The 70,803-nt window shown below is 35.7% G+C and overlaps 7 protein-coding genes and 1 non-coding gene across 9 annotated transcripts in view; 3 read left to right on the top strand and 5 right to left on the bottom strand.

Moving 5' to 3' along the window:
* Positions 1–1,001, bottom strand: part of LOC104233590 (myb-related protein 306-like) — a 2,616-nt gene extending 1,615 nt beyond the window's left edge. Inside the window, exons 1-3 of the mRNA XM_009787006.2 lie at positions 714–1,001; positions 318–589; positions 93–222 (exon numbers count right to left, since the gene is read on the bottom strand). Of these exons, the coding sequence (XP_009785308.1) occupies positions 93–222; positions 318–450 (263 nt within the window). The 5' untranslated portion in view covers positions 451–589; positions 714–1,001. The remainder of the gene's footprint in view (positions 1–92; positions 223–317; positions 590–713) is intronic.
* A 17,116-nt stretch (positions 1,002–18,117) lies between these two features.
* LOC104233589 (uncharacterized) lies at positions 18,118–23,221 on the top strand. Of its 2 annotated transcripts, XM_009787005.2 has the most exons (7): positions 18,118–18,334; positions 18,419–18,713; positions 18,814–19,982; positions 21,544–21,606; positions 21,700–21,969; positions 22,514–22,755; positions 22,942–23,221. In XM_009787005.2, the coding sequence occupies exons 2-7, from the start codon at positions 18,595–18,597 to the stop codon at positions 23,194–23,196; spliced, it is 2,118 nt and encodes a 705-aa protein (XP_009785307.1). In that variant the 5' UTR covers positions 18,118–18,334; positions 18,419–18,594; the 3' UTR covers positions 23,197–23,221. The 2 variants fall into 2 exon arrangements, with proteins under 2 accessions (XP_009785307.1, XP_009785305.1); XM_009787003.2 differs by having other exon boundaries at positions 18,119–18,334; positions 21,544–21,969.
* A 1,431-nt stretch (positions 23,222–24,652) lies between these two features.
* Positions 24,653–28,474, bottom strand: LOC104233588 (uncharacterized). The gene is made up of 7 exons (XM_009786999.2): positions 28,291–28,474; positions 27,846–27,963; positions 27,529–27,690; positions 27,063–27,118; positions 25,672–25,759; positions 25,243–25,343; positions 24,653–25,087 (listed from the first exon to the last, which is right to left on the bottom strand). The coding sequence occupies exons 1-6, from the start codon at positions 28,417–28,419 to the stop codon at positions 25,249–25,251; spliced, it is 648 nt and encodes a 215-aa protein (XP_009785301.1). The 5' UTR covers positions 28,420–28,474; the 3' UTR covers positions 24,653–25,087; positions 25,243–25,248.
* Positions 28,475–31,263: 2,789 nt separating this feature from the next.
* LOC104233587 (large ribosomal subunit protein eL34-like) lies at positions 31,264–33,878 on the top strand. Its single transcript, XM_009786998.2, has 4 exons — positions 31,264–31,451; positions 31,764–31,843; positions 33,330–33,439; positions 33,546–33,878. The coding sequence occupies exons 1-4, from the start codon at positions 31,373–31,375 to the stop codon at positions 33,637–33,639; spliced, it is 363 nt and encodes a 120-aa protein (XP_009785300.1). The 5' UTR covers positions 31,264–31,372; the 3' UTR covers positions 33,640–33,878.
* An 890-nt stretch (positions 33,879–34,768) lies between these two features.
* Positions 34,769–34,852, top strand: TRNAL-CAA (transfer RNA leucine (anticodon CAA)). Its single transcript has one exon. It is a non-coding gene; the product is annotated as a tRNA-Leu (tRNA).
* Positions 34,853–35,776: 924 nt separating this feature from the next.
* On the bottom strand, positions 35,777–37,851 carry LOC104233586 (putative NAC domain-containing protein 94). Its single transcript, XM_009786997.2, has 3 exons — positions 37,382–37,851; positions 36,550–36,854; positions 35,777–36,454 (listed from the first exon to the last, which is right to left on the bottom strand). The coding sequence occupies exons 1-3, from the start codon at positions 37,560–37,562 to the stop codon at positions 35,789–35,791; spliced, it is 1,152 nt and encodes a 383-aa protein (XP_009785299.1). The 5' UTR covers positions 37,563–37,851; the 3' UTR covers positions 35,777–35,788.
* A 5,695-nt stretch (positions 37,852–43,546) lies between these two features.
* On the bottom strand, positions 43,547–44,492 carry LOC104233585 (non-specific lipid-transfer protein A-like). The gene is made up of 2 exons (XM_009786996.2): positions 44,169–44,492; positions 43,547–43,630 (listed from the first exon to the last, which is right to left on the bottom strand). Exons 1-2 carry the CDS (start codon positions 44,465–44,467, stop codon positions 43,621–43,623), a joined length of 309 nt encoding a protein of 102 aa, XP_009785298.2. The 5' UTR covers positions 44,468–44,492; the 3' UTR covers positions 43,547–43,620.
* Positions 44,493–45,997: 1,505 nt separating this feature from the next.
* LOC104233584 (cullin-3A-like) lies at positions 45,998–50,534 on the bottom strand. The gene is made up of 2 exons (XM_009786993.2): positions 50,067–50,534; positions 45,998–48,188 (listed from the first exon to the last, which is right to left on the bottom strand). The coding sequence occupies exons 1-2, from the start codon at positions 50,225–50,227 to the stop codon at positions 46,148–46,150; spliced, it is 2,202 nt and encodes a 733-aa protein (XP_009785295.1). The 5' UTR covers positions 50,228–50,534; the 3' UTR covers positions 45,998–46,147.
* Between the last annotated feature and the right edge of the window lie 20,269 nt (positions 50,535–70,803).

Raw genomic sequence — 70,803 nt, 5'->3', positions numbered from 1 at the left:
TACCCGTCCCCTAATATTTCAAACCCGGAAAAAAAAAATACTACTACAAATTAAAAAAAAATAAAAATAGGTGTAAGGGAATGAGAGTGTACTTGTTGCCTAAGAGAGCCTGAAGCTGGATAATCATTTTCTCCTCTTGATCAGTGAAACTGCCTCTCTTAATTCCCGGTCTGAGGTAATTAGTCCACCTTAGCCTGCAGCTCTTGCTACATCTGCGCAACCCTACATGAAAACAAACACTTGAGTTAATTAACTCATTACACTTTGAAATATCCAATATTACTAAACTCAGATTATGAGAAACAAAAGAAATTAACCTGTATTAGTGGGAACTGCTCTCCAATTCCCAGGACCATGTTCTTGAACATAAGAGACCAACATAATATCTTCTTCAGGAGTCCATGGTCCTTTCTTCACCCCTATTTTATCACAACAAGGTGGTCTACCCATCTCTCCCCTCTGTTTTCAACTCTTTTTGTAATATTCCTCGTCTTTTTTTATATATACGAAAATGGGTAGTCTTCTAACTTTTTCTTCTCTTCTTGGAAAAAGCAGAGACAAAGGTCTAAGGGGCTAAGGTTTGTTTGATCTGCATATATAGAAAAAAAGAAGACCTGTTAAGTGATGTGAGAGACAATACGCTGACCCGAAATTAAATTAAATAAGTATAGGAATAGTGAAAAGAGTCAAAAGGTGACAGCAAGAGCATTTACTCTTGCCATGGGAGCTGATGAGCTAAAGTCAGCGGCTTCTCTCTCTTTTTCTGCTTCCTCGAAACCGCGTGGGCATTCAATGTTCTCTATATTATTGCTTCTCGCCATTAACAATCCTAATTAAGGCTTTGTATGCTTTTTACTAGCTCTACTGCCTCATCAATTAAAGCTAACTGTGGTAACACTGATCCAAAGCTTTCATAGACTCATTGTAATTTAACAACGTTTTTTTCCCTATTTCTAAACAAGAGTTGTTTTCAGGGAACAAGGGGTTCCTTCCTTTATATTTTGGACTCTGCTCTACCCTGAAATGAGATTAAGTAATTAAAAAAAAAAAGGCACTTCAGTGGCGGAGGCAGGATCTCCACGAAGGGATTCAAAAAAAAAATTTGTACCTAGTGGGAATTAAACTCATGATCTTGTGTAGATTTTGAACCTCCTTGACCATTAAACTACACTTTTGGATTGTGTTAAGGGGGTACAAAACTTAATATAAAAAGAGGTAAAAAACAGATTTTGTCTTATATATACAGTGTAATTTTTCGGCGAATGGGGTTCATCCTAAATCCGCCCCTGTATGGAGAAGGGCCATATGCTAAAGGTATAATGTAGTCAGCCTACCCTAATGCAAGCATTAGTGGCTGATTCTATGGCTCGCACCCGTAATCTATAGATCACACGAAGACAACTTTACCATTGTTCTAATGCTTCTCTTCAGATTAAGTAGAACTACTTTGTTAATATTAGCGGGCTAGTTCTGTTGGCCCTTTTTTGTTGTTGTGGCCGTATTCAAGTTAGGTTGCCCACATTTGATTATTTTATCTGATATTTCCTACTTTTCACCGGCACATATCAAGTAACTTTATCGTTTAAAGTTTAGTTATATGAAAAAAATCCCTCTATTATTTTTGTCTATGTTAGAATTTGAACCTTGATCTTCAAGATTAGAACTCACTTATTGACCCCTAAACCACACTGTCGTGCGCTTTTGATTTTATTAGCACTTATGATTCGTAAAATCTAATACTGTACAACTACAAGGCCAGAGTTATAAAACTTGATTATCTCATGCATATAGCAAGCCCAATTTAATTACATAATAGAGACACAATGACATTCATATGCGTATTAATCAGCCGGCTCAGCCTCCAATTAACGAGCAACACAGACAGTGAGTACCTTTTAAAATTTAATGGAAAGGCTACCCACCATTATTTGCATTCATTCATAAGCAAGAAGTGATTTGAGTGTATATATCACGAGGCTAGTGCTTCATGGACTTGGATCTAGGCCGGGACCTGAGTAGTTGTTAAACAGTCATTTAACGAGAGGACCCCTCTACCACCTCTGTTTGTAAAAGGTGGACACTAAAATCTAAATTCGAATAAAAAGGACAGTAGAATTTGAAGGGCTACGGCTAGTGAATGACTAATTGATTTTGCAGTTTGAGATCAATACTTTTTTCTAGTTATACAATTCATATGTTTTCACGAAACCCATAACAATTCTCTCCAATCTCCATCGATCTATCCTAGAACATATTTTAAAGGGAGATTTCGAACTTTGGAAACTCCTCCTCCTAAGAGACATAGACACCTTGAGAATATTGTTTTGTACATATAAATAACGAAAATAGCACGGGCTAGCCGTTTTTCGACTGATTATCGAAAAATAGCTAGCCTTTGCAAAGTCATTGAAAAATAGTCACTGTTTTGCTAAAACACGAAAAGTTCCAGTGTAATATGAGGGATTATAGAACTCCTACTTATAAACTTCCAACATTTTTTGTAGGAGCTCCAGCATACGAAAAGTTCCAGCATAATATGCGGGATTATGGAGCTTCTGCGTATAAACTTTCAGCATATTATGTTGGAACTCCAGCACATTACGTTGGAATCTCATATGTAAGAATTCGAACTCCCGCATATTATGCTGGAATATTTCTGGATTTGTAAGGGTATATTTGTTCAGATTTTATTTTTACATGAAAACGTGGTTAAATTTCGATTACTTTTGAAACTATGACTATTTTTCAACTCCCTGTTGTAAATCGGCTATTTTATACACCCTCCCCCCCAACCCCAAACCCCAAACCAAAAATAAATATACTCCAATTTAAGCCATAGCAAAGTCAGTGTCCATTCTTGGGCCGAATTAGAAATAGTCAAATAATACATGTTATTGATTCTGAAACATACCATGCTTACTTGCATTCCTTCTTTAATTAAAAATGAGAAAATGGCCATCGAGTTGAATCATATACTGGATCATGAAATAGCAAATTATTAGACATTTACAGAAATAGGTCATCCTCCATTACGTCAAAGCACTGTCAACTTCTCTACATTGGATTGATTGCAGACGCCAGAATAAAATTTCATATCTTCTAGTCTTCTACAATAATACAACATATGAAAACAAATCGAGTTATATGTCTTAAATGCTTCTTTAGTCATCTTACGAACATGCAACCAGTGTTTTGCGATCTTCCTGCGGATTCTCAAGGAAAGTTTGGCAAGTTTAAACGCAGAGCCAAATTCAAAATATTAAATCAATGGGCGTGAATTATCATTACATTCGCAACTTATTTATGATAGGTATAAAATTAAATGAATGTGCGTCAGTCTAGTTGTGGGGAATGTGGAGTCAGCAGCAAGGTCAGGACGTAATAAGGTGTAACCAATTGGAGCTGCAACTACCATCAATCTCATATACTTATGTACCTAGTATATATTCTTGATTTTAGCAACCAGCAAGTAGCAACTATTCCTGCTCATTTATTCTTGCCTGTGTGAATATAGGTGGATTGAATATGACTAATGTTACGCGTTGATTATGTGATCATCTTATTCTAAAAGGATAAGTGTTTACCCTAAAAATTTGGATAACAGTTAAACTTATAATGGGGTTTTAAGGATATGTGATTTCACCTAATATCAATTGATAAATGTAAAGATAAGTGATGCAAATTGACAACAATATAAAGCAAACCAGCATTTGGACAGATCCCTCGGGCTCGGACACTCTCGAGCTAGTTATACTAGAATAGTTAAAAGCACAATAAGCTGATGAACAAGAAAGTAAGCTGAGAAATATTATATTGCTTTGATATTCGTGAATGTAAGGTGTATTGGTCAAAATCTGATCACTTCGATTAGGGCGGTCACGACCGCATTTTTGCCACCGGTAAGAAGCCAATAGAGTCAATCAAATCCCTCTTTTAAGACATTCCACACAACAACAACCAGGAGACCTTACGACCCCAAGCACGCCAAGGTCGTGGCAAGGGTAAGAGAGTTTTTCGACTATATATACAAGTGCAAGTAAGCCCCAAAGGGGGGGATTCCGAAAAAAAAAAGATGAACAGAACTCCACCGGAAAGGGGAAGAAAAGAGGGCTTTCCGTATGAAGAAGAAGGAGTGAGCTCAATCCCTGTACCCCAAAAAGGGCAAAACAATTGTAATTCTTCTTCCCCTTCTACAGAGAGGGAAGACTACGCTCAATTTTGAATAAGATCTTTTGGTGCTCTACTCATCTAATTTGCAATTGCGGTCATTCAATCTTTCGATCCGGTATTAATTAAGTTTAACTACAATTTACTCCTTTATCTTTGATTGATTTGCTTAAAAAGAGTTAAAAATCTTTTGAGTCAAACAATTTGGCGCCGTCTGTGGGATTTCCTAGTGAAAACTCCTAATTTTTCCTGGATCGGAGCTAAAAAACACGAGAAGAGAGCTCAACTCACACCAGATTTGGAGGCAGCGCGCTGAGGGAAAAGAAATCAAACAGATTCGCAAGGTCTGGAACTCCCCGCTCTATCAGCTTCGAATATCTCGGACAAGGCGAAAGGTGTTGCATTCCAGTTTCTCCCCTTCTCTCAAAGCCGTCGGGAAGAGGCAAGAAACATCTTATCCTCATCCCCATACTCCGTCAAACCAGGTATACGTAACCCATGCGAGTGAACGAACGCAGGGGTACCTAGACTGAGGAACCAGAAATCATTTCGGCACAGCCGAAACCCTCCCGATCGACGGCGTCTTAAAAAAAACGGCAAAAATCGAATGAGAAACTGCAGCACACATGCAACGCAAGCCTTTGCAAAATATTGACACCATGTGTCCGTGGCGTTGAAACATCTGATACGAGCAATGCTGACCAAACTGGGACTTCTGCGAAACGTATTCGCCTACAAAGTAAAAGCAGGATTCGACCTCGTTCGAATCACGATGGGTTGTTATTTCGACAAGTTCGGAATAACACCCTTAAGGCTAAGGGCATTCGCCATCAAAGTAAAAGCAGGATTCAACCTCGTTCGAATCACGACGGGTTATTATTTTGATAAGTTCAGAATAACACCCTTAAGGCTAAGGGCCTTCGCCATCAAAGTAAAAGCAGGATTCGACCTCGTTCGAATCATGACGGGTTGTTATTTCGATAAGTTCAAAATAACACCCTTAAGGCTAAGGGCCTTCGCCTTCAAAGTAAAATAGGACTCGACCTCATTCGAATCACGATGGGTTATTATTTCGACAAGTTTGGAATAACACCCTTAAGTCTAAGGGCCTTCGCCATCAAAGTAAAAGCAGGATTCGACCTTGTTCGAATCACGATGGGTTGTTATTTCGATAAGTTCGGAATAACACCCTTAAGGCTAAGGGCCTTCGTCATCAAAGTAAAAGAAGGATTCGACCTAGTTCGAATCACGACGGGTTGTTATTTTGACAAGTTCGGAATAACACCCTTAAGGCTAAGGGCCTTCGCCATCAAAGTAAAAGCAGGATTCGACCTCATTCGAATCACGACGGGTTGTTATTTCGATAAGTTCGGAATAACACCCTTAAGGACAAGGGCCTTCGCCATCAAAGTAAAAGTAGGATTCGACCTCGCTCGAATCATGAAGGGTTATTATTTCGATAAGTTTGAAATAACACCCTTAAGGCCAAGGGCCTTTGTCATCAGAAGAGAAAAGACCGTGACTCGTCAAACGAGCTCCCGTCTTGCGCCAAAGCCGCATAATTAATAATGAAAATTGAGATACAGGGCAAATGACGAAGAACTCTTTATTATTGAAAGGTCATAAGTGTGGACAATCGCCGCTTACACAGACCCAGACCAACAAATAAAAAAAATCAACAACAATGGAGCGAACAGTTACTAGCCTACCAGCGAAATGAAAATGAAAACAAAGTACAAATATTTTTCACTCGGCTTCACCACCGCCGTCATCATCACCGTCCCCACGAGTTTCATCATCATCACCATTCGTGCCCCCATTAGCTTCGGGCGTCACCGCGTCATACCCGCAATTGATGCTAGCCTCACGAGCTTTCGCTCGCGCTTCCTCATATGCAACCTCGGTCATGGTGCCCGCTTCTAACAAACTCTTATAAATTTCACGCTGAGCTTCAACATAGACCCAGAGCTCATGGGTCTGGTGGGGAACAACAGCGTGAGACGATTCAGCTTGAGCCTTCAGTCGCTCATTCTCCGCCTCTAGGGTCGCGACTCGATCTGCCAGGACCAAACCTTCCTGATCAATCGTACCAATACGCTCCTCGAGCCTCGCCTCCATAAGGGTTGTTGTCGCCCTCTCCGATTCCTGCTCAGACTGGAGCACACGAATGGTTTCTTCTAAATCCACCACCCTTGCCAAGGCCTCAGACCAGGCTCCCTCAATATGCTCCACGCTAGCGACCTTATTCTCCAACGTGGTCAGCTTTCCTCTCCATTCCGTGCTCATCGTCTCGACCCGGACCAAGTTCTAGTCCATCTCTGACTGCATGGACCTCAGCTTGCCCTGCAAATACTCATATTCTACAGCGACACCCTTGCCCAATTTGAGCTCCTCATCCTTGAGGCGGAGTTGCTCCTCGAGCTCGCTCTTACTACGGATCGTCTACAACAGCTCTTGATCCCTCTTCTCCAACTCCTCGCCCAGAGCCCGGTTACGAGGGTCCGTCCTCAACCGTTCGTGCAATTCACGACACTTGTCGCGGTGACGACGATATTTCTCCAACATCTACAAGAAGATCCTCGACCGGGTGTTGGCCCTACGGATGCTTTCCACCTCCACCATATACGTCTAAAAAAGAGAAAAGCAATTAAACTAATGCTTTCAAATAGGGAAAGTCCAAAACAAGAGCCAAAAATATATCATACCCTCAAACCCATAACGACCACCTCATCCCTCAACTCGGCATCAGGGATACTTCGCAGAGACTCGTTCTCCGCTTTCGAGCACAGCAGGAAAAATTGTGGCACCAAGTTATCCCCCTGCGCCAAAAGATTCACGTCAGAAGGAATTCTGAGAACTCGAGCTGAACCCCCGGCGTGAACCACCGAATGAGTAAGGCCCTCCTCGAACATTCTGACGTCGTCAGGATCCATGTCTGACTCGTATTCATACTCATCAATCACTACACCTTTCCCCTTTTCTGCTGCAGAAGGAGGAGTGCGACTCGCCGCAGACAAAGAGGGCACGTCTGAAGTCACTATAGCGGCACCAGAGGTCTGGTTCTCTGCTCTGGCAAAGCGTTGATCATCAGTAATATCAGGAACTTCTGGCGGAGCCGTTACCACGATTGGAGTTTCCAGGCACCGACCACCGACGTTTGCTTCAACGACTCGCTCCACCTCTATGGAAGATACTGTAACAATACCTTCCCTCGAGCCCGTCGAGGGAGACTCGTCCAGGTTAATCATTGTTGGAGGTGCCACCTCGAACTCTACCTTCCGTCTCTTCGATGGCCCATCCTCCTCCCCAGTTGAAGGTAGCCCTGGCTCTCTGCACTCTCCCTAACAGCTACAAACGAGGTATAAGAGACGAGATAAAAAATGAAAAGAACAATAAATAAGGATGACATCTCACCTGTAGGGGGCTACGTCCAAACCTTTTGTGAAAGGTCGACCAGGTGCAAACCCCCACTGTATGGAGAAGAACAGCCTCCAACCATTCGTGAATCCCTTCAAGAGGCGGCAAAGGCAACTTCTCGGCTGCAGAATAACAAGACAATTCAGTACCCGCAACGTAAAAAAAAGAGAAGAGAGAAAAAAAGAAATCTAACATTCTGTTAAACAGCGACGCAGACTTACAGGCAAAAATCCATCTCTTGGGAAACCCAATCGGGTCTGCCACAATGTGCTGGGTCCGCACGTGGAAAAATTTTTCGTAAAAACGACAATTGGTTCTATCATCCATCTTCATCACTAGACCCGTCGATCCCCGAGGACGGGCATGAATCATCGTGCCTCGAATCAACTGGGGAGCAAAAAGGCTAAGCACATGGACCAGAGTAACCTCATGACCGGCAAGCTCCGCGTATTTGAGTAGCATGAGAAACAACTTGTATAAATAAGGAGAGAGTTTAGCAGGACACACCTCGTAGTAGCGGTAGAAATCCACCACTAACATAGGAATCAGGAGCGTGTACCCTACAATGAAGGGGTAGGTGTAGAACATACAAAAACCGGGGCGGTCGTATTGAACTCGGTCGTTCCTCCTCGCCGGCTGTATCTCGACGAAGCTAGGGATTCCCCATCGCTCCCTCAAATCCATGATCCCCCTCTCTCTTATAACGGGAGTAATGTTCTCCGGTTTCGTTCCACCGCCGATACTGAAGTCAATCGCCTCCCTCCCAGGGCGGGGTAGGATCTCATCCACCGAAGGAGTCTCCTCATCCTCCACCATGACCGATTCCCCGGTAGCCTGAACAGGGTCCTCAGTTGCAGGAAGGGCGACAGGAAAATTGTCACAAGAAGAAGTACTGGCCATTTTTAGTCAAAAAAAAACATTCCGAAAAAAGTGAAAAAACTAAAGATTGCAATAAACAAGAAAGTAAGCAAGAACTCGAGATATCAAGGGAACTTCCTTAAAATGAACACTAAAGTGTGAGAAGCAAATAACAAGGTTCTCCTATTTATAAGAGACATAAATCCCCCAAGCTCGAAACCCAAGAGTCGCCATTTGAACCTGATGGGACGCGAAACGTTTCAGTTCCTCGGAAACGTGTGTCATAATGGTGGCACGCACAAAGTAATGTTTCTTTTACCTACCATCGTTTCAATTCTGATACCATCACGACGATACGTGAATACCGAAAAAATATTCTCACAACCACTCGAACTCATATGTCGTCATTTCGATAAGTTTGAAATAATCTCTAAGGCCAAGGGCCTTCGCCAACAATAGAAATAGAAAAGTTTGACCTCGCTCGAACTCAGACGTCGTTATTTCGATAAGTTCTAAATAATCTCTAAGGCCAAGGGCCTTCGCCATCAACAGAAGTAGAAAGTTTGACCTCGCTCGAACTTAGACGTCGTCATTTCGATAAGTTCGAAATAATCTCTAAGTCCAAGGGCCTTCGCCATCAACAGAAATAGAAAAAATTGACCTCGCTCGAACTCAGACGCCGTCATTTCGATAAGTTCGAAATAACCTCTAAGGCCAAGGGCCTTCGCCATCAACAGAAATAGAAAAGTTCAACCTCGCTCGAACTCAGATGGCGTTATTTCTATACATTCGTAGTACACGACTAAAGAACAGAACGAGGGGTTAGATTCCTCTCGACTATGTTGCATATGTGATCTGTCCGTCGGGCCCGATGAGGCATGACCCCAACGAATGGAGGGACTAATTGTATTGGTCAAAATCTGACCACTTCGATTAGGGCGGTCACGACCACATTTTTGCCACCGGGTAAGAAGCCAATAGAGTCAATCCAATCCCTCTTTTAAGACATTCCACACAACAACAACCAGGAGACCTTACGACCCCAAGCACGCCAAGGTCGTGGCAAGGGTAAGAGAGTTTTTCGACTATATATACAAGTGCAAGTAAGCCCCAAAGGGGGGGGTTCCGAAAAAAAAGATGAACAGAACTCCACCGGAAAAGGGAAGAAAATAGGGCTTTCCGTATGAAGAAGAAGGAGTGAGCTTAATCCCTCTACCCCAAAAAGGGCAAAACAATTGTAATTCTTCTTCCCCCTCTACGGAGAGGGAAGGCTGCGGTCAATTTTGAATAAGATCTTTTGGTGTTCTACTCATCTAATTTGCAATTGCGGTCATTCAATCTTTCGATCCGGTATTAATTAAGTTTGACTACGATTTACCCCTTCATCTTTGATTGATTTGCTTAAAAAAAGTTAAAACTCTTTTGAGCCAAACATAAGGTGTCTACAAATGATGGGAACTCCTCTTTATATAGTAGATGAATCGTAATTATGGTAAAACTCTAATTACAGAAGTAAATCCCATGATTAGCTAAATAGCCGCCCTTGATCTGATCTGTTCCGGGATTTCCGCCGTGATCATCGACCGTTTACGGATATCTCGCCTTTCCGTTATTGCGCTTCACTCGAAGTCTGTCATATACGGTCTCGATTGTTGCTGGCCTCGATCTCGACGAGCACCTTGATTCTCGAGCTTGATACTTGATCTTCGTGTTCCGACCTAATCCATTACGAGGCTGACCTTCGATCTAAATTTGTGGTCTTGATCAAATATCACAATCGGGTAGGCCCGATTTTAGCCGTATACAACAAGCTAATAGGCAAAAACAATTTTTTGTGTGTGTTTGTTTTACGTCTTCAATACTTGCGGGTTGCGGATTTAGTTCATTTTCTTGGATCAAACACTTTGAAAAATGTTATGTTGAATGGATGGCGCTTCTGAAACCTTAGCTTCCGCCTAATTTGGTACAATGTTGAATTGTGTAACCGTCAAATTCAAAAGTTTGAAGGTAATCACAATTTTCAAGTTCATAGTAACCCGGTCACAACATAATGATATCTATTTTCTATATTTGTTGGATGGTCTTTTTTCTTTCTTCAATATGGGCTGTACAGTAGAAACGAGAAGTTAACTAGGTTCACATTCTTAATGGTTAGTGTCAATCATAATCCACGAACCCATTATTTATCTTGAAAAATTAACCCAAATAGCCACCCACCTAATTCTTTAAATTGAAAATAACTAGCAGAAATATAACATATAATATGTATATAAATATATATCATCTATGTATGTCGGCTAGAAAAAGTAAACAACGAATCTGGCCGGCTATTTGTGTAACAATCCTAACTTCATCCAATCCCTCACTATTCATGGGCTTTTCTCTTTGAGCCCATAATGACAATGCTGATTACCCTCCTCTAATTTATATTGCTTATTATGTTTATTGTGAAATTTGACTTTTGAATCTAATAAAATATTGAGAAACTTTTAGAAATCACTATGTTTTAGTGGTTATTAGCTAGTTGTAACTATCATTTACTATATTACTTTCTATAACTATGTTTTCAGACTTTTTAGAGTGTATTCGATGTATTTAAGCTACTGTATTCATGGCGTGAAGCATGAGATTACAGCTGGACAGATTATTGTATTCGACTGTATTCGCAGCGTGAAACAGGAGATTACACCATTTTAACGGAAAGTGAATCAATTAACATAATAGACTCCTAACATAACTCAACAAACTCAATTATAACACACAAATTTTGTATTTCCAGTTATAAAAAAGATTCTCAACCGAAAAACATCCCAAAAACATAGCATTCTTCATAAAAATTATATAATACATCTGAATACATAAATTATATTAATTAAAAAAACATATGAATACATTCATGGAATATAGCGAGACAGTAAATACAATAAAATACATAGAATACATCAAGATACATTAAAATATATTAACTATAAATACAAATTTCATTACAGCGAGAAAATATCTGTCAAAATCTTTCTTTCTTTCATTGCTTTTTCAAGAGCAATTGTCTGTAAATTGGCGACAATTTTAGTGGTTAAAGAAGGAAACATGGGAAATAAAAATAGCAGATATTCCCATCAGCAGGATTAGAAAAGGTTAGAGCTTGAGTTTCAGTTTTTGAAACGATTAGACTCGTAGGTTGCTTAGTCTCTTTACAAGCAGCCATCTCCCAACAGTTCTCCCAGATTTCTGCTTATTAACTGGTTCTGAGAACAAAGATTTTTCTCAGGTGTGAATAGCGATGCTATCAACAGTTAATAAAATTGGAGTGGAACTAAACGCAGAAGAGACACAAAGAAAGCTAATGCAGCAACTGTCTGCTAGAATTTTGAAACAGTTAATACCTGCCATTTACTAAGATAGATATGGGGTAGGGAATAGGAGAAATTTTAGGGGATATGAGAGAAAAAAATAATACAAAGCATATTTTATGGCTTAAGGGTAGGAGGTGACCATACATAGATATTTGGCTATAAAAAATCAAAAGGAAGCTATGGAATATAATTTTTTAAAAGGATATCTATTTAAAATAAATAAGGTATCAACCTTTGTTAAAAGATCTCCAATCAATATATATATATATATATATATACACGTAGAATAAAATTTCACCTAAATTTTAAAAAAAAATTAAAAATTTGATCTTTTTACCTTAATGTTTTAGAAGTTACCCCATTCTCATGAGTCATGACTGTTGTGTACTAATGTTTGCCAAATCGTGAACATTCACAAGGATTACATTCATGTACTAATTCTTTTCCTGGCCGTTTTTTGGTATAGTGTTGAGGCAAAAAAAAAAAAAGATTTTAAAAAATCAGTTTTGTTTGGTTTTGACAATCAGAGCTCATCAATATTACAATTATTCCCTAGACGTTGATAAAATTGAGATCAAATTTACCATTAAAATTAAATAGTAACATCTACAATATTGGTGGGACAGGAGCAATACAAGGCTTTTAAAAATATTTCATACTCAAAAGGATGTGACTATCAGATCTCTTTAGGTAAAGCAATAAAAGAAACAACCAGCACGTACCACCGCCACAAGAAGAAGTTTGCATATATGTCATTTTGATAGGTTGTTGACATCTTAACCACAATCCACAAATATGCCTCATTTATCTACAATTTTGAACCACAATTGAGCAACTCCAATATTGCCTTGGGATTTCCAAATACTCCAAACTAAATAGGAGTATTTGTTATTGTAACTTTCATATATAAAAAAACAGTAAAGGCCCAAATATACCTCTGTATTATCATAAAATATTTAAATATATTCTTCGTTATATTTTAGGACTAAATATAACCTTACAGTTATAATATTGGTTCAAATATACCCCTCTTTCGATAAGTTTGTTCAAGGAGGACATTTAATCCTACATGACACTGATATTTGATAAGATAGATACCATGTGACATGCCACCTCAGTGTCTTTAACCCATTTTACCCCTCCATTCTATTTCTTTTACATCACTAAAATTTTCTTCCCCTCCACCCCCATTGCCACCACTACCGCCGCAGTAAAAAAAACATTATTTTTCAAAGTTTAGTCTTTTATATATGCTTGTTTCTCCACTCATCGCTTGCGTTGGATTCAATACAATTTGAGCCTTCTTAAATTTCAGATAAAGTTCTCGAGGTCTTTTACAAACCCAGGTGCTCAAAGCATTTGCAGATGGGCTGCATTCAATGTTATATTCAAGACTAATAGAATGCCTGAAGAGTGGAGGTGGAGTACAATGGTCCCGTTGTATAAGAACAAAGGTGATGTCCAGAGCTGTAACAACTATAGGGGCATCAAATTACTAAGTCATACCATGAAAGTTTGGGAGAGAGTGGTAGAAATGAGAGTGCGAAGGACGGTGTCTATTTCAGACAACCAGTTCGGGTTCATGCCGGGACGATCTACCACAGAAGCTATCCACCTTATTAGGAGGATGGTGGAACAGTACAGAGATAAGAAGAAGGATCTCCACATGGTGTTTATTGATCTGGAGAAAGCGTACGATAAGGTTCCTAGGAAGGTCTTATGGAGCTGCTTAGAGGATAAAGGGGTCCCGAGTAACTATATTAGGGTGATTAAAGACATGTATGATGGAGCTAAGACTCGGGTTAGGACAGTAGGAGGCGACTCTGAACACTTTCCAGTTATTACGGGGTTGCACCAAGGGTCTGCGCTCAGCCCATTCCTATTTGCCCTGGTGATGGATGCACTGACTCATCATATTCAAGGGGAGGTTCCATGGTGCATGCTATTTGCTGATGACATTATTCTAATTGACGAGACAAGAGGCGGCGTCAACGAGAGGCTAGAGATTTGGAGACATGCTCTTGAGTCTAAAGGTTTCAAGTTGAGTAGGACGAAGACGGAATACCTCGAGTGCAAATTTGGAGTTGAGCCGACGGAAGCGGGAGTTGAAGTGAGGCTTGACTCTCAAGTCATTCCCAAGAGAGGTAGTTTCAAGTACCTTGGATCGGTTATTCAGGGGATCGGGGAGATTGACGAGGATGTCACACACCGTATAGGGGTGGGGTGGATGAAGTGGAGGTTAGCGTCGGGAGTCTTGTGTGACAAGAAAGTGCCACCGTTACTAAAAGGTAAGTTTTATAGAGCAGTGGTTAGGCCTGCCATGTTATATGGAACTGAATGTTGGCCGGTAAAGAACTCACACATCCAGAAGATGAAAGTAGCAGAGATGAGGATGTTGAGGTGGATGTGCGGGCATACAAGGATGGATAAGATTAGGAATGAAGATATTCGAGAGAAGGTGGGCGTGGCCCCCATGGAGGACAAGATGCGGGAAGTAAGACTCAGATGGTTCGGGCACATTCAGAGGAGGAGCACTGATGCACCGGTGAGGAGGTGTGAGCGACTGGCTGTAGTGGGCACGCGGAGAGGTAGAGGGCGACCTAAGAAGTATTGGGGAGAGGTGATCAGACAGGACATGGCGCGACTTAGGATTACTGAGGACATGGCCCTTGACAGGGAATTATGGAGGTCGAGCATTAAGGTTGTAGGTTAGGGGAAAGTTGTGAATATTTCTACAACACAATAGAGTGAGACTAGCTAGTTAGGAGTTAGACTAAGAATGTCATTGGTCGTCTATTGATGCAGGGCTTTACCTGCTAGTTTTACTATACCAGCCATCTATTTCGTATTTCGTATTCTGTATTTCATATCTCTTATATTATTGTTATTTTATTATGCATTTTTATGGTACTAATATATCGGCTCCTGCTGCTTTTTTGAGCCGAGGGTCTCCTGGAAACAGTCTCTCTACCCTTTGGGGTAGGAGTAAGGTCTGCGTACATATTACCTCCTCAGACCACACTTGTGGGATTATACTGGGTCGTTGTTGTTGTTCCTCTTCATTGTCACAATCTGAAGTGATATGTCCATTCATTCATTAGAGTCTCTGTATCCACCGTCCACTATATATCTAGGAACCTTTTCAGTAGCCAATAGAGGTTTAATAGTTAATTATATGGCCTTAATTAATAAGCCATTGTAAGAAAAGTTCAGCCTAGATCTGAGTATGAGGGTGAGATCTTAAAAAGGAAAGACATATTAATCCGTGACTGAGTACATACTATAGCGAAAGTAGTTGCAGCGTTTAGAGTATTAAGCGGGAAAGTTTTAGGGTTTCTTTCACTTTTAGTCGATGCCAGAAACTATTTGCATTTAGTAGCCGAAAAAGTGTATAAATTTATTTAATTTTTAATGCCATATAGTGTATTTATATACAAAAAATATACATTTTTCGGCTATTATTTTGAAATTACATGATCATAAACACTCATCTTAAGTCATATGAATATGATGAGTGCAATATTTAGTAATCTAATACAGTTTAGTGATAATGATCATGTTTGTCGTGCGATACAAACAGGGCTGGCTCAAACAGTGTACGCGGTAAGGCAAGTGCCTCCGGGGCCCCATTTTTTAGGAATAATATATATTTTATAGGTTTATAATTTTTTTAATATATATAAAAAAAAGGAAAACTTTTAGATATATTAACAAAGCAAAACATAAAATAATATAAAAAAAAAGGTTTTCAATTTGATTTGATTTGACAATTCTACTTTTTACTTTCTTCCCAAGTAATCCCAACGTTTCAATTTCATTTCGCTCTTCATATTCCAGATATGAACATACCCTTCTTCCTTCCTCTTCATTTATGCTAGTCTTCTTTCTACTAGATTTATTTCTTTCTCCAAGAGACCAAGACTCCAACAAGCCAACAACTAGATATTCGGAATCAAAGTCTTCAAACTTCTTGAATTAGTAATATCATTCTAACTTTTTAATATTATTTTTATTTGTTATTTATTATTTTATTAATTTTACTCTATACATATTGTTTAATTTTTTTTAGAATATAAATATGTCAACAAGAAAATATGCATCCGATTATTCAAAAATTCAAAAGAAAAGAAAAGAAAAGTTGAAGAGTTAAAAATAAATTAATAAATTTAATGCCTCACTTTTTTATTTTCGCCTTAGGTCCATATAATGTCGAGCCGCCCCAGATATAAAGTAGAATAACAAAAGATGCAAAAAAGTAGCTATAGATAATAGTTAAAACACTGTTAACAGTACTGGATTTAAAATGATTGTATGCTAACAAAGGTTTAAAAGGCAGCAATAAGTTCTGAATAAAATATCTAGATTAAAGAGGCTAATCGAAAACTAATAATGGAGATGTAGATATTAACAAGAACACGAAATTGAGGGAATTAAAGACAAATAATGTCTAAAAGAACCAGATCTCATGCTGTCACAGCAAAATTACCAAATTTTACCTTCTATCTTTTGCAGCTTTAACTGTGGTTGTTTTTATGGTTGACTGTGTTGGAGAATTTACACAAAACGCAAAACCAATATTGCCGTTTGTTGTACGTCTTAAATATGCTATTACCATCGTTAGGTACGCGCGGGCTTGGTTCACAATTAGCAATATAAAAACGTAGTTATTTCCTATAACTATATGTTGATAATTTCCACACATTTGTTCAATGAGAATGTGGTTCCCGAGTTCTATGTTTACTCCTCGACCTTTCAGTCAAAGTAGCAAAAAACCGACATCTTGTGAATTCACAAATACATAATCTTGCCAAAAAAAAAAGGTCATTGAGAAATATAACTACCAGTCCAAAGGTTTGTCACTTTTCGCTTTTCAAATTTTAAAACAAAAAATTTCACTAGAACTAAAATGGGGTCAAATGGTTTTGTGGGTCTTTACAAACTCGTTTTTAGTTAAAATGAAAGATGTTTTTTAATTTTATCTTTAGTAGGAATATTCTTACAATGTAGTAGTTAGGTGATGATAACTTGCTTGAAAATAAAATCCACAAACATTAAATTAAAGTGCAGGAGTAGAGTGATATAGAGATAAAGTAGCAATACAATTATTTATGAGTTGGTTAATTTTAGCGATGATGAATTAATAGTTTGGTAAGTAGGTAAGAAGAATTTATTGGTAGGGGATAGATTACTCATTTATTTTGTTTAATTAGAGATTAGATTACGCGTAGGCCAAAGCTGCCTAAGAACTTTCACTGTCATTAATTACCTTGGTTTTATCTTTCTTCTTTTGGGAGCATGTAATTATGAATAGTACCGTTTTACCATTTGAATCAACGCGGTGTGAACAAAAGTAGAGAAACTTCCTTCTCAGCACAATTGCAGACGCAGACACGCTATAACTCAATTCCAAAACCTGGCACATAAGTCCATTCAGAATATTTGATAAAATTGAATCGTTACAAGAAAGATTGACAGAGTCTACTGCATAATATGTATACAAATTACTAGAAAACAAATTGGAAATATAAGCAAATTTAAAACGTATAGGAAAATAATATTTTATGTGCAGACTGCAAAGACCACACGCACAATTTTAAAAATGATCTAAATTTGCATATAACGTGATCTAAAACTTTTTTCACAAATTAATTATACTATACAACTACTAAATTGGCCAGTTGATCGTAAAAGTTACATGACTCAAATTTACGGAGAGATCCTCAATTTATATGGATAATTAGAAATACAACACGATATGTGTGTGTAAGACAAAATTCTTACTTGGAAAAGGTTATACAACAAATACTAATATTAGAGGCGGATCCAGAATTTTTACGTGTCGGGGGCACATTATTTTGCTCAACCAGTGCTTCCTAAAGATTTTTAGTGTTCAGGGTGCCGATTACTTTAAATTAATCAATTACAAGGTATATATATATATACAGGATTTCAGTCGAAATTTACGGGGTCCGGTGACCCTCACCCATACGCATGGGTCCGCCTTGACTAATATGCAATAACATTAGCAAATGCTAAACTTGTACACAAATGAGTATTCATGCCATTTTGAAGAGAATTCACATTAATTTACACGTAACAAGCTCTAAAATTTTAGTACTAAAAGTAATTGATTTAGTATGTAGAGATTTTCCAACATTATTATATTCGAATATGGACTTAAAGCAACAAGAGGAAAAGATTATGTGGGGTGAAATAGAATTTGCAAATATTGTGGCGTGAAATGGAATTTGCAACTTAAGTCCCTAATGCAACTGAAAAAGGAAAAAAAAAAACGAGAAGATGCAAATTCTCAAATTTAACCCCAATTTACCCCTCCAACCCCCCCTCCCCCACTCTCCAAACATTCTCGTCTGCAAAGAATAAGCAGCAAGAACCGGACTTCTCAACTGATAATTCCGATTCTGTAGTCGACCTTTTATAACAAACCCAATTACTAATTAGAATTTGACCAGAGTTAGGCCAAGATGATGACTGGTTGCTATCATTCTCTCAAGTGTTCTGTGAAATTCTCCAGTTAGGTCAGGTTTCAATTTCTCGACCCAGAATGAACTTTTTCTTGCGAATTTTTCAACTTTTGACATGAGTTCGTGTATTTTTTACAGGTACTGAGTCGGTTTCTCGCTTTGCATAATTCAAACGTGCTATGATTTTTCCTTCAAACTGCTCTGAATTTCTCTGTTTTGTTCCTTCAAACTGAATTTTCCATAGTGGTGTTAAATAAATCCATGGCCAATTCCCAAACTTCTTTTCTCTCACCACCCTTTTCATTTCTCTGAATATGGATTTCTACTCTCGGATTTTCTATCAAAATCTGTTTTTGTTACTTGCTACCCTTTTGGTCTCTGTTTCCATCTATCTGTTTCCTCTGTTCAGCTTCATCCCTACATTGTTCCTCAGGTATCAAGTTTCATTCTTTTCAGTAACGTTATTTTGTTTGTGATTAAAACATCCTCCATTTATTTTTTAAAAGTTTCATTTTTTTTTTTGGGAATTACAGATTAAGAAGGGGTCACGCTCCTTTAAACGACAATTCAGATTTTTTTGACGTTCTGCCTGAAGAAGAAGACCAAAAAGAATCCGACAATGTTACGTCTGAGAAAGAATTAGAACCCAAGTTCGAAGCTTTTGAGGAAGTTGTTGAGTATGCGTATTCAGACAAGAATGACAATTTGCAGAAAACTGAGTTTTGTTTTAACTTTAAATTCCCAACCTATGAGGAATTTAGTAAGAGCAAAAATGAAACTGGTGAACTTGTCACCTCTGAGTTTGTATCTGTCAAGAATTTTAGCAGCTTAATACAAGAACCAGAAGTTGTGAACCTGAATGTTAAAGAAACAGTTTCTATTCCACATGTTCCTAGTAAAAAAGAAGGCATTCAGGAGGAAGATGAAATTAAGGAAATTGAGGGAATGAAATTCGTGGAAGGAGAATCAGATACTGTATGCAAACAATTTTTGGGTGATTCAGATTTTACTGATGACTTTCTGTTTCAATCAGAAAAAGATTCGTTGAGTACAGATTCAGATTCTGTATCAGTTGGTTTTGAGCATATGCGTTCTCTTATGAGCAGATTAGTAAATTCCTACAGTGATGGATTTTTATCAGATGATGATTTTGGAGGTGAATTTGAGCTTGATTCTTTGAATGATATTAATGCTGATTATTCAGAAGCAAAAAATCTTGAATTGTCTGAAGAAAATCTTGAACCTGAGGATTTTGAGGAGAGTGATAATGATACAATGGAGGACTCAGAATTTTTATCACAGAATGATTTTGATGAAGATTTGGACAAGGCTAAAATTGTAGAATTTGTTACAGAAGATGACAAGTTAATAATAAATGGTTCGATAAAGTCTGAAAATCTCAAGTCAAACAATGCAGCGGTTGTTGATTCAACTGGGGATGCAAACAAATTAGAGTCATTGTGGGAACATCAAGAATTGATTGAACAATTAAAGATGGAAATTAGAAAAGTCCGAGCCACGGGTCTGCCTACTATTTTGGAAGAATCTGAGTCTCCAACAATGGACGAATTACAACCATGGAAGATTGATGAAATGCTTCATCGCGAAGATTGCATGAGCGAACTTCACAAATTCTACAAGAGTTACAGAGAAAGAATGCGCAAATTTGACATTTTGACGTATCAGAAGATGTATGCAATAGGTCAGTCACAACTCTAAACTACATAATTTCTTTTTATACTAGGTCGGCGTATAAAAGCTAAACTCTTTTTTAGATAGGCTATTTTTCTGCTAAATAATCATGGAAAGTATCATTATGTTAGTCATTACCTAACGGGTGCACCAGGATTAATGTCCATGTTCACCATCATATTTCATTGTTCTGTACAAAAAAGTAATCTACTGAAAAGAATAAAGTGGTTCACCTTTAATTATTTCAAAAGTTTAATATTGGACCCACAAGATCTAGTTTTGCTGGGGCTCCTGAAATTCATAATAGTAAACATGAAAGCAATGCATTGGATTCATGATGTAAGGAACAGAGGTCGGCCCTAGTGAAAAGGCTTACACTTTCGACCTTTCTCCTATTTTATGTTTTTGTCCATGTGAAAAACAAAAGGTTAGATAATAATACACAATTTCGACATTTTTTTTAAGTTTATTCAATTTAAATTGGATAATGTTGTCATGTGAATAGGAGGATACGGATTCGAGCCCTGGAAACAACCTCTTGCAGAAATGCAAGGTAAGGTTGCGTAGAATAGACTCTTGTAGTCGGTGGCGGATGTAGAGTATAGTTACTGGGTTCCCGGGAACCCAGTAACTTTTGCAGAGACCCTATTTTTATTAAAAAATCCATTAAATATCCATAATTATTTAATTGTGAACCCAGTTATTATTGTATATTAATTTAATATTACAATAGGAACCCATAAACTTCAAATTCTGAATCCATATCTTGTGGTCTGGCCCTTCCCCGGACCCGCGCATAACGGGAACTTAGTGCACTGGGCTGCCCTTTATACAATTTGAGTAGGTCAAAATGTTGTTTAAACACACACTAGTTAAGGACCATTCACACGAAGAGGAAGATTACACAACAAGATGTCCTTATTATATACTACTGCACTTGCTAGAAGTATGTACATGTTTCTTTCTAGTGAAGCTGTGTGCACAGAATACACAAGTAAAAGAATAATTTTAAAAAGCCTATGCTGACCTTTTGTGTATGACCATATCTGGATAGTTGTACCTTTTATACTTTCATAGCTTATACACATACGTTTGTTGGCCAACGACAAACAATTTGCTTAAGATGATCTTGACTTTGAAATTTATTGGATTTGTTATTGACTGCATATGTATAGTGGCAGAGCCAGAATTTTACTTAGGGGTGTCAAATTATAAATAAATAAACACGTGAAGAAAAAGGGCAGTCAACATATAGTATATATACATAAAAATAAACTTTTGACCTAGCTAAACAGTGTAATTTTCCGGCAAAGAGATGTCAATTTTGACACCCCTTTGCATAAGGTGGCTCCGCCACTGCTTACATAGCAGATCATAGTTTTCTTCCCCAAAAATGTTCATCTAGTTGCTTCGCAAAATTCCTTGTTGTTTCTTAGAAAAGTCACGAGCTTTGAATTTGGTTCCTCACAAAGTATATGGTAGCTAATTTGCTTTAAACGCTGATAGTTTAAAAGGATCTTATAACTTAAACCTTTTAAACATTTTGTGGCTCTAATCCAAAATGTTTACAGGTTATTTGCAGAAAGATCCGCAAAAAGATCCACTGCAATTACTCTTCAACCAGAAATCTTCAGGTCCAACACTAAAATCCCTTGTCTCACAAAATATTAGGCTATTCAAACATAAAAGTCATGACGACATTGACCCAATGGTAAAGTTTATCAAAGAATTGCAGAGTGATTTGGAAGTGGTATACGTTGGACAGATGTGCCTTTCCTGGGAATTTCTGCACTGGCAATATATGAAGGCTTTAAATTTGTGGGATTCTGACCCACGTGGGATCCGAAAATACAATGAAGTTGCTGGAGATTTTCAACAGTTTCAAGTGCTCATGCAAAGATTTATAGAAAATGAGCCTTTTCAAGGGCATAGAGTTCAATATTATATCAAGGGCCGATATGATCTTCGTAATCTTCTTCAAGTTCCTGTTATAAGAGGTTAGTATCTGAAAAGACATCTCTCCTTTTTGCTCTTGTTACTTGATTGTTGGTGGATAAAATTAGATGTGGCAAATGAGCAGGTTCTTCACATTTGGGCGGGTCAAAATTGGTCAAATCAAATAATGGGTCATGATCCAATTTACCAAAAGTTTATTTGGCTCAAGACGAGTCAAAAGAAGAGTAACGAGTCATAACCCAGCTCATCCAACATGACCCGACCTCTCCTCCTTTTTATTCTTCTTTTGGAAAAGGAACGAAGTGAAAAAAAACTTAATTTTTTTAAAATTATTAGCTTTTACTTAATTCTAGGTTTCCAAACTTCATTTTGTATGTTTGGATTGTATTTGATTAGTTGAGTTACTATTTTGATCCGTTTTGACCCAATAGCTTGATGGTGGTAATTTTGGGTTCAACTTGGATAAAGTTAACAAATATGTCATAACTCAATCCCTGTAAACTTGGACGGGTTGAGAGAATTACTAAAAATGGATTAATTGACACCTCTAGATATAGTGTATTAAATTTACAAAGTGATATGCAGATGACAGAGTGAAAGATAGAAACAAGGCAAGAACAAGAGAGAAAGATGACTATTCAATTAAAAATGACATGCTAGTGGAGATACTGGAAGAATCAATACGAATATTTTGGCGCTTTGTCAGAGCTGATAAAGATTGCTATAGTGTGATGGCAAAAGCGAAAGGTCAAAAGGGAATTCATCCAGAGGTTCAAGAAGAGGACGATCTAGAGCTTTTACTGGAGATCAGAAAAAATCTTGAAAAGGTTAGTTTCTAAGTTTGTCACAGACATTTGCTTTCTCTAGTTATTATATCATATGAAAGCTTAAGATGGTAGAGATAAGAATATTTTTATTTACTTATTTATGTTAAGTCTCAAAATATCTGTTTTTATAATTGGAATCTACAATGACATGGACTGCTTAATCTCAATTTTTATGGAAAAATGCAGAAAGAGAAGAAGCTGCAGGATGTTTTGAGAAGTGGAAATTGCATATTGAGGAAGTTCAGGAAGCAAAGAGAAGAGGATTCAGATCATGTACTTTACTTTTTCTGTCAAGTAGACATGAAATTAGTGGCTAGGGTCCTGAACATGTCAAGGCTAACAAAAGATCAACTAGTCTGGTGTCACAACAAATTAAGTAGGATTAGTTTTGCACAAAGGAAAATACATGTAGAACCCTCTTTTTTGCTCTTCCCTTGTTAATATAATAGTCAAATTTTAGTATCAATTATGCCAACAAATTTCTTTGTTTATTAAATCTTTTGGCCGTGAAAGGAGGTAGCTTCATCCTCGTCTATTTATCTTTTACAGTAGGAAGTTTCCCCAACTCCAAAGAGTGAATTGCGAACTAAAGGTAACTTCTGATGAACATGAAGTGACATGTTGGGAAAGTCAGTCTCTTGCACGAAGAAACGTGCACTGAACTAACTGCATCACTTGCTGTAATATAAAGGTGAAAAGAAAAGAAAAGAAAAGAGAGAAGGAACTCGCACACTCATACATTAATATATTTTAAGGACTGAATCCGATTTCTGACAGTAAGTCCACCAATTGTACTGTGTAAACAAGTAGTAGTACAATAGTGGTTTTGTGGGGTTCTCGCATAATTAAGTAACACACCTTACAAACTTTAGCCTATTTGGCCAAGCTTTTTGTGGGCCAAAAGTGTTTTTTTCCAAAAATTGAAGTGTTTTGCCAAATTTTTAGAAAAAAAAAAAGTGTTTGTGAAGAGAAGCAAATGTAGTTTTTGAGAAGCAGCAAAAAATAGGTTCTCTTCGAAAATACTTTTTTGAGAAGCACTTTCGAGAAAAATACACCTAGAAGCAGTTTTTAAAAGCTTGGTCAAATACTAATACTTGTTTTTCAAATTAATTAGTCAAACACAAACTGCTTATCAACAAAAGCACTTTCTTGAAAAGTACTTTTGAGAAAATCACTTCTCAAAATAAGCTGATTTTAAAAGCTTGGCCAAACATGCTATTAGATTAAATGCAATCCAGCATGCACTGGCTCCTGGTTACATAAAACCATCCGTTGATTGAGTAAAATAGTGATAGATGGAATATAAGGAGTGAATCCACTGTTAAATTTATCTACTGGGATATCAAACAACGAACTCTACTCATGGTTCAATTCATTAATCATAGGTATTCTCTCCACACATATGGTTGAAAAACTGTGGGAAACAATTAGAAGAATAATACCTAATCCCGATAACCTTTCGTTCGAGCTTGAGTTGAAAGCTATCCAAATATTTAGAAGACTACGAAGTCGAATGTCATACTACGACATCCATGTGAAGCAAAGCTGCTCTTATGCAATAATGCAAATGAAATGGGTATCAATGCCAGAATAACGCAAGATGAGGGCACATACCGTACCACTTCAAATCTTTTTTCTCCCCTGTTTCATGTGCTGCTTTCTAGTTACTTTTTGAAGAAAGCACCAGGAGGATGGTTTTAGTATGACCTCCCTGCTGAAAGTTTGTTCATTTCTTTCTGCACGTCCAACTTTGTAATAAAGTTAAGAGTACAGGAAAGCTTCCAAAACAGAAAGTAGCGAATGGATTGTCATAAGATCGAATGGTAATACTTGGCATCTTAGTACAGTAAGTATGCTGCTTAGATGACATCTCAAAACGGAATTTTTAAACATTCCATCACAATAAAATTCTTTCTAGATATCAATACTTAACATAGTAAGACTTGATTCATTTAGTTAACCATAGCTCATAAGTTTCGAGTTAATTGCACAAATTAAATCCCTGCACTGTGGAAAAAGCCATACGAAATGTGCAAGAGCTGTACACCAGAGAATCTTACAGCTAAGCAGAAATACACGCTTGCGGAAAGGACAGCAGGCATGAAGAAACTTGTTCTAAAAATAGATCAGTTCAGATAATGCATCATCTCTCTGGTTCACCAATGCCACCATCTCCAGACCTTTGAGTCTGTTCCTCATCTTTCTTTTTCTCCTTTTTGTTTTTCTTATTTAGGTGGGACCCTTTTTGCATTTATTCGATTTAATCCCCTCTGGCGAAGAATGCAGGCTACTGAGCAAGGTCGGAAGGAGGCGAGGTCTCCAGACAGGGCTTCTAGTAAAGCCACATAAGAAAACATATTATCTTACAAAAATACAACAAGAATAATGTGTACTGATTATTTTTCAAAACCCCCCCCCCCCCCCCCAAAAAAAAAAAAAAAAAACACCAGCAGATTAAGGAACTAGGGAAACCAAGAGAAGTATTACCTTTGGTCATTTGGTGGTGCTCTCCATCTTTTCTCGCACCTGGTCATAAGCATTAAGCAGGTCTGCCCGTTTATTTGCTACTTCTACGAGAGTTTCCAGAGCTGCAAAAGATAAAGGCACTCATGTTACCAAGATGAGGCAAAGAAGGATTGCATACATAGATAAGCCACAAAGTTAATGCCAGATTTCAGTGAGTCCTGTAGATGGTTAGAAACACCCGCTCTAGAGTTCACACAGTATATTTGGCTAGAGAAGAGAGAGACATACACCACCCTGTCTCTCACGCACACGTCATTTCTATTTAATATTCTAAACTCTCAAAAGGTTAACTTCGCCCGGGATTTTTTGGCACTCCAAGTCACTTTGATCTCCAGTAGACCTAGGTAAAAAGGTACTTCTGATGGTTCTGGAGGTATGAAAGCAATTTACCTGTCTCAAATGACAATTGGGCAGCTCGAAGCTTGGGAGAGACCAGCATCCCAAACATGGATAATGACTTGAGCCGCTCTTTTCGAGCCTAGTAAAGAAATACAATAACATTAAATTTGATGTATGCAATAATGTTCAAAGCCAAATAAATAAAAAGAGAGGTAACCAGGAAAATAGATTAGTAAGATTGATCTGAGTCCAAAAAACATCTGTAAATGGGAAAGTTAAAAGGTATTGCCAAAAAAGTATGAAATCCACTTAGGTATCTTTGATTATATATCTAAGCTGAACTCTGAAAATCCAACTTTTGCAGATTTATTAATCTTGATCTTAACCAAAAGGTTGAGAAACGTAAAACTCAAACCTTGTAGATTTGCACTTCACTTATCCAATTTTGGCTACTAGCTCGGATATCAAAACCAAGGAGAGTTGATGGACAATTTCATTAGAGTTAGTGAATGATGGTTTGAAAAGCTGATAGACAACTTGACATGTAGAAGAGAAATAGTCTCTTCAAAACATGTCACTTCAAGGGTCAAATAATAAACACAATGTTTATTGACTTGGAATCTTAATTATGGGATATTCTGTCATTTTGGAATATTGTGAACTAAGCTGAGACAAAGAATATACATTTTGCATGTCCACAAACTAAATTAGACTAGTGGTACTTGTAATTAGTAGAAGAGGCAATGTGGAACGATTGTAGGAACATAATTAAGCTGAAATCCATGTATAGAAAGCAAAAAGTAAACTAGCTATGGCTTTCATAGTGCTTGATAGAATACGGAAGAAGAAGAAGAAGATATTTCTTCATTTCAGTTTTATGAATTCACACAGAGGAAAATTGCAGGAAACTTTGAATGAAGAGAGGGGATAATACAATTGGGAAGATATGTCAGCTAAAAACAAGTTTACAAAAGTTTAAAAAATGTTTGGTTATCGATATTCATTTCCAAATCACATCACAGAAATAAAATTTGATAATCCTTATCAGAAGAAAAGAAAGGACTCAATCCAAATCACGTCACTGAATATTTTTTTTTTTCAGATGGTACTCAATATTCTGAACAGAATTATATAAATATTAAATAAACTTATCGGGCACGGAGCATTCAGATATGGTGTCAGTACCTGCAGAGTCTTTTGCATTGAAAGGTGACTCTGGCAAGCTACATTTTCAGAACTATTCATGCATTCGATCAACTAACTCAATTAGAGGTTGAATATCCTAGCTTACCCGTTTCATAGATGGGGATTTCTGTTTCTTTTTTGGGGGGGGGGGGGGGGGGTAGGTACTGCATGGATTGGGAGAGTAATTGAAAAATGCACTATAAGTTCCAGAGGCAAGCATCGCCTAATAAAATCATACCACCTACTAAGCCACTTACTTGATCATCAACCGTACGTGGTGATTCAGTAGCTTCTGGCATTTCTTCCTGGACTTCTTTAAAAATGTAAAAAGAAAGAAAGTTAGAATCTTTGTTGTGATAGATGCTTAATTCAGGTAAAGGAATAGAAGATGCCTCCTTTATTCAGTTATATATTACATTATCTTTTGCTGTAAGTGTCGAAGAAGCATTCCTTAAACTGGACTTCCATGGCACTAACAAATCAGGTGCTGAAGGAACAAAGTCAGAAATATTGTCATGTAGTCTGTACTACAAACACTGAGAGAGAAACATTTCCATGCTTATACCTCAGTAAGAGTAGCTGAAAATTCAGGTCTAGTACGTATTAGAACCTAGTAGGTGCTTTACTTTATATTATGTTAACTGCCTAGTATCTGTTCTCCTTTAAACTACTTTTTAAGAAACATTATGAGTGCTAAAAGAGCCAGAAACATGCATTCTGTACCAGAATTTGAGGAACCGTCCTGCTTCAGAACCTTTGGGCTACTGGATTTCCTCTGTAATAGTTTATCCTCCTCAAATTTTGCTTCCTCAGAAGAGCTTTTTGGACTCTCAGACGATGCCCACTTACACAAACTGAAATGCAATTTCTCCAATTCAGGCCCAGCTACATATCAAAAACATTACAATACAATTACTAATTTCAATGCGGTTATGTAAACTAGCAGAAGAGAAGTTCCACTACAGAATGAACATGATACAGATAATTTTGTGTGCCGTCAAGTAAAATGCACAAATGCTGCAAAAAAGGTATGGATTTACCATCCAAATTGTTTAACTGCAACGTAGTGGCAGCAGAATGATACTTGAGGTCAAACAAAGCACTATTGATACGTGAAGCACCCATGGAATGCCTAGCACTCGCCAACTCAAACCATCCCTGCCATGTAAGCAAATGCAAAGTAAATACTATAGCAACTTTATTGGATCGACAGCTGTTATTGCACAAATTTGAATATTCTTCCACTTGCAATCAGCTTAATCAAACTTAAATATTCATTATGAGTAACATATTATATGTACACACACAAAGCATAGCTGCAAATCGATTTACACCAAATTCTGGATCCGTACTAAATTAGGGATAGAGAGGATTATAGCGGAATATATACATATCTAATCGAGCACTCGGATTTTCTCGTTTGGAGAAAAAAAAAATCAAATCACAATAGAGGGGTAAACTATAAGGAAAGGAAGAAATTGTAACCTGGCGAAGTGATGAAGAGAGAGAATTCATCAGAACTAGATAGCTGTCAGTTGAATCCATAAACTCCAAAACATTCTTATCTTTTTCGTGGACGGAGCTCTGCATTTCTGCAACTTCCACCTTCGCCATATTGAAATCGCAAATCTGTTAAGCTAGGTGTCCTTAATTTAATTCTAGTTTCATCTCAACGATGAGTTTTTGGCAAATATTGTACCTTATCTTTGAGACTAGTTTTATTTTGGTCCCTCAAATATATTCCTGAGTATATTTAGTCTTTTAAGTATGCTAAAGTGAGCAACTTTAGTCTTACTGACGCAATATTCAAAAACTAACAGTGTTACCGAACTCTAATTCATGAAGCAAATATTCTGCTCTGAAGCAAAACGTTTCCCCTCATTTTATTGGATAACACAAATTATCACTTTAATTCCTCATTTTTAGATAATGTCTTCTAAAATTTTAACCTTGAAATATCCCTTTCGATGCTAGTTTTCAATGAGAAAATGACGTTGTATAGTCGCTGTAAAAATAATAGCCGAAAAAATATATAAAATTTGCATATTCTTTTTTGTAATATATATACATTTTGTATGTTAATATACAAAAATTATACAAATTTTATATACTTTTTCGGCTACTAGATATAAATAGTTTCTGGTACGGATTAAAATGATAATACAACCTGGTTATTCATTTGCTTCAATAATATGCCTAGAATCATGGCAACTCTATTTTTTTTCAAATTTTAATTTTTCTTTTTGGAAAAATTTAAATGTATATATATATACAAAAAATATACAAATTTTATATCTTTTTTCGGTTATTATTTTACAGGCGCTATACAATGTCATTTTCTCATTGAAAACTGGCACAAAAGGAATTTTTTTTTAAGGTCAAAATTTTAGAAGACATTATATAAAAATGAGGAATTCAAGTGATAATTTGCATTCAATAAAAGGAGAGGAAACGCTTTGCTTCAGAGCAGAAGATTTGCTTCATCAATCAGAGTTAGCTAATACCGTTAATTTTTTAACATATTGTGTCAGTGAGACTAAAGGTGCTTCACTTTAGCATGCTTAAGGGACTAAACATGCTCAGAGTTATATTTGAAGGACCAGAATAGACCTACCCTTAAAGATAAGGGACAATATTGGTCAAAACTCTGTCAATGTTAATACACCTCGATCCGACCCTACTGCTCAACTCGTGACAGTTGTATAAATTGACCAGCTTACCCTTTCCTAAAAAATCTTGTAAAGACAGAGATTTTTGGAACCACAAGGCAGAATGGCCTCATGGCCACTTAAAATTGTCGAGTTTTTAAAAGCTGATGCATAAACTTTCTACTTTCTCATTTGAACACTCAAACTCATTTTTCCATAACTAATAAACATATTTGACAAGAGACCATGTGCGCATGTATTACATATACACATACGTCTCCATCCAGTCAACAAATGACTAATGGATGTCTTGCACGTCAAGGGCACGAAAATCCTAACCCCACAGATTGGGGTCTCCTCTTTCATTCCATAGATCGGCCCCTCCCCTCATTTTAACCTCTCTCTGACCAAACCCTCCCCTGTTCATTCGCGATTCTCTATGTTCCTCTGTTCACGCAAACTCTACAAATTATCCGACCTAAACTATAGCTCCAAATGCTATAGACTAGTGTAATTCACAAAAAAGAAAAGAAGAAAAAAGATCCTATAAATCTATTCAAATTATAGCTTTTGTCAACATTTTCGGTGACATTTCAAATCAATCGGCTTCAAAGTACCCATTTCAGAATCAATTTCTAGGGTTTTGAAATTGTTTATTTCATGTTACAAGAATTACCAAAAATATGATACTTTCATGTACTGGCCGCTCGCTCTCTAAGTCTTCTCGCTCCAACACTCCAAAAGGACTTGTTTACGGTGGTAGATACGGGGTGAGATTAGCCGTGCTGGATGAACTTCCAAAATCGATCATAATCACTCATCCCCTTCCAAAATCGATCATAATCACTCACCTATTTTTTTTTTCGTTTATTATCTGTTAATCTTATTCTGGTCGAGCTTCGTTTGGTAGTGATGCAAAACTTAGCTTCAACTCCACAATTACAAAATATACGATTTTCCATCATTTTCACTATCTGAGAAAGAAAAATAAAATAAAACTGGAGCTTCAGATTTTAAAAAATGGAGGAAGATGGTATTTTAGAAGGAATGAATAAGAAGGCACTTAAATACAATCCATTTTGTACTGTTGGGTGTTGGGAAGGGGGATTTCACGCTCCTGTGCATCGTGTTCTTCACGTTGCTTGCTCATTAGGACCAACTGATGCCACATGGGCATGATCAATGATCAAATGTGTTTATTAGTTAGGGGAAAAATGAGTTCGAGTGTTCAAATGGAAGAATTGAAAGTTTATGTATTGACTTTTAAAATTCCATCAAGTTTAAGTGGCCAGAAAGCCATTTCGGTTAATTACAATATTGGTTAAGAATTAACAAGAAAGGGCTAAGTTGCTACCACCAAATACAAGTTTAAATTATTTTATCGAAGAGAAAAAGGATTTTATTTCTTTATATTTCTTTCTTGCAAAGATTTTGAAAAATGCAAAACTATTTTCTTTTCTACCAAACAATTTTCGTAAACAAGAAATGAGAGCAACCACATGAAGATGTGCTTAAACTTTGCTTAATTGAGTCGGTCTCGTTTACATATGAGAATCTTAGTAGTTCAACTGATTGACTATTAAATTGACTATTAAATTTTTCTTGTTGATAAGAGTTCAATTCTTCACTTTATAATTATTATTTTTTTTTTCTTCCGTGTTCCCTTTAGGCCATATCTATTTTTTTTTTTTTTTTGTTTAAGAAAAAAGGGGGTCAGCCAAATTTACGTGAACAGAGAGGCTATTTTGTAATATTCTCAAAATTAGATGGCTTTTGTAAAACATGGCCAGCTGATTTAGGGTTTGCAAACAATACATAATCCGCTATATAAATGCATATCGTCACTTCGCACTAAGTCTTTTGGTCCATTCTTATCTTACCATTGTAGAGAAGCGGAAAAACTCCATCTACTTGAAAAGATGGTTCAGAGACTTACATATCGAAAGCGGCACAGCTATGCCACCAAATCCAATCAACATAGGGTTGTCAAAACTCCTGGTATTGCTTCATACCATAATCTAGTTTGTAAAAGTTTTTTCATTTGATTTCAATTTGCCTCAACACTGTGCTTGTTGTCTGTACAAGGCAGATCCAGTATTTTAATTCAGCGTGTAGAATTGTTATAAATATAGAGTACTTGTCATGAAATTATAAACACTGTCTATGAATTTTGAGCGGAAGTGAGTAGAGCGCCTAGTACTCTATACATACATTTAACAGTGTTACTTGTTTGTTATAGAGTGGGTTGAATGTGCTCAGTGAAATGTGATAACTGATGTAGCGTGATGTTTTCTTTTTTGGGAAAACTAGGAGGAAAGCTAATTTATCAGAGCACCAAGAAGAGAGCTAGCGGCCCAAAATGTCCAGTTACTGGGAAGAGAATCCAAGGGGTTAGTTTCATTATTCCCTTTATGGTTTTATTTGTGATTCGTTTCCAAGTTCCACCATGCTGTGATCCAGGTTTCAGTTTCTCCTGTCCGTGAGAATTGTGTTAGCCATGTCCTATTTGTATCTGTCAAATTGTGAACTCAGAATGAACGGTTTCAAGCCATATTGATGCGTTAAGGGAATGATTCATAGTAATGACGTGATACTAAATAAGCAAAAGTACTTGTTATGTGGCACCCCATGCTTTGGTTCAATGTCAAAGGTAGTACACACGGAGTGTGTGGTAGGCTCACATCAGTAGTTATAATTTGAATACTTATTGGTGAACCAAATCTGTTATACACATGGTGAAATAGAGAAAGGAGGGGGGGGGGGATCATACACCAAGTTTTGAAGCTTGAAACATCGATGTCGTATAATAGGGAAAAGGAAAAAACTACTTGTTCTGTGGAAGAACCAAAAACTAATTGGAATTACCCATAAGTACATTCGAAGAAAAATCCAAAAGTACTCGAGTGGGATAGCTAGCAATCCCGAAGGCTAAGCATTTAACTCTTTTCTCTGTTTCTCCTTTCAATCTTGATTAATAGACGAAGTGAAGATGCATAAACGAAGTAGAGCTGAATATCGTCTATAATTGTTTTAGAAGAATTGTCCATGGACAAGATAAGATTTACGTTTTTTCCCTGATAAAGCACATAGTTCCAAGTCTTTGGAGTTTAGTTTGCTGCATAGGCAAACGTTTCTTGCCCCCTTTCTTTACATCTACTCACTTGTCTTTAAAATTTATGACATTTAGCGAACAAAAGAGTGGTGCTTGATATCTTCTGTTACAATGATGGAAGACTGCTAGGGAGCTTATAGATTAAAAATTTCCTGTTCATAGTGGATGTACTGCTGGCCTACTCGGTGTATGGATAGTTTCTTCTTTTTTTGTGAGTTGTGACAAGAATATCTTAAGTTCTTATATATCGGATAATTTTAAAATTGTTTACATGTATCTGCATGAACAATTAATAGAAAAGGTATGAAATCATAGACAAACTAGAATTATCATGCACGAAGCTAGAAAACCTAAACAAAAAGACTTGCAATCCTAAGCAAGAAACCTAGCTAAAAAAGGAAGTTATATGTGGTGGATGCTGGACATTTTGCTGATGGAAGGGTTGAAATTAAGTGATTAGAAAACCTGTTAAATCATCTTGTTCGGTTGTCCCTCCTCCATGATTAGGTAAGTCATGTTTGTGGGATTAGTGTCCTGGTTTTACTCTACTCCATCGGGGTAGGGGTAAGGTTTGCGTACACACTACCCTTCCCAGGCTCCTCACCTGTGAGATTTTACGTTGTTGTTGTTGTCCTAATTTTACTGCAGTCCGCTTACAATTACCAAAGATAAGCTAATTTTCCCTCATCTTTTTCTGTCTTGAGGCTAAAAAAGGGCCTTTAAGCAGAAACATATTTATTGACGAATTTCTTTCTGTCGTTTAGATTCCACACCTGAGACCTACTGAATACAAGAGATCCAGATTGTCCAGGAACCGCAGGACTGTGAATCGTGCTTATGGAGGTGTGCTGTCTGGAAGTGCTGTAAGGGAGAGGTATGCTTTTTTTTGTCAGTGGAAACTGCATATTTGCTTTTGAATATCTTTACACTGGGGTTTCTCTGCGCTAGTACTTAATCTGTCAATGAATTTACCTATGTAGAATCATCCGGGCTTTCTTGGTTGAAGAACAAAAAATAGTGAAAAAGGTGTTGAAGATCCAGAAGGCAAAGGAAAAGCTTGCCTCAAAGAGCTGAAGATAAAGACACTGAAGTCTCTTGCAATTCTATTATGTTTTCAGTTAACTTGGGCTGTGATGACGATTAAGATGTGTGAAAGAACATGTTGAAATGCTAGTACTCGATATCTAGTAGAATCTGAGGCTCTAGTATGGTTTTGTAGACTCACTTGTTGACATTATTGCCACCTGACTGGAGAGGTTGTTTCCTCTTTCCAGTTCAGTGATACTTTAATGCATGGTAACTTTTGAATTTAATTTAGGATTATAACTACTTTTTAAATGAAACGATGCATGCTTGAGCTCTTCAAACCCTTGGAAAGTGTAAGAGAAAATGAATGATCACTTTCAGTTACAATCAGCTGCAACCCTTAAATCTGATATTGATGAGTTTGTGAGATTTGAAACATATACTGGAGCAAACACAAGGAAGTAGAGTAGATCCAAACCCAAAGAGCAACGACCCAAGACCTGTTTGTGGTGAGTTTTGGTGTTAGAGGTACAACTTTTCCATGTTGTTAATTGAAGCATGGGGATATCAGTCATGTTTTGTTCATGGAGTTTGTTCGGCTCATAAGTGCCGTAAGACATTCAAATCTACGATTGCTTACACTTACCTCGGTGGAGAATTAGCTGGTCCGCTAATTTTCCCTTTTTCTTTTCTCAGAATAAAAGGTAAAAAGATCCTAGCACTAAAACGTAACAAAGCCCTTGCCAATTCAAGGAGTAAATTCCTCTACCTACGAATATTGTATACTAATAAGTAATTTGAGGGGAGATGCAAAATTGGTTGTGTAAAAAATGGGATTCGAACCTCTTGTTAAGAGACCGTTTGGATGGGCTTGTTTGTAAGTGACTTTTAAGTTAAAAGTCGAATTCTAGCTTTTGGCTTATTTTTGTCATTTTAGCTTAAAAACAAGTGTTTAAAAGTATTTTTTTACTTTATCCAAACACTACAAAATGGTTTAAAATTTATTTTGGCTTAAAAGAATTTAAAATAAGTCAATCCAAACAGGTTCTAGGTCTATATGTTCTCCTTCCGAAAACAAGTCGCTAACATTATTTTGTTTTGTTTTTGTCGATTGTTTTAGACTTTTAGTTGTTTGATTTACGTTTAGAAATATTTTGGCAAACTCATCTGTATGCTTTTCAGGGTGGCCGAGTGGTCTAAGGCGCCAGACTCAAGTTCTGGTCCTCGTGAGAGGGCGTGGGTTCAAATCCCACTTCTGACATTTTCTTTTCACCTTTAACAATTTTTTTTTATTAAAAAAAAGAAAGCAATTCCTTTAGGTCAAAAGTAAGGTCTAATGAAATGGAAGAAGCAGGGAAGAAAGCAGGACGATCAGCGAAGAAACACGCCGGGGCAAATCGCTCAGGTGAAAGTGTAGTTTAAGCGTCATTAATTCAACTAATTGCTTTTCTGCATATGCCCTTAGGGATGGTGTTGCTCCCTGGACTGAACCATAAAAAGCACCTCTAAATCTTTTTAGATGCTCACATAATTAAGAAATATTATTTACATCTTGGTAATTTTAAGGATAAAGTTTGATCCAGTCTTATTATAGTTTGAAGTTGATCTAACTTGCTATTTATCCAATTTGCACGCGCCCTTTCTTAGGTAACAGCTTCTCAAATTAGTAAAAGAAAACTTCTTTTTCCTTGAGAACAAACTAGAACAGATCTTAAAAATCAATGTAGAATTCAAGTTTTAGAGAGTTCCCAAACCATCATTATGTCAACAAGTAGTACATGGTGTATGTATGCCAAAGTAGTGTTGGCCTGTTAGGTCTCAAACAGCGTCTAATCTGATAAAATTTTGAGGGAAAAAAAAATGAAAGAGAAAAATCCAACTTGAGAAAGGAAAAACATGCAACAAAACATACTCTCAGGACCTAATAAAGACTGAGGAAACAGGAAAAAATATCCAAACATATTATGTTTAAATTCGAAGAAAGCCAAAAGAGTGAAAATACAACATAAAGCTGTACAATAACTTTTAACAGGATATCACTGTTTTTTGAGTGCTATGACTAGGTTTTCTTCTTCCATTTTTTTCTTTTGGCATCCTGTAACTGAAACAGACTAATTCGGAAACTGGATGCCGAAAGAGAAAATAAAGAAGAACTAGCTGTACATAAAGCCAGGAGGTTCTCTGTTTGGGTGTAGAACTAGGAGTAGCATTTGTTTGTTGAGTCGTAAGTGGTGGATATCTCACTAGGACATGAAGGAGAATCCCAACTCAAACTAGGCTTCCATTCATCAGCCAAACTAGTTGTCAAACTGAAAGGAAATCCAATTGATCTGATGTTTTCCCATTGTGTAGTATTATCATTTGTTGAATCTTGATTACTCCTTAACCCTGTCTCATCATCTTCTATTCCTATACTTCTTTGGATCTCTTGTGGTGAACTAATTGAGAAGCTATTCATCTGTTGATTTGAACCTTCAAAATCAATAGTCTCAGAGGTCTTTATGTCATCAGTGATTAAGGAGGGGTGTGTGTTGAAAAACATGGAAACCTCAGGGGACGAAAACATGAAGTTACAAGGAACTTCAGTACTAGGACTTGAAAGAAAAGATGGTCTTGAAACCATAGTATTAAGGGTCTTATATGAAGGAACATTTGAGGCTAAGTCATTAGTACTGGATAAGTGGAGAAGTGATCCAGTTTCAGTTAAAGAAGAGAGATTCTCCGGGCTGAAATGAACAGTTGTACTTTGATTGAACACCTCTGGAGATGCTACTTCAGATAATGGATTTACCCAAGAGTAAGAAAGAGCTCTATTTGCCATTGAGTTGGTTTTCTTGAATATTCTGCAGATAGCCCACGAATCCTGCAGGAACCAAGTTGAACATAGCGATTTAAACTAAGATAACAAAATCTAAAATGGAATATAAGGAGGATAATTAAGCTGTAATATGGACCTACATTTGGTGGAAAATTTCTATCCAAGAATTTCTTGGGTTGTGCTGACTCAATATTACTTGTAGGAAGGCGAAACTCGTGCATCATCCAGTCAGTTTTTATGCCTCTAGCGGCTCTACCTCTGTAGAAGACTAAGGACTTCTTCAAACCAATGCATTTGGTGCTATCAGAGGAATATATTGGTCTATCAGTTCCAGTGGCCTTCCAAAAACCAGCTCCTGTAACTCGGTTTGGACGGGCGCTGTTTCTGTACTTACGGTCCCTTGGACAGTAAAAATACCACTCTTTTTCCCCTGTAGATGCTAGCTCTGGACAAAAACTGGGAAGTCAAAGAAATAATAGAGTCTGGTTCATAATATGCAAGAATGACATGCAAACAAAAATAGTGTGCCATCTTCTCCAAGTCTAAGATTTATATTGATTTTCTGAAAGGAAACAATCATATAGTTTAAAACATTCTTCTTTTTTTCAAAACCAGACAAATTAATGCTCCAAATATGCATAAACAGAGACCAACCCTGATGCATATTATGTGATTGCAGAAGATAGCTACTGCATGTTTAAAAAATGGTCAAGAAGTTTCCTTGGTTCTTTTTTAGTTTAACTTCTATACACCATCAGGCGACCTAAAGATAACTATAAATAACCATTCACAAAAATTGGATTAGTAGCCTGAAAATAAGGACATTTACTTCCTACAATACGTCAGTGTGCACAAGTTAATCTTTTTTTACTATTACGAAAGCAAGGACGGTTTCCCATTCGTGAAGAAATTAGAAATGGAAAAAGAACCTAAAGAGACTGGAAATTAGATGCAGAGGAATTATTTTCTTACTTGGAAGATCCCATGGATCAAATTTATATATATCCACTTGTTTGATGAGCTCAATAGGAAGTGATCTCTGCTGAATCTTTCTCTTAAGATAGAATCCAACTAACTCTTCATCTGTCGGATGAAATCGAAAACCAGGTAGCATCACTTCATCAAGCTTTTCCACATCACTTTTGTTATCCATAGTTTCTCTAGTAAAAGTGTCACTGCAAATCAAGAATATAATTCTCTAGTAAACAGGGCAAAGTTTTGATTGGGATAGCAACTTAAAGCGTAGTAACATAGTTTGAGGCCAAATTGTCCCGTAAAAACTGGAACTTAAGGACCAAAGTGAAGGCTATAGAGTTGTTTAAATCCAAATTTATGATCTCAAAGAGACTAAAGAGTTAGTGTGTATGGAGATATGTTTTTCACGCCTCCCATGATGTGCTATTGTTGGCTACCTCTTATATATTATTTTGAATTATGGCAATCAAAACAAAATGCCAAGGCAATCTTCTAATGAAATTAGTGTATAATTAATATATTAATATGTTGGAGTTTGAATAGTTTTTTGTTTAGGGTGCGGTCTGATTACTGTTTGACAACGTTTGTGTACATCCTCTGGAAGTTCCTCTATTAAAATATGACTTTTAGGTCATTGGATCTAAAAATGGCAGTTTCTATTCTCTGATGAAAGCTTCTATACTTCCATAATTTTATTCTTTCAAGTTTCAGCGACCTACGACCACGTGACCTGCCTCATTTAATATTTTGGATTCGTAGACATTCATTAAACAAAGTTTTGAAAATAATTACAGTAAATAACCACTTGCCCCCTTTCAATTAGGAACTACTCTCTCGTCACATATTAGTTGTCATGTTTCACTTTTCGAGAGTCAATTTGATTAATTTTAGAAGCTCAACTCAATATTTCAAAATTAAAATTTGAATATTCAAAAACTATACAAAAATTACAAGAAGTTGCAATTTTTCTCATGTCTTTTTTTTGCTAAATATTTTTCTCACGTCAATATAATGAAAAATATATTTTAAAATATTAGTCCATGACAATTAATTGGCACGGCGGGAGTTATAAAGTGGCTAGTTGGATACGGAAATACTCATAAACTGTTGTCTTAAGTGTTTGTCTTGTCACCTTTGTCTTTTAATTGATCCATTTATTTGGTCAAATTCTCATTACAACCGTATTCCCACTTGGTTACAAGACCATTGAATTCATGTGCAATGCGAGACATGAATAGAGTATGACGATATATTTTCCGACAAACCTGAATTTTTCTTAGCATAAGTTACAGAGAATACTACGTAATTCTTCAATAAGAAAATCTCAATGAGACTTTGGCTTAATTTACCATAAAGTATCTTACTTTTGATCAGTAAAAGAGGTTAAGATGGTAAAAAGAAAGGAGGAAATTATGTTGAAGCATCAGAAGATTGATGGATCTGGAAATTTACGTCAGTGCATTGATTTAGGTTGGAATTTGGAGAAGATTGAGCATAATGCAAGACTAGGTTAACCACATTGTTTTACCAGCATCTAAGTGGCGAGCATGTGCACCCAAATACAATGAAGCTAATTAATGGGTAAATATTGCAGTTCACCAAACATAAGCCACGAGCAGCTCACCTACTACAGTTGACTCGCTGTTTGACTGCTTCTGTAATCTTTTGATCATTTATTATTACTTTCTTTGAAATGTCGTCAAATATTTCGAATTCAATATTTATCAAAATGACTAATATTAGGACCAAAGAAAGTAATAATTATTTTGTGTAACGTAGAGTAATATAGAGGAATAACACTTTTATATGATATTACAGAAAAGAGTTCAAAATGTTCCTAAACTGTTGGAAAAAGTTTAAAAATACCCTTCATTCACCTATTGGGCTAAAAATACTCATCCATCCACCTTTTTGGTTCACTTATGCCCTTTGACCGTTAGGTCAATGATGAATTAAAAATAATTATTATTCTTTTTGTAAAACTTAAAAAAAAATGACAAAATATTTTCGTTTTGTAAACTAATTCACCAGTAATCCACTAATCTAGTAAAGTCTTCTTCTTCTTTTTTTCAGAAAACAATTCAGTTTTTACAAAAAAAAAAGTATTTTTTCCAGTTTTTTTAAAGCATTTTTTTGTAAAAACTGAAAATATTTTGTAAAAAAACAAAGAAAAAAATGTTTTTAATAAAATATTTTTGTATTTTAAAAACTGAAAAAAAATATTTTCAACAAAATATTTTCGTTTTTGAACAATATTTTTTTCATTTTATTTAAAAAAACAAAATATTTTTTCTTTAAAAAAAACTGAAAAACGAAATGCTTTAAAAAAACTGGAAAAAAAAAATATTTTTCAAAAACGAAAATAATTTTTTGAAAATATTTTTTTTAATTTTTAAAAAACCAAAATATTTTATTAAAAGCATTATTTTCTTCTGTTTTTACAATTTTTTCCAGTTTTTACAAAAAAAAAATGCTTTAAAAAAACTGGATTTTTTTTTTTTGTTGTAAAACTGAAAAAAAGACTTTACTAAATTAGTGGACTATTGGTGCATTAGTTTAAGAAAACGAAAATATTTTCAATTTTTTTTTAAAGTTTTAAAAAAAGAATAATAATTATTTTTAATTTAGCATTGACCTAATGGTCAAAGGGCATAAGTGAACCAAAAAAGTAGATTGAGGGATATTTTTAGCCCAATAGGTGAATGAAGGGTATTTGTAAACCTTTTCCAACAGTTTAGGGGCATTTTGAACCCTTTTCCGTAAAATATAAGGTGGAAATTGCTCCTTTTTTTACCCATAAGAGGTTGTAGTACGTAGTATATAAAAAGTTGGGAATTTCTTTTATTTTACTCATCTGCAATGATGAAAATGTCACATAAATCTTTCAAAGAATTACATCACATCTTCAAAATGTATGCACGCTTTGGTAAAATAATATTTACGACTGAAAATGACTTTCTCATAGTCGCATATGCAAAATGATGACGATTGTATTTTTGTGTAAGGAATCAATCATTTGTCGATATACATAAGCCTTATAACATAACATTTGTGTGGCACTTTAATTTGCTGATTTATCAAGGGGTAAGGAAAAAAGTTTAGCTTAATATAGACAATGTTTGGTGGAGCTTTTGCATTAGATTGCTAACCAAATGTCTGCTGGCTGGACAGCAGATAATTAATAAATAAGCAATCCATAGTAATTATTGCTCATTCTTCAATGCAACCCTTTCACGTTTACGGCTCTCGTTAATTTCAATTTCCAATTAAGGAATAGGTCAAAGCTCTTGTAACCAAAGCTAAAGGGCCTCTTTCTGTGTGTAATTAATTATAAACACACGTGTTTTCGTATTTTAAAATACAATTACTTTCTCCGGTACATAATAAATGACCAATTTATTTTTTTATTTTGGTCCAAAATAAGTGTCCATTTATATAATCAAGAAAGAATTCAATTTATTTTTACAAAATTACCCTGATGTACATATCCCTAAAAAAATTTCTTACTCCTCACATTAAATATTTAGTTAAGGGTAGTTTAGTCATACTAGGTATTTTTGTATAGAATTTATTATTTTTCTTAATGGGCGTGCCAAAAACAAATTGAAATAATAAAAAATTATATGTACACAACAACAAGACCAAAAAGTTTGGGAAATATTGCTTGGCCCTCGTGAAAATTTGATAACAGTGTGTCCAGTACATGCGTCGTTTATTGCAGCACTACTAAATATTCACGTAATGTGACTAGTGACATTCACATTTGACAGCTAAATAATTAATGAATAGTGATCAGTAATCTATCAAAGCTAATCGCAAGTCACGTTAAGAACGCCTGGTTTAAAGTATTTTAAGTATAGATTAGGGATGGTCAGTTTTATTTACTCTAGATTGAAATGGCCTATACCAGGACTACTTGATTGGCTTTGTTATTAAACAACGTTAACAACAGCAGAAAGAAGAGATTGAACACTGATGGGATCTTGGAGAGACAAATTATTTGGATTCTAAAGTTAGAGACAGTTTTCACGAATAAATTAGTGTTCTCTTTAATTAGACATTACTTAAATAGGAAGGCTGATTTCCAAATTGTACTTGGTTCTACACATACAGAGTATCTGTCACTATAGGAAATAAGGTTTTCCGTGATGATATTTCATAGTGACTTCTTTAATCGCCATCAAAAGTAAGTGGCGAGTCGCCAAAATAATATTATTTCCTCTAGTGTTTATATCTTTTCCACATTATTAATTTTTCAAAAATAGGAAATAAGAAGAGTAAATAAATTTGTGTTGCTATGTTCTACTGAATATATATCCAGAAAAATATTTTAGGTAAACACTCCTATATGCTTTGTTGAAGGTGATATTTGGAGATGGAACAATTACTTTTGTTGTGTGCCTTTAATTAAAACAATGTCATATGCTATACTTCAATTCTACTACTTTAGGGAGTATTAATTAGTGAAAGTTTATACTTAGAAACTTCGTATTACGAATCAATCCTACTCTGCTAGCACTAATAGGATCCTTTTTAATTTGTCGGAGAAAAATAAAAACAGCAAATGGTGATTCTGACTCCATGTCTGAATTTGTAGAGCAAAAAGAACGTAAGACATTTTGTCCCTTTTGAAGTATTCGTTGTCTTATGGTTGGATCATCGAGTAGGATTCAAGTGACAAGATATATTTTAGACCTAATAATTAACTGAATTATAGTAGCAAGTTTTGGCTTGGTCAATGGCGGCTATCTTGTCACATAATAGTACAAAATTACAGTTTCTAGAGGACCCATGTTTATTAGATTTATGGTTTGATTAGTGAAAAGAACAGAATGTAACACACAAATTATTGTAGAAAGAACCATGTCTTGATGTTAACATGAACAGCATCACCAAGATTATAACCTCTATTCACATTCATCTATACCTGAAGATATAACTAGCCGCAACATTATCATGTTGCGTCACAGGTATTTAACTTCCTTTTTGGGGTTTACATTAGGATTTAAGTCGTTCTATGTTATTATAATACCAATGCAGTTTAATATGCAACAACAAGGAGTACTAGTTATTAATTAATACTTATCATAGATATATATATTTGTAATTACCTTACAAATGATCTGATTATGTACATATCTTCTATGTAGTCTTTTGAAGGATTGTGATAGAATAATTAGCACTTTGAAATTAGTAGATCCCTAAACAATTGGAGTGTTTGGCCAACATGTACACCCAATATATTAATCTTTGTTTTTTTCTTTTTTTCTTTTCTCAAATGCCTAATAATCCAAACAGCCAATCATTTTCAAAAAATAAGCTATTAGTTCTTAATTGATGGTTTTTTTTTTCTTGTTAATATATTGCAATGATTGTGAGCATTGAGCTTGAGTCAATTGACAGGAACTCCAGCTCGTTACGCGATGGAAAACTTTATACACTATAGTTCAGCAAGCCTCCAAAAGAGTGCGCATGCAAAAGCGTATCTAGAATTTAAACTTTATAGGTTCGACTTTGAAATTGTAATCCAACTTAAATTTTTTAGTATTATTAATTAGTAAAATTTGTAATGCTAATATAACTGAAGACTACTCTAGTGACATAGTTTTCTAAGTACATCCTCCATGAGGCCAAAGAAGAAGAAGAGAGAAAAGATTGATCTTTGTGATGTATCCTATAGTCCAGACTATCCCCTTCTTCTCAATTAGCTTATTATATTTTATTCACTGATCCTCAATGTTTATCCAAAAATAAAATTTGGAAATAGTAATATTATTGTCTATTTCCTAGCTAGCCCAAAGGGCAAAAGAATCACTTGGATATATCTTACATGCCATTTGGAAACTTTCGGTATTAAAAATAAAACTATGTACATGTGGATCAATATGAAGGCAATCTGGACAAGAGCTTCGCTTTAGATGATAAGGTAAAAATTTGAAAATGGTAATCGTATATTTAGTAATATCGGTTAGCAATTAATTAGTAAAACAATAAAGGGGGAAATGCGAAAAGAACAATGATAATAACAGTAGTAAAACTAATCGCACGATGGGGAAAGAGTAAGAGATAACAAAGAGCATAGATCATATTTACTTTTGTAATATTAATACATGCATACACAAATAGGAGAGAAACTTTGAGTACAACTATTGCACTCATTATTTTCAACTTAAATTGCATTGATAACAGCTTCCTCTCATACTATTTCTGTTGCATAATTAGATCCTTGCATGATCTCAAGGAATGCTGCAAGAAGTTAGAAATAAAGAGAGCGTAGTCAGAAACCAGCTGAAATGGCCAAAACCAATGAAACGTAAACAATAATAGCGATAGATAAAAACTCTAGACAAAGAACAAAATTCAAAAATAGGACATAACGGAAGATATATATTTTAAGTTTTGGTCATGTTAATTAGGTTTATTTTCCATCTAATGTTTTCTTAGAGTGTTTGTCATATCTGAGATTTATATGCTCAAGAAAAGCTAGTATCTTTTATTTATTTATTCTTATTTTGTACATAATATTATACTGAGATGAGCTTGAATGAAACGAAGCGATATGGTCAGTGAGGATTCATCGAGCAGACTCCAACTCGTTTGTCGATATTGATGAGTTATTATTGTCCTTGTTGTAGTACATTGGCATTATATATTCTTTTAAATTATCAGGTGTAGTTTAATACACGTAATTACTTTACAAATGATGTAATACTATCAATGTATAAAATTTAAACTCATGCAATCACAAAAATATAATCATCGTATATAAACGTGAATTGCGTACCTTTTGCAGTTAGTAGTAGGAGAGATGGGGATATTGGTTGTAACACCACAGCGTGATGGTAAGTTGGTTGCAGCATCTGGTTTAAGATTAGTATAGCGAGCAGCAGCAGTCTTCATACATTCACAAGCATCTTGCCTATCTTGTTGAGTTGGAGTCATTGCAATTAGTCTTTTCACTCCATCACAACATGGCCCTGTTGGATTTCCACCTTGTGTTAAGTAAGGTACACAAGGCACTAATGTTGCATCAACTTGGCCACAATTAATGGCTTCCCCTAACTTCACCAAAGCTAGCACCATTAACAAAGTTACCACTGCAACACCCTTCATCTTTTTTTGTCTGCTTAATTCTTGTTTTTTATTTGCTTTTAACTTCAAGGTTATGATGTAGAAGTGGAAATGGAGTTGAGTATTTATAGTAGTTTGTGGGTGCTTGTGGACAAGATTATACTTGGAACATGAATAGCGTGTTGGACATAACTTTTTGCTGAAATTTGGTCTTTTAATTCCTATATTCCTCTTTTATGATGTCGTTTTGCTACTAAATTTAGTAAAATAATGGACACAAGTTTTTCATTCCTTTCCTCATTTTGGAACTTTGCTGGTTGAAGGAAGGAATTCAGGAAGAGAACGAGCTTTTTATTGTGAAGAACTGTTCACGTGAATACTAACTCAATTAGTAGCAGGTTTAACAGTTATTACTTAAGATTAAGAGTTTCGTAATGAATCCCGATGCCAAAATATTATTGATGTATGCCTCTTAATTCTTCTCAGAAACTCTTTGTATTATGTTTACTCGAATGTGTTTGATATGATGTAAATTTTTTTCCTGATTATATTGGTTTCTATTATTTGGTTATATATGTTAATTGTTGCACCAAAAATAAATAAATAATAAACTTGACTTCCGTCACTGATTGGCGTAAGTCATATTTCTCTTGCATTATTTACTTCAAGTTCAACCAACAATAAATATATTATTCAATCTTTAACATTCAAAACTATCACTAATATATCACTAACACGGGAAGAAATTGAACCCAGAAACTAATTCTCAAAGTAAAACATTTTACGTCATCCAAAACGCACCAAATGAAAATCTTAGCTTATATGTGAAAAGCTTGTCTCAGCCGCTTGACTTTTAACTACTACTATCACCACGTAAAGTTCTTTTCTCACACCTTAATTAAATTTATCAACCAAAGCTTCATATAATTGTTCTCCAAGATACATCAATATATTATAGTATTTGAACTATACAATAAACACCTAATGTTTGGAAGTCTTATTTTGTTCTTTGTTTTCAATAAAAGACGTATCATAAGATTATTTACGTGTTTTCCCCATCTCAACTTTTATCTCTATCGCGTTCATACAGTTAAAAGGTTAAAATTTGCCTATCCCTTAAACTCAAAGATTGAGGTTGAGGTCCAGGCCAAGTTTTACACTTTAATTTCTTCAGTAGAACAACTCAGCGAGAAGATTATTACTCCCTAGTCCCTATTGAGGTTCCCTTCTGTCTGCGTTTATCCTCTGTACAAAAAAATGCAGGATAGCTCATAAAGGGCTAAAAAAATTTGGACCTTTTTGACATAAAAAACACCATAATTAACTTCTTAACTGAGCATGTATAGCATCTATTAACATTAAACCATTTCAGTTAGCCACTATTATCTCCTAGAATCAGCCATTCATAGCAGAATAATGCATGGGACAAAGTGAAAATTTCAAATATAGATTCTGTCAAGCTTTGAAAGGCCTAGGCTCGCAGCTGGGCTATAAGGTTCAGAAGTCTCTTTGGATCTCGTATTGAAAACAAGGAGGAAAAAGTAGAAATAAAGTGGATGCATTGAACCAACAAACTGTCAATAAAGCCCATCTGGGCATCAAGTGACTTGACAAAACATTCAAACTTACATTTTCACCAGTTAAGGCCTAACAAGCCCCGATAAAATCACGGGTTCAGTGCCTGTGGTTTCTTCAAGCCAGGTAACGATATAACTTCCTGTCTGTTTTATCTCTCTCCAAGAACTCCCGCTCAATCAAAGACTCAATTCGTTTCTTTATGACAACTGGGTTTGGCAGGAAGCGAGAATTTAGCTGTTTCGTGACCTCAGCAACTATATTGTTGTGATCGAGCACCCTCCGAGATTTCATGATTCTGACTATTGCTGCCTCAATCTGTGGTTTCCGGTCCTCCTCCACTCTCTGTCTAGTCTCCTGTTTTTCAGGCTCCGACTCCTTTTGTGCAACAACAGTACCTATCTTTACCTTGTAGAACTTGCTAGAGAATTTATCATTGAAGTAAAAAGCATCATCCTCAGCAATATCCTTGCTCATTGGTTCCTTCCTCAAAACATTCTTCCCCTTAACGCATGCAAGAGATTGTAAGCACCTCTTTAAATCTGAAGCTGGTATTTCTGTAGCCTGCTCAATTTCTTTGTAACTCAACCGATCAGCATTGTTGAACAGCATAAGGATGCACATCTGGTAAGTGGAAACGTTAAGTTCATGCTTCTGTCCCTTTCCAAATGTAGCTTTCAAATCAGCAGTCCCCATATTTGTCTGCCATGACAACCTCCTACCTGTATGAGTGCCGAGATAGTATGTCTTGAACTTATCACAGACCCCCAAAATTTCAGGAGGAAGATTGCAAGTAGTGACGGACTGTGTTGGCCAGGACCCAGTAGTAAGGACCTGGACTGTGAGTGAAGGACCATCTGCGATCTCAGCACCCACAGCAGCATGAAAACCCTGCATTGTATCTTGTGAGGTCTTCATGTCAGTAAACATGCCTTCCAGTTTTGATGTGAACTGGTACCCGCATTCTGTTTTAAGCTTAACTATCAAACTTCTCTCCGCGTCATCAGATACTGTCTTGCCTGAGAGAAGTCTCTTTGCCAAGTGCTGCTTGTAGTACTTCTCAAACACATCTTTCTCCTGAAGGTAGCGGAAAAGCATCATCACTTTATCCAATACAATCTCTACATCCTCCTCAGTAACCCCTTTCAGCCCTTTCCGAAGTTTGTCATCCACAAATAAGGAAATGAACTCTGGTGATCGTGGATTCAGATTAATAAAGTACTCAAATGAGGAATTGAGGGCATTCTGGAATGTTTTGTCATTGTTAAATGCTGAACTTATGATCTTATCATGCTTATCCTTCTCATCCAAAAGCCTCTGCACAAAGTCTACAGGATCCTTTAACCTTTCTGGATCAGTGACAAGCTGCTTACCAATTTCTCTAATATGAGATGTCATGACATCTCTAATCAGTGCAAGTCCAGTTGGCACTCTACGGAACAAGTTGTACATCCTTCCTAAATCTTCATACTTGTCATCTACGATCATATTCACTAAGCCTGAGTTCTCCATATGAACCAACCTGTGCATGTGGCTTTCGATCATCTCTTTCTCCACCACATTAGTAATTTTGGATTCACTTTTTGCATCCAAATAGTGGGACACTCTTTCAATCTCTTCGTTGAGACGTTTCTCAGCTTTCTTCAGATAATCCCCACAATCACAGCACTCAATGAATTGCTGAGACTCAAGCCGATAAAAATCTGCTGAGACTTCAAGGAAAGGCTTTTCAAAGTCTTCTTGGTATACTGAAGAACCTAAATCCATTAGCATTTTTATTACATTCCTCATCAAACCCCTGTTTATCACTTCACCAGTCCTCTCATGCTGAACAAGTTCAAGAAGTGTGTCCTGAAGCCTTTTCTGGATCTTGCTAGAGTGGATGATATGGTCTCTCCATAAATTCAAACCAAGCTCATGAACAGGTGTTTTATGTGTACTGGGAATGAAAGTTCTATCCATATACATTAAAATATCTCGAATCATTTGCAATGCCTTGTTATGCTCTGCCCATTTTCGATTCAGTTCTTCCAGAAACAAACCTCCCTGAGCAGCTTCAATAGATTTTGCAATTTCCTTCAAATGTGATGTCATAGTTGATACAAGTCCTGAATAGAGCTTCTCCCCAAATTTGTGTAGGACCATGTTATATGCATTTCTGCAGATGCCAGATACTAAGAACATCAAAGTAATATAGCTGGCTATGCAAAGTAAAGCTAGGTTTAGATTGAAGAAAGTAATAGGTTATACATGGTCACGTTGTTAAGCAAGAGCTTTATTAAATAAAGGTGGCGGATCTTCTCCTTTAAGAGTTATAAGAAATAAAGCTTGTCACTAGAGATCAATTATGGAAGAGAATGATTAAGGGCAGTAATTCTATAAACATCTAAACCCTCATTCCCAAGAAATGGTATGTGATGTGATATCTAGGAAATTATGTGTTCATGCCAACTGGAAAGCTTTATGGTTTATGCACCAAAACAGTTGGCAAACAAGCTAACATGTTTTAGCTTTGCCATCAACAACAATAATGACACAATCAAACTAAATCAAGTATACAATAGACATATCTACTGTATCTGTTCCTAAACCACTGGCATATTATTTTTCTTTTTATGATAAGTTCTAAACTACCTACGCCATACCTACCTGAATAAACTGGACAGATAACACTTAGGACTTAAAGTACATGGACACATCTAACACTTTGCACTAAAAGAACATGGACAATTCTAATAGTGTGCACTTAAAAGAGAAGCATATTTCTGTATAAAATATCAGTTTATCACATTGCTATTTAGAAGTATAACTGAGAGAGAGAGGCCTTTTACAAAACTACAAAAGATATACATTCCACTTATTAAAATCTAAGTTTACGTTCAAGGGTAGAGGGGCGGGCCCATTATCCACCGAGTTTCGAAGGCTGCGGTTGGTCCAAAGGATCGACCCCAGACGGATTTCTCGGTCATCAAAAAAAAAAAAATCTAAGTTCAAGCTTCAAGAATTGGGTTATGCTTCTTAGCTCTATCCCTCTTATGACATAAGTGTCTGTGTGAATCTACTATAGGCTGTGCATGTATCCACCTAAACGACAGAATAGTATCTCTATATCAAATTGCATTTGCTTCACCTCATACAAATATAGTCACGCAAAATAACTACATCGATTAAACTCGAGGAAATTTCTTTTCCTCTCAACAAATAAAAGAACATCCTCATTGACCCAACCAGCCTGGCGTATCAGCTTTTATGTTGCATCAATGCCAATCTAACCTTGAGTGTATGCTAATAAAATTATGGTCAAAATTGTGACCACAAATCCTTCACTACCGTCAGCAGAGAAAGGAGCCTGATTGGGTGGAAGGAAGAAGTAATAAAGAGAAAAGCATATACCAACATTCAATAATCTAGAGTTCTGTAACAGTAAAGTTTCCCTAATTTTCAACTGACCTACAAACAGATTAAAAGGACTCCTAGCAATGAACTTGTAAAACTCTATATATTAGTACTGCCCAAGTCTTGGTGAGCAAAGTTACCTAGTATTTGAGCTGGTGGAATAGTCGAGGTACCTGGAATAGTCGAGGTACCTGGTGGAATAGTCGAGGTGCACGTAAGTTTGCCTTGACACCACCGTCATCAAAAAAGAATCTATATACTAGCTTTGATGCTATAGTTTTGAGTCCTTGACACAATTATGGGAACAAAAGTTATCCTCCATGGCCAAGCATTATTGGGTAAGGGAGGCCAGGACAAACAAGAAATAGCAAGTGAATTTGCTCAAATTGAAACTATGCAACACGACAGATAGCAGTTATATCTACAATAGCTAATCACTTTTCTAGTTTGTAACTTTGTATAATACTTAGTTGTAGTCATAACATAAGCCACGGTACAAGACATGAAGCTTCTATGTTACTTATTCCTCAAACACAGGCAATTACTTCTGCGCTAAATCAAACAGCTTAAAAAGACAGCAAAATCACAAATGAAAATCTTATGAAATAAAATAAAACGAAGGAAGAGGAAGCAAGCAAACCTATAGAGCTCTTCGAAACTAAGACCACTGGCGTTGTGATTGTAAATCTCATGAATCGCATGCTCTAGGATCTTCCATGTTTTTTCAGCATATTTCGGATCCACAACGACCCGATGCTTAAACGCCTCTATCTGGAAATTTCTCTTCTTCTGTGCACTCATTTTCTCTCTCAATTCCCTAAACTCACCCGCCGCCGACAGAATAGTCTAACTTCCTAAAGCCGATTAAAATCCGAAATCGAAGGATCAGCTCTTTAATCACCGATCTAAAGGAATTGGGGATTTAGGGTTTCTCTGCAAATGAAATTGTAAGAATTAGGGGAAAGCAACTTAGAGATTGAGAAACTAGAAATAGAATTAAGGTTTGAAATTAACGAAGCAGATTTTGTGAATTAGAAAATTAACATCATGGATTAACAAGTAAAAATAGCGAAGCAGAAAGCCATTTTGGTTGGTTGAAACTTTGAGAGTTTTCTTCTTTTATGACACTGGCACCTATCTATGTGTTTCTTATTTTTACTTCTTTTTTTTCAATTATTCTTCCTTTACCACCTCTCGAGTCTCGCTTTTTCTCTTTTTTTTTTCTTTTTTTTCTTTATTATAAATAAATGGAGCCTCACTTCTATTTTTATTGGGTTTTGAGTCAATATTTGTGACTTTTAAGCCCAGCAAACTGGCCTACAAAATTAACTGAAACATGTACAGTCATTATCAACGGTATAAATAAATTTTTCGACTGAGTGCTGTGGTGCGTTTCTCGACAATAATGTCCATTTGGTGATGCATTTCTTGGGAATGTTTAAGAAAATATTACTACATAATCTTTTTGGAATATATGTGCATACATCTAAAGTTTTTCCTTCACTGATTTGACAGATACCAAGATTCAGATGAAAAATATATAATTAATTTAATAATTCAAACTTAAGACATAAGAGCTTTACTGAATAGATAGAGCAAAAAATGAAATTTTTATATTCCTATGTCATATAAGAAACTATATTATCCTCAATATTTAAGGTTTGATTTAATTACATTTAGTATACCTAATTACCAATTCTATATCATAAGGTGTTTTAACTCTACATTAATTGTACCTTATATCTCTCCTAAATTAATGGTACCGTATATTCCTCCATATCCCCCCCCCCCCCCCCCACGTTTCTTTCTCCTGAACCCACAACCTCATTCACGTATCATGATACACACACGATTCTAGCCATTATTCCCTCTGCTAAAACCAGGAAAACAAAGGTAATCATCTACCATTAACGTCCAATTCAAGGTTTTTCTTCTACAAAATCAGTCAAAATTGAAGTCAAATCTTCAATTTCGTTCATACACACATTTACCTTCAGCTTCAAAATTTCTCAATGAAGAAGAACAAAGCTTCAAAACACAACCCTAAAAAAGATATAGAATCTGATGTACCTTCTTTCGATTTGGGTGTATTATCACCACATTCACCCCAAAAGCAAGGGAAATCTGCACATGCAATTGTAGATATGAAGCATAGTGTTTCTCCGCGTCAAATCAGGGTTGAAGCTAGAACTAAACAAAAATATGATTTCGATGTTGGAGAATATTCGATGACAATCAAACAAGCGGATAGGAAACGAAAAGGGATAGTTCTACATGATGATTTTGTAGAAGATGTGTCTATCAGTAAACCTGGAAAGAAAGCTAAGGTGGATCCCAGTTCAAAAACTCCCAAAAAGAAGAAAAATTCAAAAAAAGCCCTTAGTGTTAAAACTCCAAAAAATGTTCGAAAACACTCACTGGTGAAGGTAAGAATTTTTTAATTTTTTCACTACTTATTTCACCTGTTTTAGTTGTTAAAAATCTACATAATCTGTGATTTTTTTGATTTGTAGATTTTTGTAGAAATGTTGTATATAAATTGCATATGTATCTATGTTTTTAAGCACTGAAATTATGTGAGATTATTTGTCTTAATTTTGTTGTTTAATTGTAGATTTGTTGATCTATTTTAATATTGTTGTTATATTGTATAATTTTGAAATTATTTTGTAGAAACATACAAATGTATCAGTGCTTTTTAATTACTGTATTAATGTTAGATTACATTTGTTGAATTTTGCAGAATGGACATTCTTTTGCATCCCATAATGTTGATTATGGGGTGCTTAGATTCCAGACATTATGTGACACTAGCATTCCTAGCCAAATTAAAGCGCTTTTGTCTCCAAATGGTTTGAAGCTGTTCAAGAAGACATGCTTTGGTTATTTACTGTCATTTTCCAATTTATGCATGCAAAATCAAGTTATTCATCTTCTTATGAAGTATGAATTGAAATCATCTGATGCTTCCTATTTTTCAGCTGAGTTAAAAGGTGATAGGTTAAATTTTGGATTGAGAGAGTTTGCAGTAATAACTGGTCTTAGATGTCATACTGAGGTGACAGACTTTGGTTACACTCCTAGTTATGTCAGTAAGTTAATGAGTAGTTACTTTCCAAACAAAGTAAAAGTGGAGAAGACATACCTAAAACAGATAGTAACAACCAAAAGTTGGGTCAATGATGAGGATGCAGTCAAGTTATGTATTCTATATCTCATAGAATACTTCATTTGTCCTTCAGAGAGAGACCATATTGGCTTGGTAGATCATTTTAGGTTTTATTTGGTTGAATCCGGTCAGTACGAGTCATTTCCATGGGGTGTTCAGTCTTACAGACAATTGATTGAATCTGTCAGGCACAGGCTAAATCCTTTCGTTCATTCTTATCTCATTCGAGGATTTCCACTAGCCATGCAAGTATGGTTGTATGAGTGTTGCTCCTCCGTCAACATTGATATAGCTACAAAGATTTCTAATTCAATCCCTCACATACTAAACTGGTCAGCTGCTAAGGGTCAGATTTGGTTAGCTGCAATTGAAGACAAAATGATCAAGCCTGAACGGATGAAGGTAAATGGTCTTTATTTATCATAATACAATGTATCTACAAAATATCTATATTTTGTATACATATTCTGCCTTAAACAAGCTAATTTTTTTTTATTATTCAGTTCACCAACATAAATGAATCACCTGAAGAGCTTTCAGTGATGTATTTGCCTGATAAAGTTGAGTACACAATTGAAGAGGTTGAACATGTTTCTGAGAATCCAAAAGTTGATGCTCCTCCATTGGTACCCAAAGAATCAATTGGAAAAGAGGAAAAGGAGTCTATTCTTCGTAAAATAAAAAAGTTAAAAAGAGGTGTTGAGAAGGTAACATGTAGTCCCAATAAAGCATTCTGATTTTTATATAATAGTGTATCTGTATTTTAATACATATTTTTTAAGGTAACTATGTATTTTTCTTATTATGTAGGTCGATGAAAAGCTTGAAAAATTAAGAAAAGATGTATTTGAAGAATTAGGTAGCCTTCGAGACCTAATAAAGGATTCAGTCAAGACTGTTTTGCAGGTGATAAACAATCCAAATGATCAAGTTGATTCAAAGGTAACATTTGAATCTTAATCATATTAACAAAACTATTTATGTCGCCTCTAAAATATATATCCTAACTAATATAAAATTACAGTTTGTTGGGAGTTTAACAAAAAATACTGACCAACCAAAAGACAAGAACAATCAAGCAATTTCAGTTCAATAGTGGTGAAACAGTGCAGGTCAGCCCCAGCAAAACAGGTATCTATAATATATCTCTGGTATATCTACAATTATATACAAAATATCTATGAAATATCTACAAATTATCTACAACATAACTACAATTTGAATACATTATATATACACAATAATACAATTAAATCCAGCTTGCTTACCTACGCAGCAATACAGATTTATGTAGATACTTCATATCTTCATAAGTTTTCAAGCTAATACTATCCAGTATTACTTAACATTTTTAATTAAAATTTTTTTTTAAAAAAGAGCATGTTGAATGTGCATATGGTGAAGAAAATCATCCAGCACGTGTTGATTTATATACACATTTTGAAGGGGCTGTGATGAAGAGAATACAGGTTTGAAATTGTATTCAGAGATATTTTCTTTTTGTTTCAATATTTTTACCATTCTATTAAGTTATATATACATGGTGTTTCAGAGAGGGAAGATATGTATGCACAATCTCCAATTCACGGAGTGACAGTAGCAGCTCAAACAGAACAACAGAATCCGAAAGATGACAATGTAGGTGAAGAGGCAGAGTATGTGAATGTAGGTGATTCAGAAGAATCTGGAGGTGAGAAGAAGGAGGTTATGCTTGATGATTTCGAGCTGCCTGATAACTTCTCCCAGTTGGTTAAGTTCGGCAAGCCTATACAAGATGAAACAACACCCATGCATCAAGGTAGAACAAGGTAGCCAGGAAAGCATGCCTGATCACCATTTCTCCCATTATACAGTTCTGGTGGCAGAACCTCGGTTGGACCTCAAATATTTCACCTCAAGCACCCTTTTACTAGTGTTATTGGTCAAAATGTAGACCGTGAGTTGTTGGATCAATTCCACAAATGGTTATACAACGGTACCGACACAGGTCCAAAGAGGTTAGGTTGCACAATTTGACACTTTTAATTAGGTATTCATCTTTTACACATCAACTTCATTCAACAATTTTATTTTAATTTCTATTTGTTTATATAGGAGGAAGGCTCCGTATTCTATAAAGGACAACCAAATTAAGCCATGGTTGGATCTTGGAGTTAAAAAGGTTGACAAAAAGGAGTGGTTCTTTTCCCTTGCACACCCAGGACAAGTCCTTAATGACTCGGTAAGATTCAATGTATTTAATTTGTAGATATTTTGTAGATAAATTGTAAATATTTTGTATTCTGAATGAGTAGATGCTTTGTATTCTGATTGTAGATGTATTGTAGTTATTTGTAGTTTTGTGTAGAATATTTTGAGATAACATGTAGAATAAATGGAATCTATTTTTGCTGCAGCACATTAATGTTATAATGTATTACTTGAGAAAAAGAGGCAAGTATGGCCCCCACAACAACACCAGATTAACTACAACAGATTGTGTGTTCAAGACTAGGATTGATCAGATTTATGAAAAGTTCAAAAATTCTCCTCAAGAAAAGAAGTTTTCTGTTGTCAAACCCCAGGATGTTGTAGCAGAATATATATTGGGGTATAAAACTACTCGCAAATGTTGCATGAGATGAAGTTGATTATGTCATCATGCCCATCAACATTGTAGAAAAATTTCACTGGGTGTTGGTTGTTTTTGACATTGCAGAAAGGTGTCTTTATGCGTATGATTCCATGGTCTCTTCACACAATTACCCTATTGTTTAATCTTGTGTCAACAAGTTTTCTATTATTATCCCTTTGTATTTGTCATGCACCGGGTTTTATGGGAAGCGTAAAGACATCAACTTCAAGAATACAAAAGCATACATTGAGAAACCTATTACCGACTCTCTTAACATTCAGTGGATCGTCGGAGAGATACCACATCAAAAAGAAGGATCACTGTAACAAAAAACTTCTTTCTTTCTTTACATTTAATCTTTTTTATCTGATGGTTTGGTAAATATTGACATTTTTTAATCTTTTGCAGCGATTGTGGTGTATTTGTTGCTGCCTTTGCAGAGTATGTTAGTATTGGAGAATTATCCATTCCTTCAGAAGACCTTTCTGATATTGACCAACACTGTAGATGTTATGGAGCACTACTTTGAGACTATGCTAGAAAGAAGCAGGAGCTTGGGGCAATTAATGATAGTGAGGTGACAGACAAATTGGCAAGGAGGAAAGGTGCACCAGGTTTGAATGAGAAAACAAGAGTCTAGAGGAAGAAGAAGTAGTTGTAATGTTTGGAATGAATCATGTATTATAATTGTGTAGTTGATGCTAGTTTATAAGATAAATGGTAGACAAGTTTTTGAACAATTTATTATGTTTTAATTGTAGCAGACTTGTGCCACAATTATAGTAGCCTTTGTTTCCTTTTTCTTATCCAATATAGTAGTACAAATGGAAACAGTTTGTTGGGTTTATATTCACTTGTTGAATATGTACAGTACTTGATCTTCATTATTTAAAGCATTTAAATCCTTTGCAACTAATCTATATTTATTCTGATCTACATTATTTTCACCATAAAACTTCTTTCTACCTGAAATTTAATCTATATATTATGTCATCCACAGATATTGTAGTTTTTTTGTAGTTGTATTTGTAGATAATTTGTAGATTATTTTAGTTATTATGTTATGTTTCTTTTATATTTATTTTTTCAATGTAAACAATTCTTCATCTACAATATTTTAAGTTTTTAACTAATTTCCTGCAGATTTATAATGTATATACTCTGTAAATTCCAGATAATGTATTTTTTTGTAGTTTTATTGTAGATAAACTGCAAAAACACATTAACAACTTTGTAAAAGATTCCATATATAGTAAAAAAGTAATAGATTATATATGTAGAAAATATTCATAAACAAATCACTGAATGAAAGTATTATCTCAGTATAGAAACATTCTAACTAACTACATTATGATCTTAAAAAAACAACAACGATTACACATCAAAATCTGTTATCCAGAACTAACCAACAAATTTTATGAAGTATTCTGTTAACTACATAAAATTTTATTTCATTTTGGGTGCATTCTTGCAAGATCTTTTGTTATGCCCTTCTTCTCCGCAGTTGCCGCATGAAACCTTGTACTTCTTTGAATTTATTTCATCATATGTTTTGTATCTGTCTTTTTGAGGTCTTCCTGGCTGCCTTTTCCCTCCTTTAGGTGGATTTACTACTTCTTCAGTTATATGTTGTGGCACAATCCATTTGCTCTCATCAGGCAGCGGATTTACTGGTATTTCATACGTACACAAGAGGTTCGCCCTTGTGTAATAAAGAGAATAATATTCTTCAAAAGACTTATCCCTTTGTCTTAAAATAGCCAAAGCATGTTGACAAGGTAGTTCATCGAGCTGGAATTGCCCACAACTACATTTCTTGTTTTTAAGACAAACAATATAGCGCCTCACACCATCTATTACTGTATAGATGTAGTCTGTTGAAGCCCTCACCTACGAGTACATTACAAACAAAAAAACTAATCATGTATGGTTAAAATCAAGCTATATACAAAATATTTACATTATGCTGTTTATGAATTTTATTCAATAAATAATCAGATCTTACTCTAAGTTTGTGCGACAATGTTCTGTTGTCATCCAACTCTTTGTTGAATTTGTATTCAAGGTATGTGAATGTACCCTTTGCTTTCAATAATTTTTATTTCGTTCAACGTTCAAGAAGGGTTCTCATATACTCTAATAGTTCTACTATCGACAACTCTCTTGCATATTTTGTTACAACATTCAACGACTCTACAATGTTTGATGTCATAGTCCAAGTTCTGTTTACCGTAGCATGTACTCGAGACCATCTATAATATCCAATATCGTATAAGTATGCTTTAACACGGGAGTCAATCTCCTCAATTTTTGACATCCTTTCATTAAATTCATCATGTGTGTATGACCGCACCGTGGCAAAGTATAATTCACTTAGCTTAAGATGTACCTTCTTGAATTTTGCCCGTATATTTGTCCAAATATACCACATGCAAGAATAATGTGGCATGCCGGGATAAACAATAGATGTTGCCTTCAAGATACTTTCATTCTAATCCGAAACAACACACATATTTGGTCTTTCACCATGCGCGAGCTTGAATTGCTCAAAAAACCACTTCCATGATGCGTCATTCTCTGAATCAACTATAGCATATGCCAATGGTAATATGGTACCTATATTATGTGGCAAGAAGCAATTAATTGACTGCAGTAAAAATGCAGAAGAAGACATATATATACAAACTACAATTATTTTACAATATATCTACAATTAATCTGCAAGTACTACAAAAAAACATACAAGCTACAATATTTTTACAAATAAAACTTCAGTACCTGCTGCATCCATTGTACTGGCTGTTAGCATTATTCCCTTGTATGCTGACTTTAAAAAGGTCCCATCAACTACTACAACTGACCTACAATATTCCAAACCACTGATTGACGTACAAATCGTAACAAATACATATAAGAAGCAGTCATCGTCTGTCTTCTTCAATTTAACTACAGACCTCGGATAAGTCTTCTCTAGAATATACAAATAACTAGGCAATTTGCTGTAGGAGTCAGCAGGATGACCTCTCAAAAACTGTAAAGCATTTTCCTTTGCTCTCTAGGCTTGCATGTAGGTTAGACTCATGCCATGTTCAGACAACATGTCAAATTGAATGTCTTTTGGGGTGTAAATTGTCTTAGGATCAGAATATTTTGAAATAATCATGCTACCAACTACCATGGTAGTAGGTTTGCGTTGTATGAATGTATTGTCCATTAAAGAGCATGTGTGCTGGTTGTCGAAATTTCTGACCTTGAACATTGCAGAATCATTTATGCTAGTTGCATTGAAGTGTCATGTACAGTTTTCACCAACACATATCAGCCAATAGCTACAAAATAAATACATTTTAAACAATGAGTTAAAATTTAGATTAAAAAAAACTTGTTTTAGCTTAAACAATCACATTATTCAATATAAATACAATATAACTACAATTCTGCTAAACATTATCACAAGGAAAACTGAAGAAGTAAAAAATTACAAATAAACTACAAAATTTAAAAAATAATAATATTTGACTATTCATATGTTCATACCTTCTAGCACTAGATCTTTTAACCCTGAATTGGAACTTGTGCATGACAGAATAATCCTTCATTGCAGTTGCAATTGTTTCCTTGTCTTGGTATACTTGTCCTACTTCAATAGAACTTGGTGTACTATCTGTTATTATTATACTTTCATATTCCTCTATAACAGGAGATGTTGGCATATCAAGTAACTTTAGTATTCCATACGAACCTGCATGAAAATAAATATAAATATTGTTATCACCAGTTTGTAGAAAATTTGTAGAAAGGTTGAAATTCAGTATTTCATCTTAATTTTTCAATTTTTTTGTAGTTTTAATGTAGAATAAATGTAGAAATTTTGTAGATATTACAGAAATCCATATTGATATATATATATATAGTTTATTTTGTAGATACAATGTAGATAAATTGTAGTTTATTTACAATTTACCAGAATTTCATAGAAATTATAACATCGCATACCTGTAGCTGTGTTCTCATTGGTGATACTCAATTCCACATTGAAATAGCAAACAGTTATACATAGGGGATATGATCCTAAGTTTTTGTTTTCTTTTTTCGTCTCCATGTATACACGAACACCCATATCGTTCCTAATTTCCATTGGAGGACAATGCTCGTTGACAATGTATTTGATTTCTATAATTTTTTAGGATGTATCAATCATTAATTGATGTGCTATTGTAGAAATCAATAGACTATAAGTCGCATCGTCATCGACTACAATGCCATCGACCTCGAATTCTCTAAATCTCCCATAGCTATCCCAATTCCTATTCGATTGTAGCATAATTGGTATTTTCTCCATAATTGCTTTTGTTGCAGAAGAATTGTAGAAGATTTTGTCGATTTTGATTTGTGAAATCAGAGAAAATGTTGAAACAGAGTTTAGCGCAAAAAACAGAGTACTGGAATTTTGTAACGAAGTCGACGATAGTGATTACTATGCGTGATTTGCGTTGAAAGATCTGGAAAATATTTAGTTCCCCTTTTTTTAGCTCACCTAAATAAGGAATCCTACAGCTATAATGATTTCTTATTTAATGCATTGTATATATTATGTATGAATACTATTAGCATGAAGGGTAATATGCAAACTATGGACATATTTGGTAATATAGTTTCCTATATGGTATAGGAACGAAAATTTCCTGTAAAAAAATATTTGGCTTGGTTTTTTAGGTGACAACGAACGACGGGAGACAGATGGGTTGTTCCCTCTGAGACATTAGGATGAAGTGCAACTATAGCCATTTTTAAGTTCGCTATTTAAAATATATCCATAATTTATAATGTATTTAAAGATTAGCCAATTTACCAAACTTCAGGACTAAGTATCGTGAATTTGAAAATTCAGGACTTAGTGGTCTTGAATTTTAAGCTACTAATTTAAAATTCAGGACATAAGATTCGAACTTCTAGACATAATTTTCGAACTTTAGGACACGATGTTCTGAAGTATGAACTTTGAGGTTTAAACTCTAGGATATCGTGTCCTTAAATTCGAATAAAATTGGCTAATTTTTAAATATATCGTAAACTGTAGATATATTTTAAACAACGTGCTTAAAAATGGCTACCTAGTATCAATCCACGAGATATTATGGGCTAAGTTCGAACCTTATCTTGTAGTAGGTCCACACCAGTTTTTGGGCTGCTACAATCTTATGTGGCTTTATAATGAATGGACTTATCTAAAGGTAAAAATTATGCTAATCCATTTTCAGATTATTGAGAAATGTGATTAAAGAAACTGTAAGGGGCCGGGACTATAGCTATTATGTCTTGGATCTCAAAATCTTAAGAATTTTACTTTTATGTACTACTTTCCTAATTTCGGATCCTCTGTTTTTCAATTCTTGGGAGTTTCCTGAACTGTTCGTAATAATTCATTAGAGGTGAACTTGCTTTAAGCTCAAAGGTGATATTGTTTGGATGGTTGTTCAACAATTAGCATTAGAATCCTTATTACTACTTGTTTTCCTAGCTAATATGAACATTTTGTATCATTCATATTCACCTAGTTATTTCCTAGCTAATATGCACGTTTTCTACGGTAATAGGATGCGTAGAAAAAGGGATCTAGAGCCTAACTAAATCTTTTAATTTAGTTCATGAGTTGAGAAGACACTTAACACTCCCAATCCCCTTGATGGACTGAATATACTGCAACAACAACAACAACAACAACAACAACCCAGTAAAATTTCACAAGTGGGGTCTAGGGAGGGTAGTATGTACGCAAACTTTACCCCTATCCCGAAGGGATAGATAGGTTGTTTCCGAAAGACCCTCGGCTCAAAATAATAAAAAGACAAAAGGAGAGAATATTAGATTCACCACGGAGATCATAGGGAAAAAAGAACATAAAATGCAGAAGAAAAATGTAAAGCAAAAACGATGGCTATTAAATGGATCCTGCGTCGAAAATAGAAAATAGTAAGACACGACATTGCCCCTAGCTTTCTTAGACAAAATCCCACCGGACTAGGCTCACAAAGGTACAAAGTAACGCAAGACTCAACTACTTCCTAGCCTACAACCGTAATACTCGACCTCCACAACTTCCTATCAAGTGTCATGTCCTTGGAAATCTGAAGTCTCGTCATATCCTGCCTGATCCCCTCTCCTCAATACTTCTTAGGCCGCCCTCTACCCCTTCTTTTGCCTTCCACAACCAGCCGCTAAATATTTAGAGCGTAAATACTATAACACAGGATGAAGACCTAACATTCGAGAAACCAAATTAAAATTGAGATGGATATGAATTTGATACCATGTGAAGAAAATATATCTTGGGCGCAACTCAATCTAAAAGTTAGCGCATGAGCTGAAGATATCGTAAAATCATACAAAAGGACAATTAAATAGATAACAAATCTGAAAACCTTAGTTCGTAATTTATTTTATAAAGGTCTATATAAATGCTCTCCACTTGTTTTCACAATACTGGATTGGTGATTTTGGAGAGTATGTACGCAATTCTTACCCACTACAGAACTTGGTGTTAGAATCGAAATAATCAGGTGTCATGCGGAAGCTAGCACAGCAAACTTTGAGTGATGACAAATCCAACAACAAAAGAGAAATATACCAAAAGAGGCACAAATATATAATGTGGTTCGGTCAACTGACCTGCATCCACGGCGGAGATGAGCAATTCACTATATAAAAGAGAGTATAAAATATCGAGAGAACAACCCCACGAAGAGGCAAACACAAGTGACACACACACTTATCCCGTAAAGTTCTCCCCCTAAATACGACTCTCAAACTCCATATGGCTACATTGTGGATGCTACTAAATGAGAAGGACAGATCCTCAATTTATATAACTCCAAACCGTTTCCTGCAAGAAAAGGGATTAGCCAAATATGGAAGAATTATATTTTTCTTCTAGGAAAAGAAAAACCCAATTATTGTAAATATGTTATCATTTCTTTCATGAGATAGGAAAACCGATTATGGTAAGAAAATATGGACAATTACTTAACACCTGGAACGTGTGCGATCTAACTGAGCAGTACCTAAGGCTTGACACAAGAAGGCTCAAGATCTTTCCCAATATATTCCATTGAAAGATCTTAAGCCTTCGTGTGTCAAGCCTTAAGTACTGCGCGCTAAGTTAAATCGCACACAGTCCAGGTTCTGCACTGGGTAGGAATTGCATACATACTTTCCAAAATATCCAGTATTCATTTTTAACGGTAAATAGTCTAGTGCTAGACGCAAAAGTCTTTTATCTTACCTTTTTATGAAGTTGAACTCATGTGGCAATCTCTTAACCATGATATTATTTATGGCTTGAATTATTTCCTTGTATTTGTAGGAAATCCATAGTCCCTATAGGTTTAGGAAAACCCATTGTCCTAATATATGTGGGAAAGGAAAATCTATAGTCCTTGTCAAATTGGGAAACCTTTCTCATATATGTTTGGGACCTTTTGGGATCTATATTTAGGGGTTGTAGTTGGAGATTCTATAGATTGTATTGCGCTTTTCTTCTCATTCATAGTGGAAAACTCTATCTATTTTTTATCCTGAGGATAAGGCTTAGCTGAACCTCGTTAAATCCTTGTGTTGATTTTTCTTCTCTATTTGCTTTGTATATAATTGTGTACTAGTTAACTCACGATATTCCACAACAATTGATATCAGAGCAAGGTTCAGGATTCTACATATAATCTAGGGTTAATATGTCTTCATCATCTTCAACAAAGTACGAAGTAGAGAAATTTAACGGAGGTTATAGTTTCACTCTATGGAAGATTAGGATGAAATCGTCCCTGGTGTTACAAGGATTATGGAAAGCAATTGATGAGGATTTTCCTGAAGATATGAAAGAGACAAAGAAGGAAGACCTGAAGGAGAGGGTTTTGAGTGCGATCTTCATGAGCGTTATAGATAGCGTTCTTCGGGAAATTGCTGAAGAAACTTCTGCAGCAACGACATGGAAGAAGCTGGAAGATCTGTATTCTAAGAAATCACTGACAAACGGCCTCTACCTGAAAAAAAGGTTATACAATCTCTGTATGAACGAAGGTACACCTGTTAAAACTCACCTTGATGAGTTTAATTCAATTATAATGGACCTGAAGAATGTAGATATCAAAATTGAGAGTGAGGATCAGACCTTGATTGTGTTATGTTCTTTATCACAGTCTTATGATACTTTTGCTGATACACTGCTATATGGGAAAGACAACATTTCACTAGAAGATGTTAGTAATGCACTAAAATCTAAAGAGTTGAAAAAGAGCTTTCCACACAGCAGAATTGTGGGCGAGGGTCTTGTGATTAGAGGAAGAACACAACAAAAGAACTTTAACAGAAAAAAGTCTGGAACAAGGAAGCAACACTGATATGAGTGTGGGGAGCAAGGTCGCTGTAGACATGTAATTTTTGATCCGCCACGTCTTCAAGCTATATTAGCAGTTTTGCATATTTATATATTTATTTGAGTTATTTGAATTTTTCTAGGATTCTAATATACTAATTTTATTGTTATTTAGTATTTAAAAAAACACAAAAATAGTTTTAAGTCTATTTAATTTAAGATTAATTAGTACATAATGTAGTAATACTATTTTTATCTATTTTTATATAATCTTGAAAAAATACCAAAAATTGTTTCATAATATAATATTATCTATTTTAATTAATTAGAGTTAGTTAGGTATTTTATAGTATAGATTTTACATTAATTATAGAAAAAAATTAAGATTTGGGTTGGAAAGGCCCAATTTCGGATAGCCCAAAACATTGAGCCCATACTCATTCCCCATTTGGCCTAACCTAATTCATATTCCCTATAAAATAATTCCTAATTCCTAAAAATTACCTAAGCGAGGACGACATATCTGCGGCTGCTCCCTTCCCTAAAAAGACCTAGTTTTCATCTTCTCCAAAAAGACCCAGTAATGACAGCACCCCATCCTTTCTAGATAAAAATTCCAGCCAAAATCTCATCTCCTAAGCAAAGAACAGAAGCCACACCCCCAACTAAAAGACCTTCTTCTTCCTCCATGAAAGTCTAGCTATGAACCCCCTGAAAATATCTCAAATTCCAGCTCCAAAATACCTTTAAACCAGTCAAAAAATGGCTCCAAAATCATTCCAAAAATGCAATAGCTGAAATCACCCAAAAACAACCCCCTAAAATCCAAAAACTCAGTGAAAACAGCATCAAAGGCTACTCCATATCCGCCAAAAACCAGCTAAAGAAACCTATTTAAAAATACTTCAAAACTGCCTTCATTTTTTGAGTCGAGTTTGTCACATGATTATGCTTCGAGTCGAGGTCCTCCGATGAGTTTTTTCCGTCTAGGTTGCTGATCGAGTTTCCGGCAAGGCCTAGTTGAATCGTTGAAATACATAAGCTCAAGAACAGAGTGTTGTCTTAGGAGGAGAATGGTTGTAAAAGCTGATGCCTTTGCGATACTCTTCTAATGGCAAATATGTAAGTCTTTCTTCTTCTTATTTTTCATAATTTTCTGGCGTGTATCTTTAAAAGCTTTATTTTTTTTAAATAATTTTTGTTCTTCTTTAAAGTTTGGATCCTTTTCACTTAATTCTTGGCTAAAGTTTGTACTTGTTCCAGAAGTTCTTGTAAAGTCTTGTTAACCGTAAATGTTTCAATCTAGCTGCAAGATCTAATGTTGAACTTGGTGTTTTTACAAGTGTGATTGTACTATTCTTTACCTAATTGCTCCATTTTCCTTTTCTTTCTTTTATCATTTGGTTTCCATAAATATGCAAATTGTGTGTCCAAAGAGAAATTTTTGGTGGTGGGTTTTGGACGAAAATTTTGGGGAAAATGAATTTTTTATGTTAGAAAATTTAATTCGCCAAAGTATAATTACAAAAGATAAATCACATTATCTCTACCACGTTAATCAGCCATAATTCATGGCTTCACTCTCATCTCAAATCTTAGGAATAATTGAAATATGAATATTCGTAGTTTGCTTTAGGCGCGATTAAATAAATCATCGTGACTATGAGTACGATTGTTGTGGCATGGTCACGATACGTAATCCCCAATTCGGGTGTGCATTTCATGTGACCCGATCGTAACAACTTTGAACATTAATAAAATAAACATATCACGAACCGCGAGTCCATTTCATGTAGCGTGATTTGCGGTGTGTTCCAAAACGGCAAGTGTACGACCATCGTAACTTGTTCAAGAAATAATTCCATAAATTCTAAAAGCGGTTTAAAATAATTAAATGCGGTTATAAAGTTAAAAATGCATAATAGGTTTAAAACATGTAATTTTACTGATAATTAGGCCAATTATTAATAGTTAAGCGACCATGCTAAAACCACGGAACCTAGGAAGGCCTAACACCTTCTCCCGGGTTAACAGAATTCCTTACCCAGATTTCTGTGTTCGCAAACCATAAATAAGAGTTAATTTCCTCGATTTGGGATTTTACAATAAACCGATGACTTAGGACACCATAAATATCCTAAGTGGCGAATCTGAAAATAAAATATTCTCATTTCTATTAATGTCACTTAAATTGGATAAACTCCCCTATATACCCTTTTCCGGGTATAAAAAGGAGGTGTGACAGCTCTGGCGACTTCACTAGGTATTGACAACCCAGAATCTCTGGTTCAAGGTTCAGAATTCGAGTTTAGAATAGCTGTTATGATTGACTTTTATTTGTTATCTGATTTTTACATGTTTGAGCCTAATGTGTTAAATGCCACTTTTTAGCGCTTTGATTTTGCTTGAACTGTATATAAATTGTTACGAAACCCTTCTTCTCTCTGAGTCTTCTAAATCATCTGGGAAGTGTGCACTTCGTGTGACTTCTTTTCTGTTAGAGTCATATCCCAATTTTAGAACGAGGTTCGTACAAGTTGCAAAGCCGGTGAAGCTTCTGTATTCCCGGTACGCTGCCCCCCCCTCAACTTGAGCTGTCCGCTCGGGTAAGCCAGGTCTAGAACAATACCCCTAGGTTTTAAACCTAGAATAACATAGCCTCATGCCGGATCCCTAGTAGGAACACTTGTTTGCATCACGTGCAATTGACTTTGGGGACTCAACACAGGGGTTGGGTCCGTCTAGGACAGGTGTACCCAAATTAAAAGACCGTCCTGATGCATCTTACGTGCTACTTGCGTATCTGTCTGTTTCAGCTTGCATGTTGACTGGCTTCTAGAATAGGGAAAGAAAATGCAAAAAAAAAGGAGAAAAAAAATTAAAAAAAATCAAGAGTGAGAGGTAGGTATTTGAAATTTCTGAAACTCTCCCGAAATTCCAAAAAAAAAAGAAGAAAAAAACCAATGTTTTCAAAAGTCATATTTCCCTGTTCCGTCAAACATGGACGAACTACGCGGGTCTGATTCTCACCGGATGTGAGATACATAGGCAAACCTCATTGGTTCCGGCCCACAATTTTCAAAAAATCCAAAAATATTTTCATTTACTTCCTTTTTTAGAAAAGTCTTTCTTTAAGACCCCAATTTTTAAAAATTTAAAAATATTTTCCTTTAATTCCTTTTTAGAAATGTCTTTCTTTGAGACCCCAATTTTAAAAAAATCCAAAATATTTTCTCTAGAAGTTTTTCTTTCGAAAATTAAAAAGAAAATTCAAGATTCAAAAATATTATTTTTAGAAGTCTTTTTTTTATTTATAATTTTAACATAAAAGTCCAAAAATTCAAAAATATTCTCTTTCTTCTTTAGAAGTTTTTCTTTCGAAATTCCCAAAAAAAGTCGAAATCAAAAAATATTTTCTTTCTTCTTTATAAGTCTTTCTTCCAGAAATTAAAAAAAAATTAAAATCCAAAAAAAAAATAGTTTATTTACTCTATTCATGATCTTCCCGAACTATGCAAGATTTGATTCATGTTCCCCACATGATACATAGGCAACCCACATCAGGTTCGATCAAATGATTTTGAGAAAAAAAGGAAAACAGAAGGTGAAAAAAAAGGAAAAAAAAGAAGGAAGAATGATAATAATAAGGACCGACTAAGCCCACTCTAACATGTCTTTTGTTTCAAATTGTGAAGAAAGTTTGAGGTGATCGGTTTGTGGTAAGCTGACAACACAAAATCCAAAGTGAAAATGACAACTGACATCGAAGCTGTTGCAAGCAGTCAGAGACTCAAGGTTAGAGGGTTCAACAATAGTCTATTGTGGTTGAGGAAAATAGAGTACTGAAACAAAAAATGACTAAATTGTGTCAAGCATGGGCCAACGGCTAAGGACCGCCCTTTTCTTCTCATGGTTTTCCAGAGTTCACACCCATCTCGACTAATGCCATTCCGGTCTCATTGTCTGATCAATCCTATCCACCTAGGTTCAGTCATTATCCCAACTGTACGACTACAACTGGAACTTATGTTTCATGCTCTCAAAGTTTGTCATTGACAACCAATCAGACAACCTCTACTGTTATGCCCGTCTTCACCATCCCACAGCCGACGGTGGTGTAGAGGAAAACTCATAAGTCACAATTTGCTACCCAACAAGAGCAGTACCACTCGTACTTATTTAATTTTCCTGCAAACATTGAGAATCCCGCCCGAAAGATGGCACAGGAAGAAATGACCCAAAAAGTGAAAAGCTTAGAATAACAGTTGAAAAACATGCAAGGGTTGGCTGGTCAGAAGAGCATTGCCTTCAAGGATTTATGTTTGTTCCCCGATGTCCACTTGCCACCTGGTTTCAAGACTCCCAAATTTGAAAAGTACGATGGACACGGAGATCCCATAGTCCACCTGAAAAGGTATTGCAATCAGCTAAGAGCTGTGGGAAGAAATGAAGAATTGCTAATAGCTTATTTTGGGGAAAGCCTTACGGGAACAACATCCGAATGGTTTTTGGATCAAGACACATCTCGTTGGTACGTCTGGGATGACATGGCACAGGCCTTCGTCAAACAGTTCCAATACAACATTGACATTGCCCCAGACCGTAATTTCTTTTCCAATTTGAAGAAGAAACCAAGTGAAAGTTTCAGGGAATATGCCATTAAATGGAGAGAGCAAGCAGCTAGAGTTAAGCCACCCATGGATGACCACGAGCTAATCACTGTCTTCCTTCAGGCACAAAAGCCAGATTACTTTCAAAACATGATGTCTGTAGTTGGCAAATCCTTCTCGGAAGTAATCAAAATGGGAGAAATGGTAGAGAATGGCCTTAAGACAGGCAGAATTATAAGTCAAGCAGCTCTCAAAGCTGCAACTCAGGCTGTCCAAATTGAATCTAGTGACACGAATGAGAAGGTTGAAGAAATCATGATGACATCAGGGTCGAGAACAGGTCCTAGGAGAACATCTCGAAGGTATGAGCAACCTCCTCAGGTTTTCCATGACTCCCCTGAGCACTATTATCCACCTCAGAACCCTCAATACTCTATTACTGCATCTTAGTATATTGCCCGACCACCAAGACACCCCAGAAGGCGAGCACTAGCACCGCAAAATCTCCACCAGCCTCCACAAAATTTTTAGGCGCCTTATAATCCACATCCAAGCCAGAGGTATAAAGGGGAACAAAGGTTGAAAGATAATTTTACACCAATAGGAGAGTCCTATGCAAGTTTATTTGAGAAGTTAAAGCATTATGACATGATTGCACTCATTCCTCCAAATCACATGGACCCACGTGCAAGAAACTTCGACCCTTCTAAAAGGTGTGAATACCATTCTAATGCTCAAAAGCACAATGTTGAAAGCTATCGGGATTTGAAAAGAGAAATAGAAAGGATGATCCAGGAAAAACTGATTGTGATCCAAGACAGTGACACCCAGAATATCGTGCAGAATCCTTTACCTGCACATGATGATGCACACTTTGTGGGGATGATGCCTGGTGACATGGAGTATGAGAATCCTCTCGGAAACTTGCTGACTTAAATTGGAGAAGGTCATGGTGATTCTGATGAGCAGATCTATGACTAAATGTCAAGCTTAGCAATTGAAAAGTCATTTTCTCCTCACTAGGAAGGAGTCTTGGTAGTTTGTTTTGATATTTTTTCTATTATGTGGGTTATTTCAGGGTCGTGACCCAGATTCTATTTGTTTTATTGAGTCAAACCCTTCTATACCTCCATTCTATTTATGTTAGTTTTGTCTATCTGTTCTGTTGCTATTTTCATTCGCCGAGTTGTTTTAGGGCTATAACTCGGATTTTAGGTTGTTTCTCTTATTTTCAAACCCTTTCATCATTTACTCAATGAAATACAGTTTGTCCTTTTGTGCATTATGTTCTTAGTTTTTTTCTCGCTAGTTCTAGTGACATTACATGCATGCAGAATTTTTGTCCAGATCATAGAAAATTGATTTAGTCTTGAATTGGATAAGTGAGAAGGAGGCACTTTTGAAGATGAATAGAGACATAAAACAGTTGAAAAATAAGCATAAGCCAATTTTATATGGAACAAAAACAGTTATGCTCATGGAAGTGAAGGATCTCTACCTTTTGAATTATTGAGAAGATCGGGTTTAAGGATAATCGGACGAGTTAAAATCTGTTTAGCACTAATAGATAGAAAGTGTTTTTCAATAGAAGGTGTATTCCAGACAACGTGAAATGGATTAGTTAGTGGCAAAATACATCTTCTACATCAAGAAAAAATTTAAGAAAATTCAACCAAATTGACAAGGGTCATTCACAGCGAGGAAAGTATTGCTCATACAGCTTTATACTGAAAAGACCCAAGAAAACAGGCATGTTCATCAATGATGTGATTGCGAAAGGATACTAATTGGCGTTCTCGAGGCTGAGAGGCCCTTTTTATGTTATCCAAACACTTTATATCCTTTGTTACCCCTTTTGAGTTTGTGTTATTTTCTTTGACCACCCTCTTTTGGAATCAAGTTTAAAGTCAAGAGTCAAAAAAAAAAGGTTAATGTTCCAAGAGTACAAACTGGGGTAATTCTTAGAAAGTTCAAAAACAATGAAAAAAAAAAGAACTGTCAAAGGTCCATGCTCCCAGAAAATGGAAGCTGGGGCAACTTGTTTTGAAAACAAAAAGAAAAAAGAAAGGAAAAATAAAAAGAAAAAGAAAGAAAGATGAAAAAAAGTAGTTAGGTCAGATGTTTGAACTATATTAGACCTGATTCCTTTAAAATAAAGATACGTAGGTAGCCTCACGGTTCGGTCCAACCAAATAAGAATTTAGGAGAAAAAGAAAAAAAATAGAAAAATTCAAAAATCCCCAGTATTTGAAACTGCGGCAACGATTTTATTTTATTTTTGAAAGAGTCGATTCCAAGAGTTGTAAGTCTACAATTCCTCATTTTGAGTTTACTTTGAGCCTTCATGTCAACCCTTCAATTCAACCCTATCCAAAAATCTTCCAAATAAAGGTCTCCCGAAATTCTTTCAAGAATGCCAAGAGAAGCGTGCAATGAGCAATGGTTGTCACGCGACATAGAACACTGTCAAGTTGCTCACAAAAGAAAAAGAAAAAGAACAAGAAAACTGAGAGAGCCTTACTAGTGAAAACCTTCACGGGCACTGTAAGGCGACGGTAAGTAGAGATAAATAAATAAGAGAGACTTGTATGTGAAAATTCCTCGGGGCACCAC

The sequence above is a fragment of the Nicotiana sylvestris genome, chromosome 2 (genome assembly GCF_000393655.2).
Source record: "Nicotiana sylvestris chromosome 2, ASM39365v2, whole genome shotgun sequence".
NCBI classification, from domain to species: Eukaryota; Viridiplantae; Streptophyta; class Magnoliopsida; order Solanales; family Solanaceae; genus Nicotiana; species Nicotiana sylvestris.
This window is presented reverse-complemented; position numbering and strand designations above follow the sequence as displayed.

Excerpts from the sequence above, each read along its gene's own strand:
- LOC104233589 (XM_009787003.2), top strand. The coding sequence starts at position 18,595 with ATGGATTTCTACTCTCGGATTTTCTATCAAAATCTGTTTTTGTTACTT. Across the intron at positions 21,970-22,513 it reads TCAAGTTCCTGTTATAAGAG|ATGACAGAGTGAAAGATAGA; the intron begins GTTAGTATCTGA and ends AGTGATATGCAG. Across the intron at positions 22,756-22,941 it reads TCAGAAAAAATCTTGAAAAG|AAAGAGAAGAAGCTGCAGGA; the intron begins GTTAGTTTCTAA and ends GGAAAAATGCAG.
- LOC104233588 (XM_009786999.2), bottom strand. The coding sequence starts at position 28,419 with ATGGCGAAGGTGGAAGTTGCAGAAATGCAGAGCTCCGTCCACGAAAAA. Across the intron at positions 27,691-27,845 it reads GCAGTTAAACAATTTGGATG|CTGGGCCTGAATTGGAGAAA; the intron begins GTAAATCCATAC and ends TTTGATATGTAG. Across the intron at positions 25,344-25,671 it reads CCAATTGTCATTTGAGACAG|CTCTGGAAACTCTCGTAGAA; the intron begins GTAAATTGCTTT and ends TATCTTTTGCAG.
- LOC104233587 (XM_009786998.2), top strand. The coding sequence starts at position 31,373 with ATGGTTCAGAGACTTACATATCGAAAGCGGCACAGCTATGCCACCAAA. Across the intron at positions 31,452-31,763 it reads TAGGGTTGTCAAAACTCCTG|GAGGAAAGCTAATTTATCAG; the intron begins GTATTGCTTCAT and ends TGGGAAAACTAG. Across the intron at positions 31,844-33,329 it reads CTGGGAAGAGAATCCAAGGG|ATTCCACACCTGAGACCTAC; the intron begins GTTAGTTTCATT and ends TCTGTCGTTTAG.
- LOC104233586 (XM_009786997.2), bottom strand. The coding sequence starts at position 37,562 with ATGGATAACAAAAGTGATGTGGAAAAGCTTGATGAAGTGATGCTACCT. Across the intron at positions 36,855-37,381 it reads TGATCCATGGGATCTTCCAA|AGCTAGCATCTACAGGGGAA; the intron begins GTAAGAAAATAA and ends GTTTTTGTCCAG. Across the intron at positions 36,455-36,549 it reads ATAGAAATTTTCCACCAAAT|GATTCGTGGGCTATCTGCAG; the intron begins GTAGGTCCATAT and ends TGGTTCCTGCAG.
- LOC104233585 (XM_009786996.2), bottom strand. The coding sequence starts at position 44,467 with ATGGTGCTAGCTTTGGTGAAGTTAGGGGAAGCCATTAATTGTGGCCAA.
- LOC104233584 (XM_009786993.2), bottom strand. The coding sequence starts at position 50,227 with ATGAGTGCACAGAAGAAGAGAAATTTCCAGATAGAGGCGTTTAAGCAT. Across the intron at positions 48,189-50,066 it reads AGTTTCGAAGAGCTCTATAG|AAATGCATATAACATGGTCC; the intron begins GTTTGCTTGCTT and ends TGGCATCTGCAG.